This window comes from Cornus florida, unplaced genomic scaffold, assembly GCF_030987335.1.
Source record: "Cornus florida cultivar Cherokee Brave unplaced genomic scaffold, ASM3098733v1 CherokeeBrave_3.0.0_Hap2_Chr08, whole genome shotgun sequence".
NCBI lineage: Eukaryota > Viridiplantae > Streptophyta > Magnoliopsida > Cornales > Cornaceae > Cornus > Cornus florida.
The window spans coordinates 12,591,343-12,662,841 of record NW_026775578.1 but is presented as its reverse complement, the minus strand read 5'-3'; the positions used below and the strand labels follow the sequence as shown (position 1 = coordinate 12,662,841).

At 34.2% G+C, this 71,499-nt stretch overlaps 7 protein-coding genes across 10 annotated transcripts in view; 3 read left to right on the top strand and 4 right to left on the bottom strand.

The window, feature by feature from the left end:
* The window catches only part of LOC132268407 (uncharacterized), an 11,491-nt gene extending 10,323 nt beyond the window's left edge, over positions 1–1,168 (bottom strand). For both annotated transcript variants that reach the window (XM_059769258.1, XM_059769257.1), the window contains exon 1: positions 1,035–1,168. The gene's annotated coding sequence lies outside the window, so the exon portion shown is untranslated. The remainder of the gene's footprint in view (positions 1–1,034) is intronic.
* Positions 1,169–14,125: 12,957 nt separating this feature from the next.
* On the bottom strand, positions 14,126–16,644 carry LOC132269430 (expansin-A4). The gene is made up of 3 exons (XM_059770617.1): positions 16,390–16,644; positions 15,725–16,043; positions 14,126–14,848 (listed from the first exon to the last, which is right to left on the bottom strand). Exons 1-3 carry the CDS (start codon positions 16,535–16,537, stop codon positions 14,539–14,541), a joined length of 777 nt encoding a protein of 258 aa, XP_059626600.1. The 5' UTR covers positions 16,538–16,644; the 3' UTR covers positions 14,126–14,538.
* Positions 16,645–26,319: 9,675 nt separating this feature from the next.
* On the bottom strand, positions 26,320–30,978 carry LOC132269429 (uncharacterized). 2 transcript variants are annotated; one of them, XM_059770615.1, is made up of 4 exons: positions 30,846–30,978; positions 28,974–29,878; positions 27,375–27,491; positions 26,320–27,256 (listed from the first exon to the last, which is right to left on the bottom strand). In XM_059770615.1, the coding sequence occupies exons 2-4, from the start codon at positions 29,847–29,849 to the stop codon at positions 26,678–26,680; spliced, it is 1,572 nt and encodes a 523-aa protein (XP_059626598.1). In that variant the 5' UTR covers positions 29,850–29,878; positions 30,846–30,978; the 3' UTR covers positions 26,320–26,677. The 2 variants fall into 2 exon arrangements, with proteins under 2 accessions (XP_059626598.1, XP_059626599.1); XM_059770616.1 differs by having other exon boundaries at positions 28,974–29,873; positions 30,846–30,965.
* A 1,043-nt stretch (positions 30,979–32,021) lies between these two features.
* Positions 32,022–34,761, top strand: LOC132269428 (pentatricopeptide repeat-containing protein At1g08070, chloroplastic-like). Its single transcript, XM_059770614.1, has one exon. It carries the CDS (start codon positions 32,488–32,490, stop codon positions 34,537–34,539), a length of 2,052 nt encoding a protein of 683 aa, XP_059626597.1. The 5' UTR covers positions 32,022–32,487; the 3' UTR covers positions 34,540–34,761.
* A 189-nt stretch (positions 34,762–34,950) lies between these two features.
* LOC132269427 (uncharacterized) lies at positions 34,951–38,704 on the bottom strand. The gene is made up of 5 exons (XM_059770613.1): positions 38,438–38,704; positions 38,175–38,319; positions 36,771–36,874; positions 35,404–35,533; positions 34,951–35,327 (listed from the first exon to the last, which is right to left on the bottom strand). The coding sequence occupies exons 2-5, from the start codon at positions 38,286–38,288 to the stop codon at positions 35,289–35,291; spliced, it is 387 nt and encodes a 128-aa protein (XP_059626596.1). The 5' UTR covers positions 38,289–38,319; positions 38,438–38,704; the 3' UTR covers positions 34,951–35,288.
* Positions 38,705–44,422: 5,718 nt separating this feature from the next.
* On the top strand, positions 44,423–55,203 carry LOC132269426 (oxysterol-binding protein-related protein 3C-like). The gene is made up of 10 exons (XM_059770612.1): positions 44,423–44,792; positions 46,859–46,952; positions 48,596–48,712; positions 48,809–48,881; positions 48,968–49,086; positions 51,000–51,121; positions 51,968–52,144; positions 52,453–52,597; positions 53,728–53,906; positions 54,810–55,203. Exons 1-10 carry the CDS (start codon positions 44,695–44,697, stop codon positions 55,057–55,059), a joined length of 1,374 nt encoding a protein of 457 aa, XP_059626595.1. The 5' UTR covers positions 44,423–44,694; the 3' UTR covers positions 55,060–55,203.
* A 6,712-nt stretch (positions 55,204–61,915) lies between these two features.
* Positions 61,916–69,004, top strand: LOC132269425 (telomere repeat-binding protein 5-like). Of its 2 annotated transcripts, none has more exons than XM_059770611.1 (10): positions 61,916–62,229; positions 64,176–64,385; positions 64,500–65,367; positions 65,484–65,693; positions 65,842–65,904; positions 66,009–66,088; positions 66,644–66,885; positions 67,081–67,407; positions 67,725–67,788; positions 68,347–69,004. In XM_059770611.1, the coding sequence occupies exons 2-10, from the start codon at positions 64,305–64,307 to the stop codon at positions 68,518–68,520; spliced, it is 2,109 nt and encodes a 702-aa protein (XP_059626594.1). In that variant the 5' UTR covers positions 61,916–62,229; positions 64,176–64,304; the 3' UTR covers positions 68,521–69,004. The 2 variants fall into 2 exon arrangements, with proteins under 2 accessions (XP_059626594.1, XP_059626593.1); XM_059770610.1 differs by having other exon boundaries at positions 67,078–67,407.
* The last annotated feature ends 2,495 nt before the right edge of the window (positions 69,005–71,499 follow it).

Here is a 71,499-nt window from a genome sequence, read left to right as displayed (position 1 = left end):
ATATTAGGTACTCCTTTTAAAAAAAATTTGATAGGTATAAAAAATAAGTTCACATTAATGTACAGTTTTTTTTATTTTTACCCATAAGATCCCATAATCAGATTACCAACTTCTTCCTAAGTGGGCAAATTCTGAGTCGTTACAGATCACAAATTTTGAAAAAGCGCAATACCAATCATCAATTTTTTAACTCAAAATCAGTGAGGCTCTCGTTAACTTCCTCTGGTTCCTATGATATAAAATCATGCAGAAACAGCCTGTTTTTGAGATCTGTTGATTTGACAATGAAAACAGATTCAAACACTAGGAATCTGAATATATCTGAATTCTGAAATCAGTTGAAGCTTGGCCTACATTGCAACAATTTCTTATTTAAAAAGACACTTTTGTTTTCATTTATTATTTCTTGATAAGTAGAACACTTCTTTATTCTTATTTTTTCTAATCATCATAATATATATCACAGTTTAAGACACAAATGTTAACCCTACCCAAAAAACCCAAGTACCATATGTTTCAATATGAATAATATCATTTTTCAGCTGCATTCGCAGACAGTCGGCAACGTACTTGGCCCTGCAGAAAATTGGCAATCAAAGATTGAAACAATAAATGAAGATTGCATTGATACCCCTTATGGAATGGATGGAAAGAAACTTGAAATGTATGGTTTTTGGGTCTTTGGGTATGGTTTAGAAACATCTGAATTGAGGTTCTACTCATAATTCTTCTCTACTTGATATTTATTACTGCTGGCCAAAATCCCTAGTTCAATAATGGGAAACCTTGAAAGACATTCTGGATCAAGAATTGAACCTTCCCATTGAGTGTATTCAGCATTCAATAATAAGTTATTTCACTTGAGAAAATCACCCTTAGAAGGTACCAAACATAAATTAATTGGAGAATAACTCAATTAGTTCAAACATCTAAGACTGGTTTCCATAATTTGACCAATTTTCATAGTGTTGAAAAACTCAGAAGCCATGAAAATAAGGAAAGGATAAACAACAACAACAATTACAAATACTTACTGGGAGTCAAAAAAAAAGTGATGTTAAACTTGCCCGACCGAGGTTCTTTATATTCAAGGCGCAGAGACCTGACCACAACGTTGAAAGCTCCATGTCATCAGAAACTTGGACGATCAAGATGGAAACATATTGAAAGTTGGAGGGGTCAACATTGAAACCAGTGTGCATCATACAAAATATTTTCTCTCCCAAATGAACTAAGCAACAGGGGGAGAGTGACCGATCACAATCCACTGGTAGATTTAAAAAGTCCAGTTCTCTAAAATGCACTGGAACACCAATAGATTGAATGATACCATTAGAACGTCCGACATGATATGCAATCAAGTTAGAATTAAGTCCAAAAGTGTATACGTAACCATCAACATATTCAGCCTTTCCAAAGATGGGGTAATACAACCCATTCTCCTTTGCCTTTTTGACGACCCGCCATTTACTCCCGATTCTGTAATAATAAAATCCAGTTGTGCGATGTTTAACAAAATCATAAACTGAAATGAGAATACAGTCCTCAATGACTACGTAACCGGAGACAACCGTGGGTAACTTTGTGTCCAAACGATACTCGGGTAGGAAAGAAGAATCATCCCACCCTTGAAAAGGACCCAAACGTTCGAAACAAAGGAGGGTTTGTGTCGATGCACGGACACGTGGTACCGCCAGCAAGCACATAAAAACCTCTTCCACGGACAGCCATCACTAAGGCATTAGGTTTTGTTGCTTCTGGGAATGGCAATTCGAAACACTCTTTGGTCTTTGTATCGAAAAGAAGGGGTTGAAGCTGCTCAAAACTGTCTTCATTAATCTTGAGATATGAAGCCGTCAACAACATGTGCGATCCTGAGATATCACAACCAACCGGTGAATATACTCTCTCTTCTTCTGCAAATGCTCTAACCATAGGACTAACGAGTGCAATTTCAGATCCCCCTCTCCCTACTCCTATTTTGATTTCATAAATTGCAGCAATATATGGCCCACCGTCAAAGGAGGCAACCAAAAACAATGATACTTCCTCATCCTCCATCTTAAATTGCCTCCCTCCTCCCCGCAGAAAGATGGTTTGGGGATGTGAAAGTTTCAGAAGAGAATCTCGGTGCTGCGCCGCGGCCTGTAGAAGGGATTTTAGGGTTTTGGTTCCCCCTCCCTCCTCCTCCGCCGGAGATGGTATGGAGCTGTGACCGTGAGCGTTTCGGAAGAGACTCTCGGTGAATTGCGCCGCGGCCTGCAGAAGCCTTTTCGGGTTTTCTTTCTTTTGGAATTTTAAGCGGCTGATATTATAATAATGTAATAACAGGACCCAGATACAAGCAACACAGCCCAAAGAAGGGGCCCAAAACATTTGAATAAAAACCCAGGGGAAAGCCCAGTTCTATTCCTAGACTAAAAACCAAGATTAACGATTAATGTAACCCTTAATGGTGGTTATCAGTCCTACACAAGCCAGACCTATGTTTTGAAGATAGTCATTGATTTGCAGTCAAGTGTTGGGAGTTGATTGCACAGCTACCCACATGTTAAACTTCTAAATGAGTCATTGATTTGCAGCCGAGTGTTGGGAGTTGATTGCACAACTAGCCACATGTTAAACTTCTAGATGAGTCATTGATTTGCGGTCGAGTGTTGAGAATTGATTGCACAGCTAGCCACATGTTAAACTTCATTCTAGAAATTGTGTGTGAATGTCGGACCAAATTGTGCCAATGAGCTGGAGAATGATGACCCTCAAGATGAGCTCTAGCCCTAGCTTCCCCCTTCGTTCTCTCCCTCTGTTCGTTCCGGGAGCGCGGGGGGAGGGGGGTGCCGATCCTCACCACCCACCGCGTAATAAATTCGGTGTGTTGTAAATAGTCGCTCGGTGGGTAGGTTTTTACACCTTTTTGTTGTTGTTTTGTTAGATCTACTCTTAGTAGGCTTGTTTTTTACCTGACGGGTAAATCTGCTTTTTGTTTCCGACTAGATCTTCGATCTATGTCTAGTTTTGTTGTCAGACCAAATTGTGCCAATGAGCCGGAAAATGATGACCCTCAAGATGACTTCTAGTATGCTTGAGGCTATATGACCCTTTTATATAACACTTTGTTTGGATGCATATTCAAATTGGAAAAGGAATAGAATTATAACCATAAAATTGTGCTAAAATATTATGTTATTATTATTATACATTATAGTTAAATTCGGTTTGAGTGGTATCTAATTTTATGAGAAAAAATCCATGCTATTTCAGTGCGGGGGAAAGTCCTTTGGGGACTACCCTCACCAGTCACTATACACTTTAGTAAGTAGAAAGAATGATACCCAAGGATACAAGGCCAGGGTATGTTTGGTGCGCAGAAATGGAATGCAAGTGAGAATGGAATGGGAATGATGTAGGAATGTAATAATCATTCTCATTCTGCTGTTTGAATGCAAACAAATAATAGAATAATCATTTTCATTCATATGTTTAGTTAGATCAAATAAAAAGTTATAATAGAATGATTTATAAATTAGTTTTTCCAAAATATCCTTGCTTGTAATATATCAGTTATATTAAAATAGAATGACATATTCTTATTATATAATAAAACCAACTTGTACCAATTAATGTATTTTTATAAATTGCAAAAAAAAATACAATTATTTTATAATGTATAATGTGTGTGTGTGTGTATATATATATATATTTTCAAAAAATTATCTTATAAAATGCAAGATAAATGTATCACCTGCTTGCTATACTATCGAAGATGTAACAAATATTTGTTAAAAATGATTTAATATATATTAACAAGAATTACTACTACTTGAATTTACACATTTACATCACCTGCTTGTCAAGAAAATGAAAATAGTCGAACCAATATAAAAGATAATAAATTTTGCATTTAAAATAGAAGTTTGATTACAAGTATATATTTATACACATTGGCATGTGGAAAGTATATGATATACATATTAAATATATAATATGTATAGAACAAATTGCCGATAGATAGATAGATATATGTCCTAACTGACTGTCATGTGGCTGGGATGAATAGGATTCCCATTTCGGATGAGTAATCTACGAAGATGAAGGGTTGATGCTTGAACGAAGCTTAGCGGTGAGTGGTTCTTTAGGTATGTGCGTACCGAAAGAAATTATGAAAGGCGTCCATGGACCAGTCAACTATATATATATATATATATATATATATATATATATATATATATTAAAAGCGTAACTAATTTCTTAACATTTTTAGATTTTTGAAAAATACAAAATTATTTCATTAAATACTAAACATTAAATCCTTATGATTCATACAATTTTCAAATTTTCGTTATAAAAATTCCAATGACGTTTCATTAATTCACCTTATTTAACTCTCACAACTAAAAATAAATAAATAAAATGTAAAAGGAAAATAAAACACAACTTTTTTGTTTCTAATCTATACTATTCTAAAAGTGTAGCTAATTTTTTAACATTTTTAGATTTTTAAAGGTGTCAAGTACTCTGGCAGCAATGTTGGGTAAGTTGACTCTCCAACTTTAGCAGTAATATTGGATAACATTAAGCCAGTTCTTACTTTCTTGTTTGCAATTATTTTCAAGTACTATGATTTATGGAGTAAATTAGTCAATTATAATTAATTGTCAAAAAAAAAAAACGTAAGAAGAAATATTAAATACTAAAACTCTTCAAGTAAGAAGAAATATTATTTATGGAGAAATATTGGCAAGAAAGTGATTAGTGTTTGCGTTTTAAATTCATGATTGAATTTGTGATAGTTATATGGTACATATTAAATTTTTTTAGAACTAAATAAATTAATTCTCCAATTCTCTCATAAGCCTATAGGAAGTCAGGCTCCATTTAAGGTGAAACATAATCCTTCTCACATTAAATATGAATATAACAACTCAAATCTCTTGTTTTCCCTTAAGTGGATTATGTTGTGATGCAATGGACTTTCCATCTTTCGGTTTCAAGAAAAGAAAAAAATAAACAAGGTTTTGGCAGTTTCGGTGGAGTGTTTTTTGTATTAAATTAATTAATTTTTTTTTTTTTTTTTTTTTTTTTTCAACAATTTGGAGGCTGAAATGATCAAGTATGAGAGCTTTTCTAAGATAATTGATGAGAAAATTTGTGAAGAATAAATTACTGAAGAAAATTTGGGAAGAATATGCAAGTTGTGACAACTATATTTTAGACTTATGATTGCAAGCCAAGAATAATTTATATATTCATAATTGTTGTTTTGTTTTTAAGATGTGAACTTATTTGTATAAGTTCAAAAAAGAAATATTTAAAAAGAAAAAACCAAACAGTTTATGATGTGTTACAATTAATATTACTATGTCTCTATAAATATATAAAAAATGGTTTATATGATAGCACATTATATCATATTTGATTTCTACACTTAAATTCTTCAACTTATTATTTTTTATAATTTTAAAAAAATTTAAATGTAATTTTTTTTCCAAGGATTTTTTTTATTTATGCACGTGCACTTTTGTTAGTGTGTGTGTGTGTGTGTGTATATATATATATATATATATATATCATGGTATATTGTGAGGAAAGAGAGAGGGTGTACCACAGAGAAAGAATATGCCAGAAGAATGCGTATGGATTTTTTTTGTCCTTACATTTTATTATTTTAATTTAGTGGGAATGGAATGACCATTCCACAAGTCCAGAAGAGGTATGAATTTTTTCGTCCTTACATTTTATTATTTTAATTTTGTGGGAATGGAATCACCATTCCACAAGTCTAGAAGATGAATGGTCATTCTATCTAAAAGCTGGAATAAGCATTCCAAGGAATGGCCATTGCACTTTTAATGTGGCACACCAGAGGGAATCAGAAAGTGGAATGGTCATTCCATTCCAGCCCATTCCCAGGGCCAACTTGAGCCTTAGGCGAGTTACGCCACAGGCAATAAGAAGCCCCATAATTTTTTATTTCTTTATATATTATAACTTTCCTAAAACAATTATAGTATTTTCTTTAATTATTAAACTTCAACGTATAGATAAATTTGACACTTAATCTAAAAGATTTCTATTCTTTATCTTTTTTTCGAGAGCCCCAAATTTTTTTCCTTAATATATTATAACTTACTTAAATATTTTACTTTATTATATTATTAAACCTCAACAAATACAAAATTTAATAGTGTGTCCAAAATATTTCTATCCTTGTATTATCTTTTATTTTTTTTTTCTCTCTCTCTCTCATCCTCATTACATCATCATATATACATACACATTAAAATTAAATATTGAATATATATATTTAACTGAAAATTAGTGAAACTTTTTATATTTTTCTAACTCCTATTAATTTTTATTTTCTCTTTTTTTTTTTTTTCTTATTCCTCACATATTTTTTCTCCTCTCTAATTATAATTTTTTTTTCATCTTATCCGGGGTTACAATTTACAATTTCACAATCTCACTCCGTAAGAAGATTTTGAATACACTTATATTCTATTAAAGAATTTATTGGAGCAATAGACCAAATTATGCGAAATCAGTTTTTATTATTCTATAACTTAAATTAGTTTATAGTTTTATTAATTTTTGTTATCATAAAATTAAATATTTTGTTTATAATTTTTATTTATATTGTTAAATATGACTATTAGAAAGCACATAGCCAATTAATTAGTGATGGAACTAAAGTTTGGAAAAATTTTAATGATAGGTTTAAAAATAACTAAACAAATAATTAGCATATTAGTTGCATAAATATATGAATAGATTTAATTAAAAGGCCACTTTATTATTTTGGCCTAAGGCCTCAAATTGTATTGAGCCGCCCCTGCCTATTCCATCACACCAAACTAGGCCTTAGTGTTTATAAATCTTTTAATAATACTATAAGCATAAGTAACAATCCTTTCAGTGACAGTACTAACATATAAGCATGGAATAAATGCATTATGTGATATTTTAATCTAAAATTAATTTTTATAAATTACACTTATGCATTTATATATATATATATATATTGGTTATGAAGAAAGGTTACTAAAGACGTTAGTGAGTTCTACAACAAAAAATACAAAACAAAAGCGATTGTCAAACAAGATCAAAATTAGTGTTCAAACGGATTTAATTTAATTTGATGCTATCAATCTTCTAATGACTCCACATAAATGATAAGCTCACTGAGGCCACTTACAACAATATAACAAGAAAATTTTGTCCCAATAAATTAAAGCCAAGTCACATTAGTTGAAACACAGGCAGATGTTAGTCCAAAACACTGCAAACAAGCAAAGGAACCAAATGAACTCCTAAATGTCGTTCAGGCTTCAATGCAACATGCAAAAAGTATCTTCTTTCTTGGACCCAGGAAGAGTTAAAGTGAATATAAAATGAGTAAGAGACAAACATTTTGGAGGGCGGGAGTCGAATCTCTTACTGATATTAACAAAATTAAATAAATAAATAAATAAATGTAGGAGCATTTCCTAAATCACAACCCATCAATCGAATAATCCACAGAGAGGTTGGATCCAATAAAGCCAGTATTAACCTTCTCATCTAAAAGCATACCTGTATTTCGGCAAGCACCTTACTAAACAACTCATAATACACCCACTCATTAAGGTTGATAAAGGAAGACTTGGTGGAATATCATATTTCTCCATATCACCTACGGTTTTAACCAGAGGCATTTACTCTACTCTTTCACAAATGGATCCATTCCCGGGAACATCAAAGGGGCTCGAATTCCGTAAATAGGGGCAAAAAGTCTCAGTGCAGTAGTTGCAGGAAAGACCATTCTTTCTGGGAGGCTTGCAAGGTGGTCGGGGGAATACTCAGGCAGGCTTTTGGGACCCAGCTCTAGAGACCACTTAGAGAGGAGAGAGGGAAAAACAAACTCAACTATGTATGCATGCATGCAAGGGCGAATGCAGGAATTGACAATGGAGTGGGCTAATATTTCTTTGGGTGGGTTAATATTAGTAGTACTTTTTTTTGGCTAGGTTAATCTATAATTAAAAATAAATAAAAATAAAAAATATTTGGGGGTGGGTTTGAGCCTGATAATGCATGTGAGATTTAGTTAAAATATTCATTTCATAAAGTTCACAGGGTCATTTACGTCATTTTAATTCATACAAGGATATTTTTGGAAGTTAGAATTTACCCCTTTGAATGACCTAGTTGTTTGACGCCGACAGTGGGTGGTTACGGTGAATTTGTAAAACCTCAAGGAGGTTGACCACAATCTTTCAACTAGTTTCTTCTGAAGAAAATTTCAAAAAAAAGGCGAGGGGTAGTTTACGCTAAATTCTAATATCTCCAAGCCCTCAATCAGCCAAGACATAAAGTTTCTAAAGGTGCAATAGCAAACAGAGAAACACTACATATAGTACTTATTAAAATAATAATAAGAAGAAGAAGAATGACAAAAGGCTATACAGATTGTAGGGTTAGCCAAGTTGCATTAACCTCAGGTAATCCTAAAGCCTTGAGATCATCATCAGTTAAGTGTCTAAGAGCGGCCATATCAATCTGCAGAAAAAGCATGAGGCATAAAATTAGTGAAGTAATTTCTCAAGGTAATGGGTAAAACCAAAGCCAGCACATAAAATTGCAGTAAACAAAAGAAAGCTATAAAGTTCACGCACTTCCTCATATTCGAATATTATTGAATAATTTTCAAGACCTAGCTGCAGCAGGAAATCATCCACCGATTCAACCTGCACAAAATATGTACTACTTTTAAGTACGAAAACACATCCTATCATGTATTTACTCTCCATTATTTATAAAAAGTCTTTAGCTAAGACGATGTTTAAGATACACTCTCCATACACCAACCCCACAAACAAAAGGGGGAAAAGAATTTGCAGCTTCACCGCCAAGTTCAACCCTTCAGGGTAAACAACCAACATAAGTGTAGGCGATTGGTATGAGAAATGCTAATAAATTGACTATTTCCACAGAGACAAGTTTCATGGGAAAGAAATAGTTTGCTCGTCTAACTGCAATATCAACATATAATAACAATGAAAGGAAAGTAACTCTTGAATACCTAACTATCCAAACAGTTCAAAATCAGTAAAAAAGGAGAATAATGAATTGCACCATAAGTACCAAGGGCAGTAACCTAGTAGTATCTCACTATCTTCTCTGTCTTCCGAAGTGAAAGACAAGGGTTCAATTCCCCAAATGAACAAATTAGCGTGTCAATTTCTTGCAGAGGAATAAATCACACCAAAAGTGCAAAAAAAAAAAAATATATTTACTAGTTTTGCCACCGTCAGTGGCATTTCTTGCCACTCCCCAAGAGGAAGGTCAGGTCCCAATTCCCGCTGGGACACTCTTTTTCCAGCAGCTTTACTGCCCTCAGGTACTGGCTCTGGCTTTGGTGGATCAGAGTTCACTAAATTAAAATAATAAAATACAGAGTATAAAAGACGAAGAAAAAAATTATTCAAATATTCACATTAAAAAGAAGAAAAATGAGCGAAGTCTGAAAGTAAAAAATTAGAGTTTGATTGACGAAAAAAAATTTGACTTTTTCTTTTAAGGTAAGTAAAGGAATTTGAAATTTTAAAGAATAAAAGAGAAAATAAAGAAAAAGTTAGGGGGAACTATATAAAAAATTTCATATATGCGGAAAAAAATTAGAGGTTCAAGTTTGTGCCATTTCAGCATAAGCTAGAACTTACAACCAAAAAAACATAAAGTAACTGTTTCGATATGGATATTTTTTATTTGTCTAATTATTTAGATTTTAAGTAAATGTTCTGTATATATCTTAAACTGTTTTAAGTAGTAGTAGGCTGATTTCATTTGAGCAAAGTGGACCAGAAACTGATACTTGCTTTGGTATTGAAACTCACTATCTCCAAAATGTGTTGCTTTTCTTTTGCACACAAAAATACTCATCTTGTTATGATACTGGAGGATACGTATATCCTAGCTTTTATCTTAGGTATTGGCTGGTACATGTTGCAGGCGCTAGATAACAAAACATTTGAATTTTTGTGAAAAATGGTAACAGATTTGCTTTGTTCTTTTAGATTGAGAAAGCAACCTTGGAGCAAAAGAAGATGGCTGAAAACGTTTTAAGATTGTCTGAAGGTCAAAAGGTAATCTACGCATTTTTTTGTTTTGACTTTAATCACCAGGAATGAAATTATGATTGTCTAGAAACGTTCGAACTTTATCATGTGATTGTGACTTCAATTGCAGAGGGAGAAAGAAAAAGTTCTGAAAAGAAATATTGAACTAGAAAAGAATGTTGATGGCAAACAAGCACTGGAGTTGGAGATAGACCAAATGAGAGGTTAGAGGGGCTCTACACGTAATGAAACGCATAGGAGAAAATTATCTGAAAGAGAAGGAAGAAGAACTCGAAAGCCTAGAAGCATTGAGTCAAGCTCTCATTGTCAAGGAGCGGAAAAGCAATGATGATGAGCTGCAAGAAGCCCGGAAGGAGTTGATTAATATAAGTAGTGGTTTTCTTTCTTCACATTTCACTAGTAGATGCAAATATTTCTAGTCGAAAAATGCTGGAATTCTTTGATAGTAACCTTCAATTCTAAACTCCCAAGGTTCTCTCATAACTCATGCACTCCCTTTCCTGATTGCATTAATTGTACACGACTCAAACCTAGTTATAATACACGTTCAATCCTAAATGTGATGTGAAAATGTTTATGAGATTTGTGTGATAACATGCACACGTGATTTTGAACATATAACCACTGTGATTTTCTTGAGAATTCACAACAGAAAAGAGGAACAACTTCATAGCTCAGTAGAAGTTATTTAGGATACTTCATTTTGTTTCTATGTTAGGTGAGTGAACTTTGAAATTACCATATCTTGCATGGTGCTATATAAAAACTTCATGTGGTTGATTTTTTATGGTGGGGAAAAGTTGGACAGTTGAAGTATTCAGCTTGTTTCCTCTATCCTAAGATTTTGGTGTTTGACAATAGTATCATTTCAGGTTTTGCTAATGGCAGGACACCACTAAGATAGTTTCCTCTTTTACTTTCCTCTTCATCCTTTTTTGCCATCTTTTTCAGCCGAAATACACAGCTAGCAATGAGTGCCCACTCTAGTGATCAACAAACAAGAACTTGTGCATGAACTTGCCCAGCAACTGCTTCCTGCTTCTCTATACTCTGCTACACTGCTACGTGCATTAAGAATAATATGACAGAATGCAATGAGTGCTTTTATAGGTTTATCCTGAAAGTAAGAAGTAAAAACAAGTTGATAAGCCATCTATAGAGCACGGTAGGCCTTTGCTCGATAACTAATGGCTGATGGGAATGTAATTTATGTAAAAGAGGCCATCTTTAATGAGGCAGCTGTTACTGTATTTGGGATTTTCTGGAGATGTCAGTCTCTTATGGTGTGCCTGAAATGCATATATTCACTGGATTAATGGACTGTAGATAAGTTCTGAGTCTTTTCTCTGTAAGCATTTTCTCATTTTTTGACCAAGCTGTCACTGACAAGATGTTACAGAGATTTAGAGCTCATCTGCCACATTAGTTGGTATCATTGAATCTTATAAATTTAAACTTGTGAAAGAATGTCAGTTTTGCTGCTTATGTCAGCACCTTATGAATTTCAAGTAGCATTGTCGGTTGCCATTTTTACCTCTGCAGCTGCACTCTTGATAAAATTGGATAGGCACATATTTTAAAATTTTAAATTCATTTAATCATTCCAATAGATACTGTTAATTTCTTATCTACGCGAATACGAATGGGGAAATGATACTTTTCTTTCACTTATAACTATTTATTAAAAGATAGGAGGGATACAAACAGTACTACAGTCATTAATTTAAATTAAAATGAGATTGAGATGCGAACTAGCAACTTGAATGTCTCTTACAACTTTCCGTCCTTCCTTAACACACACTCTGTGTCTCTGTTTTATGGTTTACCTCCGTGCTTATATGGTTAATTTGTGTGGCTGCTTAGGAAATTATCAATGAAGATGATGAAAAACTGAGCGATGTAAAGAATGAGTTTGGTGACGAAGTATACTTTGCTGTGACAACTGCCTTGATGGAGATCAACGAGTACAATCCCAGTGGAAGGCATGCTATACCGGAGCTGTGGAATTTCAAAGAAGGCAGGCAAGCAACATTGAGAGAAGGACTATCTTGTATGCTGAAGCAGTTGAGAATGCATAAGCGGAAGAGGAACTAGAGTTTGATAATAGAATGACTCTATAGAAGCTTGGTAATATGCATATTTGTTATGTCTAGTACAAAAACTTGGTTTTTTTTTTTTGTCATTAGTATTGACATAAATATTATGTGGATGAGCCTTTTCTATTTGTCTGATATCAATAGCTGGTTTTATTGAATGTGGAGGTGGCATCTTTTGCTGAGCTTGGTAGCAACTTCAACTTATCTGCTGTAATTTTTTTTGGTAAAAATTTAAGCCCTCATCTTTTTGGGTTGGAAGAAGAACATGATATACATTAGTTATATGTTCTCGTATATTTTAGAAGAAAATGAAACAGAGAACTTGGTTAGAACTTAAGGCAATGGCAGTGTATGCCCTGCCTCAATGCTAATTTCATTTTTGTTGCCGTGAGACACGGATCATTTTGGTTGGATCGGAATCCTTCAAATTGACTACGGTTTGTTTAAAATATATGGTTTGAGGATTCCTCAATTTCCTATCCTTTTTATCTTAAAATTAGACAAGGCAGTGTGTGGAAGAATTTCCTCTCTCACTGTCACTGATTTCAAAGGAATATCGCCAAAGAATCCACAACCAAAACAAACAAAAAAGAGGGGATACACTTGTGGGAGGTAGTGAGAATCCAAAGCTCTAGTTTGTTTGCCTTTTAGGACAAGGAGAATCCAAAGAAAGCATGTGAGTGAACAAAGGGTCGCTCCCCCGGGTCCCACCCGACCCATGTGCATGTTTCGTTAATGGCATCATTGCATTGGATCTTCTTGAGATGAGACCTGTTTGGAGATACTGGTCATGTTTTGTTAAAAAAGAAAAAGGAGCTCAACTATTTCTGATTAGATGTTGTTTGTGTTAGTGCCATTTAATTGGACTTGCCATTCTCTTTTACTTTTCTTTCTTTCCCCTTTTTTTTTTTAATTCACTTATACCAGTTTTGTTCTTCAAAATTGAACCATACAAGCACTAAGAATCTTATATTTATGTGAAGAATGTAACTTGCTATTATCAATTGTACTAATGTGGTGATACAGGTAATTGGATTAGCTCTTTTTTAAATGAGTAATGATACATTTTTTGAGTTCAAAAGATGTCAAATGAGAGATATGTGAATGGGTGGGGGTCTATTCAATCGTGGGAGAAATTTTCTCTTTAAAAAGGGTTTTGTGGGTCAATATTTGTTTGTATCGGGGAGCATGGTATCAAATCATGATTAACTAAAAGGAATCTAACCAAAAGATCAGTACGGTGAAATTCAAGAAAATTAAATGATTTAAATATATAACTTAATCGGAGTCATGTTAGATTAATTATTAGCATGGTAAGCACTTTTTCTGTGTGTTAGATATACACTGCCGTATGGATCACTGTTTTTGGTGCTATTCTAAAAGTTCAAAATTAATAAAGTAAGAACACTAACAATAATCTGAGAGAATCAGTTACTTTTGTGCAATAATTCAATGAAACACTTTAATACACATCAAATGTAGAAGTATTCTTCATTGTTTTTGCTTCTTTTGACGGTAATCAAATGAAAAACAACTCAGTAAAAGTCATCTCCTACTATATTCTATGATCCAATATTCTTTCCATATAACTCCATGTATGATGATGTTTTATTAACCTTGTATTTTCAGAAGCTTATTAACAATAAAAGAATACCGAATTAACGCCTTGAATGCGAAAATATTTGAACTAAATATCTAATTTCAAATTAATATTTGAACTAAATATCTAATTTCAAATTTAAAGGACCGAGCTGATGCTCCAAAACATTGTAAATTTAAAATGGGAAATTGTCTAAGTTGCACCAAATCTAATTTCAAATTTAAAGGACCGAGCTGATGCTCCAAAACATTGTAAATTTAAAATGGGAAATTGTCTAAGTTGCACCAATTATATGCTAGTCAAAGCTCATGTTACTAAAACGATCAAAGAGACCAGCTATTATTAAGAGAATCGGTAGAAGTTGATCAAACAAGCCAAATTTAGACCAGACATTGCTCATACCTAGATACATATATATATGTAAATATAAATATGATATTATACATATATAATTTATACCACCAGTACTATTAACTTTGAGAAGCTGCGGGCTACTGGATTCTGCAGCCGCCTCAGCCTCTCTCACCTACCAATTGCTTATCCCCTCACCAAAATACTTCGAAAATTACCCACTCTAATTTTCTTTCAACCTTCACACTACCCAAACACAACAGTAACTACTACAACAAAAAAGAAAGCATCTTAAAATTGGCGCCAATAAGGGTAAAACTGGAAACTTGTTAAGGCGGGAAATTTGAAAACTTGCTTTTGTTTTTGGTGTTTTTCAGACTCTGAAGTTCTTTCCAGTGAAGGTTTGACCAAATTGCCAATTGGAGGGTACAATGTTCCACGAAGTGGAGGTGCGCCTGTCACTTCCCGTGACGCGGAACGACAAAGACTGGCCCACCAACACGGCGTTTGATTGCCAGTTCTGACCCCAGTTACGGCTCAGGCTGATCCAACCAGTCTTGGACCCTTTGAGGCTCGCCTTCACGATATCCCCTGCACCCGCGACGTTGGTGATGAGAACCAGATTGAAGTACCGGAAGCCGTTGATGGTGAACCTTATCCCTCCTCGCTTTCGGCATGGCACCCTGCGTAATAAATGGCGAAACAACGAGGTCAGATTGGTCATTTGATTTGTAGAGTTCCAATGTTCCATTACCGTGGAACGCGGAGAGTGAATTTATTTAGGTGGGACCCAGAAGAAGTACGGCGTTTTTAATCACAAACCCTTTCACATTCGATGAACGGCTGGTACCTCGGAGACTGTGTCGGTCTCCCCCACCACCTATTGTCTGATGTTTGACATTCAATACAAAACTACGAAGTAACATACGCGTAGAATAAAGTGTGTGCTGTTTTAAACCGATCAAAAGTACGCAGCAGTCCGGATCATCCGTGTATATACATTACACTATAGTCCCACCCACCACCACTCATGTGAGCCGTCCGATTCTTACAATGGAATGTAGAAGTGCATGTATTTTTATACTATATAATATTTTCTTATACCAAATAAAAATTAAAAAATATCACAATCCATTATACTCTATATATATATATATATATATATATTGAAAATTAATACACCAAACAAACTTACTAAATTATATAGAGTTGGTCTTAAAGCTAATTTTGCATGGGAAGAATAACTTTAGTCTTCTTTTGGTGAGGACATAACCGAAAAAAGGAGCTAAATTGATCAAATCAGTGGAGGATTTCAGCACCTTGCGTGTAGTGTTTATACCTATTCGTAACGGTCTGGTCAAAATCATTTATAGATGTTATTCAAGCTCTGAAGCCTAACTATAAAACAAGGATTTGTAACTAATTAAAAGTGAGTAAAACGCTTATCAAAATCTGACCCACATGCAAGGACCATTCAATAGTCAAAAACATTACCAACGAAAGAAACAAAAAGCCAGCTAAAGAGTAAACAGAGCATGAGAGAGAACAAAGAGACTGACCGGCGGTAGGAGACGGGGACAATTCCGGCACGGTACTCGGCGATCTTGAGAAACATGGGCATGGCAAGGTCAAAGTGGGGGCGAGGAGGGTTGCACCAGCCTCCATTGTCGTTGGGCAGGGCGTAGTTCGGCGGGCAGAAGTTGGTGGCAGTGATGAGAATTGATGGACTTCCCGAGTGGCACCACGTCGGGTCATTGGCGCACTTGATCTCGAAACAGGCACCGCAGCTCAGCCCATTGTTGAAAAGTGCCGTGCTCAACGCCGCCGTGTTCACGCCGTACCCTTGGCTGTAAAGGTTGCCATACCCACAAGCCCCACCTATGTAAAGACAGAGAGCAATGGTTTACCAACAAATCTCTAGTAATTAGTAGCAATTGAAAATGGGTCTTAAATTCAAGGAAAATTTAGGTTAATTTTTATTGTTAATCCAAGATTGACAGAGATTTTTTTTTTTTTATGCTCAAGCAAGTCAATACCGAGAGTTGAAAAGCAAAATGTGGACATTAGTGTCACGATGTTTGATGACAAAAAAGCAAGTAGTACTCTGTTAAGTTTGTTGCAAAATGCAGGACAATATAGTGTGTACAATATTTAACACAGACTACTGTGTGCTGTGTGTGTGAAAATTGAAGTGATATATAGTTAATTTGGTTAGAGTACGTACCCATTGTACCAGAGGCATCACTGCCTCCATAAAAGGTAGCATGAGCGCTTTGCCATCCTCCGCCGGAGTAAACCCCAGGGATTCTGGCTTCAACTAGTGACACTAGTGATATAAGGGACGCAATGCAGGCCAAACCCACAACACCCATTTTCTCTTACTAGTGCAAAACACACACACAAACCTATAGATATAGATATAGAGAAAGAGACAGAAAGAGAAAGAGAAAGAGAGAGAGAGAGAGAGTGACGGTGGTGAGGGGGAAAGGGAGAGGAAGGTGGACTATTTATGGAAGAGCCTCGGAAGGGTATCAGGGGCAATTCACGTAATTTTGTATATTTTGTTTGGTAAGTACAGTACTAAAAAGTAAGCAACACAACATTTTCTTCAGCCAACCTGGAAACGATTATGAACCCAAAGGGTGATTAGGCAGTGGGACCCATTTGATCCCGTAATCAGCGGTTCACACGCATCTCGAGCCGCACGCGCACACAATGTCTCCACAATGCTAGTGTTCATAGTAACTTTTCTACGCCTAAGCATGGTTTATTGGTTAATACTCCGTAATTAATACTTCCACTGACTCTTACTTTCATCTTCTTCTTTTTTGTCTCTCTCTTACTTTTATTCTTAATTAATGTTTTCTGTAAACCCATGTAATTTATCCAATATAATACGAGTATTTTGAGGGTTATAGCCATCTAATCATATAAAGTTAAGTTTAGTGTTGCAAATGAATCATAAATCTGGTGGCTAAAGATTCGGCTCGTATTTATTTAATACTAAATGAGTGGAACTTAAACTTCAAATATTAATTTTTATTTTTTTAACTTCAACTATTAATTCATTTGTTAATTTTTTACATCTGTTCATTATAAATAAAGTGTGTGTGTTGCATTCTACTTAAATTTGAAACCTAATTGTATGATTGATACTATATAAAAGGATAAAATTTAATAAAACTGAAAAATCATATGTCTGAAAATTACATTTATCTCATTGTAAAAAATTGCCTAAAATAACAAATTTTTCTTTTAATTTTAAAAATATGGGAATGAAATGAAATAAAATGGAATGGAATGTTTTTAATTCCATTCTTTTGTTTGGAAAGTAATTTTAAAGATGTAATACTCATTCTCCACCTTTCTCGAAGAATGGTCATTTCATCAAAATCATTCTACTTTCCAATAAAAAGAATAGGCATTTCATTTCCCACTTAAAAAAATACTAACTAAAAATAATATTAAAAATTGTTTTACTTGAATAATGTGATTGCTAACACACTTTTCTCAAACAATTAGATCCAATAAAAGTCAACTTTTTCTTGATATTCCCTCCTCAATTTCTATATATACATCGAAAATATATATTTACGCATATATATATTTATTTATTTATTTATTTATTTGATTTACATATATATATATATATATATATATTAGTTTTCCTTTTTCAGCCATGCATAACCAAACGAGAGAATATGAATAGTCATTTCATTCTCATTCAATTATTTGATTTATTCCATTCCTACCTTATTTCATTCTTTCATATCAAATTAGTTCTAACATCTTATATTAGTATTGACTTTTACCCAAAAATAAAAAATAACTATTATACCCATAATATTTTTATTCTATTTTAAAAAATAATAATAATTTTTTAAGTTTTTTTAAAAGAATTTTCGAAATTTAAGTAAATATTAAATATAACATAATTAGAGAAGAATGTCAAATTTTATATTTTACTTCTTGACAAGCCCTCATTAAACAATTTTTTATAAGTTATTATCATGGGGGAGTATTAGTTTTCTTTTAAAAAATAAGAGACACGGACTCTCATTATTTAGTGTGATTAGACTAATTTCATAATTTATTTTGTCCAATAAAGTAAGTTGAGTAAATGAGCTCGTCACAATAATAATGTAAAACATGTAAAAATGAAAAGAAAAAGTAAAGTAAATTGGACCACTTACTATTGACATTGTCACATCAACAAAAATGTACGTCCTCAGATTTCAACACGCATGTGCACTCCACAACACTAGTAGTACTAGTGGTGTTGCAAATGCCGGTGGTCTTTATTTGTTTGCCAATGATAACAGTCCACGTACCAAATGTTACATGATAACGAGAGTCCACGTAAGCCTATGGTTTTTGAGGCACAGGGTAATAGAATAGGATAGAATAGGTTGATAAAGCCCTCATCATTAAACCAATGCGTGACTCAGAACAACAACGCCAGCTGTTAATCATTTCTGTTTTAGTTTGGTCAAACTAAATTTTGGCTCTTCTCTTTGTTTATACTCATTTCTTTTCTTTTTATCTCGCCGCCACATTATGTTAAATGAATTTCCTCTATTCATATTTATTTTAAATTAGTTGTTCTATCATATTCTTTTCGTCTCATTTTAATAGTCTATTTTTTTTTTTTTTTTACATGTCTCAAATTAGTTATTCTTTTTAAAAAGTCAAAGTATTTTTTCATTATGTTTTTATCATTATTCTTTATCTTTTTAAAAAATTTCAAACTTTGTAACTATATATATTTAAATTAAAAAAGATAATTTAGTAATTTTAAAAAGAAACAATGCATTAATTGCAAATCTCCTTAAAAATTTCAATTTCTAAATATGAACATCTATTTTGGAACGGAGGGAGTATTTAAAAAGTTAAACCAACATTTATTCTGTTATTACCTAATTATGATTTAAATTTTTAAAAGGGTTAAATGCTTTCGTATTTTTTTTTAAGTTTGTCATTACTCACATATTAAATTAGTGCCAAAAAAAAAAAAAAAACACCCTAAATTTCGGCTCACTTTGATTAACTCTGTCTTAACACCCCCTTTCATTAATTGACCATTAAAAAAGTAAAAAGTCAACTAATTAAAAAAATATAATGCCAAGGTGGGTTCGATTCTCCTCCAACACTGCAAGTTCTGACTTACCTGTTACTCGTATTGTGGGGCCGGGGTAGGTAGCTGAGAGTTTACCCGGTAGCTACAAGTCCAAAGAATGGGTAGTTGCAGGGTTCTCACGCCATAAAAAAAAAAAAAAAAGAAATTTGAAACCAACTAGGCCACAGATGACGTGGACCTTGACTTTTTGGTATTATTTTCTATTGAGTTGAATGTTTAATTAAGGCATAAGATTGGTAAAATTAATTATATGTTTCATGCTTACTAATGTTTTAGTATTTCCAATTACTTCAATTTAAAAATAAAGGAAGACATATGGTTAAAAAGAAAAAATAAATAAATAGAGGAAAAAAATCACATCATATTATAAACATTATATAAAGTCATTGCCAAGTCAAAAATAATAATTAAAAAAAAAAACACGAAAAAATAATAACAATAAAGAGGATAACAATAGACACTTTCTTGATTTATATGCCATATTTGATTATAGTGAAATTGAAAAAAATTTAGTTTAGTGTTGAAAGAAATTTTTCTCCAATGTCAATATCTATTTAAAGACACTAATTTCATACCACGAATACAAGTAAAGTGACTATATCAGTTAGGTTTATATATATATATATATATATATAAAGGACTATACAAGGAGATAGTTATTTAAAATTAATTGTAAAAATTATTTTATTCTATTCAGCTTTAATTTACAACTAATTCACAGATAAGTTGGTGCACCCCGAGTATAACTTAGCCTCCATAATGGATGTAGTTAACAAGTGCAAAATATGAATTTGAATATAAACAAAATTTAGTTTGTGTAAAATAATATTAAATGTTACACTTATTTTAAATTTTTGATGTCATCATTTATTTATTTATTTTGATTATTATTGACAATGTGAATTGGACCTAGATGTGACATGAATGTTAATGTCCTAGTAAAAGAATAATCGATCAGATCATCAGAGTACTAAACTTTACAGGAAGAACAACCATCTTTGTTGCATTAGTATTTGACGAAGATGACCTCACTTTCTTTTTTTTTTTCTTTTTCTTTCGTCAAGTTGAAGATGACTTTGTTGTTATAATGTTTGTTTGGATTAGTATTCTGTATTTATTCTTTTTGACTTACATATAATAGAGTGTTTTATGGGCTATCCAATCTTACATTTGGATCATTTTCTTTGGGAGAATATATATTTTTCAATTTTATAATTTCCAGGTTCATGTAATTGGACCTGTTATTTTATTCCGAGATTTGTATGCTTATTTTTTACATTCTGTTTGATTAATTCTATTGATTATTTTAAACTTTATTTTTAAATTATTGTGCGTTGACATCTCATTTGTTCTTATTAAAAGAAAGAAAAAAAATTAAAGATTGAGTTAAGGCACATGACCAACCATAGTCTAAAGAAACAAATTCGCTGTCAATAATTAAAAATGTTACGCAGATTTAAAAGGTCTACCGAAATAAATTGATAGCTCACCCTCCACTTGCCTGTATGGATACTCATTTCGTAATCTCTTCTTCTTCTTTTTTTAAATGAATTTCCTAACCTCTTATCAGTGATTACTTATCAACAAGTCATGGTACATTTGGGTGATTTTATTCACAAAGAAAATTGCATTGCTTAATTCCCAAAAAAAGAAAATTGCATTGCTTTATATTTTAATCCTCAAAATGCCATTTTGAGAAAGAGAGTGTATATATCTATATATATATATATATGAGAGAATACATGTTCAACAAATTATTTTGTGGTTGCAGACTTGCAGCATGATCATATGATCATGCTGCAAGTCTGCAACCACAAAATAATTTGTTGAACATGTACTCTCTCTCTCTCTCTCTGAGTATATATGTGTGTGTGTGTTTTATTTTTAAAATTTTTAGTAATTATGTTTAGATTCTTTAAATCTCCTTTTTTAGTAAAAAAAAAAAATAATAATTGACATAAAATGATCAAGTGCAATTGATCATAAGAAACATAATATAGGTCGTATTTGATTTCTTTCCTAAAACATTTTAGAAAAACATAATATGGTTTGAAATTTTTGGTTGACGAGAATTTTCTATATATATGTGCAGAAGAAAAGAAAACAAAAAACAAAATTGAGAAAAACTCCCATTTCATTTTGGACCATTCAACTTAAATAGAAATAGTGGTGCTTGGCCAAAAGATCCGGATCTTTCATGTATAAGAGGGATAGAAACGAAATTCCCTTATATATAATATATACACACACAGTTACACACACCATGCAAGTATTAGAAGAGGCTTCATGAATGAAGTTAGGGTTGAGAAGATGTATACATAATTCAAAGTATTTAGAGGACAGTACGTACCTAATATTCCAATTCACGTTATTGCCGTACGTACAACCTCACCAACTAAAAGTTAATTAAAATTCTCCCATTGAATAAACAAACGATTGCTGTCCCGTAGACTGGACTAATTAAAGTGTAAACGTGAGCTACGTGGGAACATGCCTCGCTTTTATTTAATTTGCTGACTTTTATTTTTCTATGCTTTATTTTTTATGCCTTCTTTGTACTACTAATCCTATGAACCTATCGTGACCAAGACCAAAAGAAGTTTCTTCTCACCAATTTATCCATATAATTAATTTTCTTTATATATAATTATAGGATTAAATTAGTAATTTTGCATCTGGTACCACCAATCCAGGCTTAACTGTCGGAAACAGCTATTTTCTTTTCTTTATGGGTCGGTGGCTTGCAACGGGGTTGGACTTATGTGTAATCTAATGACATTATTAACCTTGGGATTTTCTTTCCAAGAAAAAAAATTAAAGAAGTATCTTTCTAACGGTAGTTTTGAAATTAACGAAGAAGTTAGGTCTGATTTTTGAATAATTCATTTGGTAAACCCTTCAACAACAATACGTAGTCTAATGACAATTTTGATGTACCATGCCCGACTTTTTGTTTTTCCATTTTACAACAGTCCTATTGCTTGGCAGTCAAAATGTGTCATCTGTCACTTTAATGTATAGTTTGAATTTTGGATTGTGAATGCATTTAATTTCATGCTTTTTCTATATATATTGTGCACAAACAGAATTACACATGGGATGTAATTAAATTCCTCATAAGATGGCCTAATGACCTTTCAAGGCATCAAGGCACATGCTTTGTTGCGCACAATGTGCATATACAATGTGTGTTTGTGTGTGTATATTGGACATTTGGAGCACGACTATCGGGTAAGAATGAAGATAACATACTAATAAGCATGTGGTTGAAGAAACTTGCCAAAGGGGACAAGTGAACGTGACCCCATATATATGCAAACTTTTGTACATTTAATTCATCCATATCTTCACTCACTGGTGTTCAAACTTGTAACCCATGCATGCACGTGAATCAGTAGCCAGTTTCGATCGTTCTTAATAAAGTTTTTGACCACGTTATTGGACCAAATGTGTGAGAGAGTGCATGTTACGTAAGGGTCGGTATACTGAACATTCAATATGGCATATATGTACAGGTACAGCAGATAAGATCGTTTGAATGGTATGAAGATCTGACTCCAATTAGGAAGATTATATATATATATATATATATATATATATATATATATATATGTGTGTGTGGTGTGTGTTCTCATTGAGGAATTGATTGGTCACAAGACATGTATAATTAATTTGTTCACCTTCACTGACTGATCTGCAACAATGTTTCCACATTATAATAAATAGACGGGACATGCCAGTCTAAATTAGTGGCTCAGATATATTGTCAGTAATATTATGCAGATAACTGAATAGAGAAAGACACAGAACTTGAGGATTCAACAATTCCATATAATATTCTAAAAAAAAAAAAAAAAATGAGAAAAAATTTCTTAATTCATTTATTAGGAATGTTTCAAAGAATAGTCACACGTGATAGACTGTCTAATTTCAAATATTTAGAGAGATGTAATGCATCTTACAAACAACTTCACTTATTTATTACATACATAATGCAATGGTGTTATTTTTATTTTATTTTTTTCATCTTTATTTATATGAGTTGCAATTCTTTGAGAATTTTAACTAGCATATATCAAGCATTTGATTATCGTCTTTTCACACTCCACTCTTATATTCTTGTTATCTAATTGGCTTTCTAAACGATAGAATGGCACATGTATTTAATTATTTCCTTAAAAATTGAGTATAAGAGTATTTTATGAGATAGAATGGCATATGCATTTAATTATCTCCTTAAAAATCAAGAAAACTGTTATTAATGCAGTAATCATATATGTCATGGCAAGTGTCCCAAGGGGACACATTAATTACCAAAAGCTTTTTAAAAACAATAATTGTGCTGTGTGTGTGTGTGTGTGTGTGTGTGTGTCAAAGTTTGGCATGCACGAGATCATCAAAAAACTTTGCCAGGCCTCTATCATACCAATGGTACGTTTGATATTGTTGGGACCATTTTACCATATAATGCATCCTTCTTTGTTGAAAAAAACTACTGCATTCCAACAGAAATTGTTCCCAACTTTACGCAATCCCTCTCTACCGAAAAAGCCACCAAGTTTCTCCAGCAAGCAAAAATGACATTATATCTGCAGACCTTTTTTGTTCACATGCCCTCCCACCACCATCACTATAAATGCTTACACTTGTCTACACTTTTTTCTCTTCAAGAGACACCGGAAACTAGCAGAAATTATTACATGGTCCGGGCTAATCATACACACACTAATAAGAAAAAAAATTTGATTGAAACTAAAACGGACACATTTGATTTTATGGCAACGTGTGATTGGCCTGAACTATATAATAATTTCTCCGAAACCAACTCTTTATTTACAACACTCATTATGAAAAGTGACAAAGTTCACTTTGAGAATAATATCAAGAGAAGAGAAAAATTAAAGTTAGCGTACAAATATGATAGCATGTAAATAAACTGGTATCATCGTGTTAAATAGAACATAATGAAAGGGATTTGAGGATCAACTACTACAACAACCAACCTAACTACCCAAAGTGATACCCATGAGAACCATAAGCTTAATTGGGCCTAGATTGAAAAGCAAAAATATAATGATGGAAATAATTGAAGCCACCAAACCCACATGCATAAAAAGGCACACCCTGGTCCAACCATTTGCCATACCTACATTGAATTGGGTGGACCGCTTTTTTATATGTGAAATCTTGAAGAATTATGAGCATAATTTGGCTTCTTCACCAACCGTATCAAGTCACACATAATAACATGATACCTGCATTCATTATTGTCTCCCCTTCTTTAAGGGCATCTGTTGATCGACCTCTCTTTAATTTCGATGATCCTTTCATTTTAAGGTACAAATTTATCATGATGTGACGGATTTAACCTTATCTCTTTGCACGTTGTTAATTTTATGTTTCTCTTGAAATGGAGACTTCATTCACATTCCAAGAAAAGCCTTCCACGCTTCTTTCTCTTCTTTGTTAAAGAAAAGGGTTAGTTCGGTACACGAGACTTCATTCTTTGCTATAAAACGATAAAGAAGTTGTGTTAATAGGGTCTGAACTGCCAGAGATTTTCCAAGAGCAAAATAAATTGCCTTCATGAAATGATGAAACTCGAGGCTTAAATCTCATGCCTTTTTTAGGTGAATTAAAACTTCAAAATAAAAATTAAAAAATCACTCCATTTTAGATGATGAATTCATACCTCCACCAAATGCAAGCATTGGAGTGATTTCTTCTAATCTATCAGTTGTATATGCCAATAATCAAAAGGAGGATTGTGGTGGGAAAGGTCCAAAGTCCTAACCAATCCAAACCCATTATTTTTAGAATGGATCGATGTTTAGGCCCAAACCACGCTGATAGAATAAAGCCAGCCCAACAAAAATGTCATTATAGCTGGGTTGCCTGAGCTCTCTTGAGAAAGGTTATTGGTTAGTAAAAATAATAATAATATAAGGAAAATACAAAATAAAAAAATTTAAAAAATGTCACTGAATGAATTTTCCAATTTTTTTACAAACTCGGGTGAATTAAAATTTGTCCAAAATCAAACTCAAACTCAACCCGGGTCTTAAAGTGTGGCCCAAGCCCAATGTACAACATAAAGTTAAGCAGGCCATAACTAGGTTGCGAAAGCTGACTTGAAGGTGGCCCAAGCCCATTGCCATAACTCGTTTGGAAAGCTGAGTTGAAGCTCTCCCAACTGGCACGACTTCTGCAAAATCAGACTTAGAACCTCTGAGATTAATGAATAGTGTAGCCCTAAGTCAAAAATCTTCAAAACGGATGTCGCTCTCACACTTCATGAGCGCTCCTGCTCTCACGCTCCTCTCGCTCCCACCCTACCATGTGACTTGGATTTTGCCGTTTTCATGCTCCAGCTCCTCCTTTGTGCCTAAGAAACCTTTTGTGCACAATGGTGGAGAAATGCCCAAGAAACTTGAAAGGAACATCTTGCCAGACTAGACTCAAAGCTGCTAAGCTTTTAGTCACTAGAAAGTATCAAAGGCTCAAAACTAGCTTGATGGCCAAACTACTTCTAAAGTCCAACAATATCACAAGAAGAAATAAAGACCAACAACATTAATCTATTGCTGATTATATACTTCAGTTTTTAGTGACCAGAAACTGAAGTGGGGGGTTTTTATTAAATTTGTTTCAAAATGAAAATATTCCACAGCTAAAAGTTCTAAACTGCATATTGATTTCCCAAATATACAAGGAGAAATCAGAACTTTGGACAACTTCCTTTTTAATATATATATTTTTTGTTTTCAGATGAAAACTAGCTGGAAGACAATTGACTAGACAAGTCCATGAAAAATATAGCAGATTCAGAATTATTCTTCCCCGTGTAAATGGATCTAAACACACTTTTCTTCCTCACTATGCATATATTTCAGAACAAATTTAAAATGCATTTCTCAAAACTATTAACTTCAAGCCAATAGCTCGTTACAATTCAGAAAATTTTGTCATAGTTACAGTATAATCTCAATGCATGCACTGATAGGTCGATGATGATAGTAAAAAAATTTCAGAGCAAAAAAAAAAAAAATGCAAGAGTTGGTTGAAAGAGAGAAATCACATATTTATGTAGAAGACGGTTATACGAGAGGTAAAGTTACGGTCCAGAGCCTGCTTCAGACAACTCCTTTCAGACTGATCTCCAGCTAATTTTGCACTATTCATCTAACCTAAATGTTGGCTAATACAAATAACCATAGACTAGCCAGATCTGAAAGTTGGAATTCATGCCGAATTATAACCTACCTCAACTCAACATAAAGCAAGGCAACAGACTGAATATCAAAGAAATCCATAAAATGCTTGGGGGTAAGAATACCAAAGAAAGAGTGTATTCCCTGTTTTCTAATGCTAAACTCTAATATCGATAAAAGGGTTGATGATGATGATTGTAATCGGGCGGCAGGCCAGCTGCAGGACGGTATTCAGATGTTAAGCCTGCATGAGGACGGTATTCGGATGTTAGTCCTGCAGTACGATTGTATTCTGGTGGTAGGTTTGCTGAATACAGTGGATCGCGATATGAAGGAGGTTCCCTGTACGAAATGTAGGGATCACGACGTTCAATCTCCCCACGACGCCTCGATTCCAACTCTAAAAGCTGACGGTCATGATGCTGAAAGAGTGGGTCCCAGCCATAAGCATCCACGGTCCTCCCATATGCGTATGATGGAGCAGGAACTGGTGGAGGTAAAGTTGGAACTCGGGCAAGTGGTGCAACTGGAGATGCAAATGCCTCTCTTTCATATATAACAGGACGCTCATGGTACCTACGGTCCCCAACCAATGCAGAGTGCCTCTTCTCTTCATCCCGAGCTCGCCGTCTAATTCTGTCTCGGTCGACAAAGGTACGGGTTTCTTCTCTAAGACTTCTGCCTGGTCTGTTAGACTTGGATCCTTTACTGGCAGCATTGAAAAGCTTACACAAGTTCTTCACCTATAGAGAAATTTAATGCAACCAACATTCGCCAGTGAGATGAGAAGAAACAAATTTCAGTACTAACCAATTTGATGATACTAAACATCTATATAATATAAAGAAAAAGACCACAAACCTGTTCTGAGTTCAGCTGGCAATCAAATTTGTTCTTTGTAAAGTAGTTATCCTTGATGACCTTTTTGAATTTTTCCTCTGCCAACGGCAAGCAATCCTCCATGACCTTAAATCGAACCTACCAAAAACAAATCTTAATTTTTCAATTAAGATTCATGTATCACATATAAAACAGTTGATTGTTCACTCATTCTTCCTAAATCATATTTCAATAAAGGTATCCCAAACAAGACTTGTTTCCACCATAACACTAAAGCAAGAAATAAAAAACTATTTTTCTTTCTTTCTCTTCTTGCCTTTTTTTACTTTTTTTCCCCAGGGCAGGGGTTATCAACCGCAAGATGAACCCAATACAGCTCAATAAGATAACACACTAGAAACATATATTATCTACAGTAGCACGCAACTGACTTAAGACTCAAGAATTCAATAACATTTCTGCTATAAATTGACCTATAGCAATGACCAACAATTCAATTATAGACCTGCAAAAGTAACCACAAAGTTCATGTTAGGAAAGAAAGACCAGCTTTATTATGACAATTCATGCATTCTATAAAATAGTAACAACTTGGGGTCAGTTTTAACCATCTTTCTTCAAACAATGGGGAAAACTCATTGAGATAGACATTCATAAGAGACTGACCTTAAAGGTGTGAGAAATTTTTTGATGTGTATAAAGTTAAGGAATGGTGTAGGATAGATTTTATCCCAAAAATTTAGACCTCACCAATATAATCCATCTGACCTGGATTTAGCTAAAACCCAACAAAATATTAAGGCATGATTTTGACATATGACAACACTTGTCATGCTTTAAGTTTTAAAGATGCAAAACCTTGCCTCACATCATGCCCTCGGCATTTGAAGAATGCTGTAAATTTATTCCCATTAACTAGAATTATGAATTAACCTTGCGCGAATAGTATACTGAGAGGAATTCCTGTAATGGTCAATAAAAGTAAATAAGTTCTAGCTGTAGATACCAGGTGTTGGTATTGTGGCTTGATCATCCACAAGTACAAAGACTAAAGATGGTGTCGCTTACAAAATTGAAGCATAATTGCCTATCAAATAATGAAGAATTACAGATAAGTAAAAAGTGCTTTTAAAGTGTTATGCAGTGGATATATACCAATCTAACATTGAAGGTCGTTATTTAATACTGATCCAAATAATTTATATACATGTTAACCACTTCGGCCCCATATTATGCATGCAATGCGAACATCAGAGCAAGGGTCACACCCTCTTTTTCATATTCACATCATAGGCAATCATTCTTCACACGTTATTAAAAATATTCTAAAGCATTAAATCCTTCTTACGGACTCATCCCAAACCCACAAATTGACGTTTCAAGGCATGTATTATCATGTTCAACAATGTATAAAAATTCCAATCAAGTTCACGTTCACGAACATATATATCTCAATCGTGTATATAAAGCATACACCATGTCAACTAATTTAGTGCACCTATTAAAATGAAAATTTCAATAATAAAGTAACAATTATGTAAACGATTATAAGACAAACTCAACTTGGCTCAATTGTGGTAAGTATTTTGATTATAAATCATCAATGATGTACAATCTAACCTGCGATGGGAATGCTGACTTGAAAGCCTTGGGCTCGAGGTTATAACCCCCAGGTCCTGCAGCTTTGTAGATTCCATACATCAGCCTCAGATCAATATCATATAAAAACAGCCTCATCCCTTTATAGACCTTCTGTACTATATCTCTCTTGCTTGCAGGCAGCCCAAGAACTTTGTACTGGTAGCAGTCCTTCTTTGTTTTCGAACTGCACATAAAAATCATCCCCATACTCTCGGCCTTCTTTGAAGTATTTTTCTTGCCCGATGATTCTGGTTTGTCTTTTCCTTTAGCAGTTACTGTTTCAGGACCCCTTTGTGTCACCTCCTTCTTTCTGCTTCTTCTCGGTTTTTTAGCTTTCTTCTTAGAATCCACTTCTGTTTTCTTTTCGTTATTTTCTTCTTCTGCCTTTTCTTCATTTTCTTCCTCTCCAATTGCATTTTCTTCTGCAGGACCCCTTCGTGCCACCTTCTTCTTTCTGCTCCTTCGCGGTTTTTTAGTTCTCTTCTTAGAATCCACTTCTGTTTTCTTTTCACTATTTTCTTTTTCTGCCTTTTCTTCATTTTCTCCCTCTCCGATTGCATTTTCTTCTTCTCCAATTCCATTTTCTTCACCTTCTTCTTCTACTAGTGCATTTTCTTCTTCTTCTACTTCTTCTTCTTCATCATCATCATCCTCCTCTTCTTCCTCTTCTTCGCTTGCAGTTTCTTCACTTTCTTCTTCTGCTTCTATTGCATTTAATTCATTATTTTCTTCTTCAATTGCATTTTCTTCATTCTTCATATCGACTACTGCAGCTTCTTGTTTCTTTACTTCTAATGCATTTTCCTCCTTGTCTTTAATTTCAGAAACAAGCGGATGTTCTTCTAAATTATTCATTGGACTGGATGCAGTTGTTTCAATCTGACCTGGGTTAGCAGCATTATTAGTTTTGGGATTCAAATCAGTGATAGAACCTTTTGCATTCACCATTGTCACCCTCTATAATTACAAATACATCTTAGTAGGAAGAAACCTTTAAAAACCATAAATTTAAACTAGTGCGACAAACAGAGAGCTAACCACTGCCCACCCGAACTGTATAACAGATATATCGATCCAAAGAAAATAGATAATACAAAAAAGAAAAAAGAAATATTATCCACTCATATTGATACTAGCAAACTAGGGAAGTGGAAAATCACCACCATCTAAAAGATAGCATCAGTAACATATTTAATGTCAAAGGTAGCATTGTTTAGGCATGCAATCATACAAGTTTATCAATAATTCGAATTGAGATTGAATAAATATTAAAAACAAGCAATAATTTGACCCGGCTTAAACCTAAGAGAGGCTTTCATTCTTGTTGGTGTGATCAAAGATACCTAATCCCTATACAGTTGTTTTGCTATATAGATTGCAACACATAGAAATCCAGAAAATGACGACTAAAAGTAAAATCTCATCGGGACTATCAATAAGAAGCCAAGTTAAAACCAAGAACGAACCTTATCCTCCGTTTGGTTGCTGAGAAACGAGAAATTTTAAACAAAAACAAGTGAAACTGAAAACTCGCCTCACAGAAATCAAATAAACATGTTAGGTTATAGCTGAGTGGAAATTAGGTTTTAACCAGGGCCCCATTTGTTAGAGGACTGAAATCCCTAATTCTGGTTTTTAATTCCTACATTTTCTCAGCAAACAAACAAAAATCGAAATCGGAGGAAACGAAAATCTCCGGACCTAAGAAATCAATTTGAAATCTTCCAAACTTTCATCCGTCGAAAAAACCCTAACCCTATTACGAATGGATGAAAGCAACATTCCTTGGGATGAAATAATTGTAATTTTGAAATCAATTGAGTTCAGAGATATACAGAGAACGAAACTCACCTGTAGCTACGTAGGCTTCAATAAAGTGATGAATCTAAAGTGAAAGATATGGGCTCTGAAATGATGATAAATTTCAGAACAGCAACGACGAGCCATATATATATAGCCCTCAGTTAAACACGACTGATTTTTTAATTTTTTTTTATTTTAAATAAAAAATAGAAAATAAAAAGAGTAATTATACATACATATATATATATATATATATATTTTTCAGAGTCCCTATATATATTTAACACTTCCAATATTTATACATTTTAGCGCCCCAAAAAAAAAATTAATAATAATTATCCTTAGGCATTTGATATATATAGTTCGTTGTTGGGTACAATTATAAAAATTCAAGCTCATAAGGATGAGGAAATGGGTTTGAATTCCGTAGTAATCATGTATTTTGGTAAAATATAATAGGGTAATGTACTTTTTTTTATGTTAGCATTTAGGAGATATATAATACATTATAATAATATTCTAAAATATATTAATGTTATAATATTTTTATTTTAAAACAAATATATATCTATATGTATATATTTATATTTATTTATTTTAGTTTTTTCAAGGAATCTTTGTTTTAATTCTCATACAAGAGTTAGTTTAATAATTGTAAAATAGTGCAGTACTAATCTTAAGTAAATAAAGTAAAAGTAACAAGGCAAGTACAATTTATATTTACATGTACTTGTTACTTTTGGGATAAGAAGGGAAGTTAGATTTAGCATGACTTCACATATTTAGAAGAGAGGTCAGACATACAATAATGACTTTTGTAATTATTTATACTTTTCCTTAATAGATCACGGATACAAAGATGCTCAATGTAAAGTCGTTGCCAACTTGACACATCCTTGCCAAATATAAATAAATAAAATAGGTTATTGTCACATGTAAGGGATTTGTAGGTGCCTTCAATTATTGTACCTAGCAATTTTTATTTAGTACATGGTGCACTTTAATTAATTACATAAGGATAAATTATTAAAAGGCTTGCGTGGTTTAAGATTTTGTAGTTTCAATGCGTTATTTTTATTCAAATTTTTATTTATGCCTCAAGTTGTGATTAGCCAAAGTTATGAAATAATTATATAAAAATTTCTCCAAATGTCAAGTACCCTCGTCCTTGAAAGGATAGTGAGCATTTTGTAAGTGGAGTTGCAATTTAGGCGGGCTAATTCAAATTTAATTTAGGGGGGCTAATTCAAAGTCAGCCTTACTAGTTTAGACAATTATGTTTATAATTAGGATTGAGTTTAAATTAAAAAATATCAACTCAAACTTAATTAAGATTGAGATTAGGTTGAGGTGTCATCAACCCAAACCTGAATTTTAATATCTTTTATATATTTTTATTTAAAATATATTTTTTATATATTTTTATTTATGATCACTTTTTTCATTTTTTTTTTGTTTAAATATTAATTTATTGCATACTACACTTTAGAGACATTTTTTTAAAAATTTGTTTGTAATTTTTTTTTTAAATCCATTAATTTATTTAGTTAAAAAGAAAAAAAAAATGAAAAATAAAAAATACATGGTTGTGTCTATAATTCGAGAAAAGAGAAATCTATAAAATAGTTTTGTGCTACCATAAAGCTCTTTCATTTTCCACATCGTTGTAAGAAGAACCATTCACCAATGGATGGGTTTCTTGAAGTCAATGGCAGAATTCGAAACGTTGCAGAAGCAGCTCGCACTGTCTCTTCTGAAGAGTCCACAATCAATCAAAACGCTGAACCACCTAAAATCCCTCCATGTCTGGCTTCTTCGAACCGGTCTCCACCAAAGCAACTTCGCAGTAGGGAATTTCGTGGCCCATTGTGCAACTTTGAGCCTCATGAACTACGCAGTCCAAATATTCGATGAAATGCTCGAACCAAACTCTTTCGTCTGGAACACCATGATCAGAGGTTTCCAACAAAACCAAGAACCCAGAAATGCACTGTTGTGCTTTGATCGTATGCGGGTTCGAAGAGTTCAACCAGATCGTTTCACGTTCCCATTCGTGATACGGGCTTGCGCTGACCTGAAGGATGTTTGGAAAGGGTCATGTATTCACGGGCAAATTTTCAAATTTGGGCTCGAGTTGGATGTATTCATTGGTACAAGATTGATTGATTTTTATGGTGGTTTCGGGGATATGAAGGTGGCGGAACAAGTGTTTGATGAAATGCCCATTAGAGATGCTGTTGTGTGGACTGTCATTTTATCTGGATATGTGAATCAATGCGATGATATGGAAAGAGCACGGGAATTGTTTGATAAGATGCCCATTAAGGATCTTGTGGCGTGGAATACAATGATTGGTGGGTTTTTGAAAGTTGGGAACATTGAACTTGCTAAGTTGTTATTTGATCAAGCTCCCATTAAAGATTTATTGATGTACAATATGATGTTAGGTGGCTATGCAAAGCATGGTGAGGTTGAGGTTTTGTTGCGGTTTTTCCATGATATGCCCAAGAGAGATTTGGTATCTTGGAATTCAGTTATCGGAGGGCTAGTCCATAATAGGAGGATCAATGAAGCAATGAAGCACTTTCACCTTATGCAGATGGAGAATGTGAATCCCAATGAAGTGACCTTAGTGAGTGTTATCTCTGCTTGCGCCCATGTGGGAGCACTAGAGATGGGGAAATGGTTGCACTCCTATGTCGACAGGAGCAATCTCAGTTGGAACGTTGTGGTTGGGACTGCTTTAGTGGACATGTATTCCAAGTGTGGTGACTTAGAGAGTGCTGAATATGTATTTGATAAGATGTTAGAACGCGACGTTGTAGCTTGGAATGCAATGATCATGGGATTTTCAATGAATGGGAAAAGTAAAAATGCCTTGGAGTTCTTCTATCGGATGAAAGGTGAAGCTGTGAGGCCTAATGATGTAACCATTCTTGGGGTTTTGTGTGCATGTGTGCATGAGGGCTTGGTATCTGAAGGACGGAAGTGCTTTCGTAGTATGTCCCAAGAGCTTGGCTTAGTACCTAAGTTAGAGCATTATGGTTGCATGGTTGATCTCCTTGGTCGAGCTGGTTTGCTAAATGAAGCTTACGAGTTAATCCAAGCTATGCCTCTTGTGCCACACACTGGGGTCTGGGGTGCATTACTTGGTGCATGTAAGATCCACGGAAATGTGGAGCTTGCCGAGCGTGCAATTGAACACTTGATTCAACTTGATCTTGAAGATGGGGGTTACCTATCTATTATGTCCAATATATATGCTAATGCAGGAAGGTGGGATGATGTTGCTAAAGTGAGGGAATTGATGAGAGACAAAGGGATTGGCAAGTTACGGGGGTGCAGTTCCATCGAGATTAATGGTGAGATACATGAATTCGGAGTGGAGGAGAAGATTCACCCTCGAGCCAAAGAAATTAATGGTATGATAGATGAGATATCCAAGCGTTTAAAGATGGCAGGCCATGTTGCTAGCACAAATGAGGTGTTTTTTGATGTGGAGGAGGAGGAAAAAGAGAAGGCTCTATATTTTCACAGTGAGAAGATGGCTGTTGCATTCGGACTTATTGCCACTGAAAAGGGCACTGTCATTCGGGTAGTGAAGAATTTGCGTATTTGTTCTGATTGTCATGCTGCTATAAAGCTGATTTCTGGGATTTTTGAAAGAGAAATAGTGGTTAGAGATCGTAGTCGATTTCACCACTTCAAGGAGGGTTCTTGTTCCTGTAGAGATTATTGGTAACTAAGACGGTGGAATGGCACAAAACCAACCAACATATGTCACAAAGCATTCTGGTTATGTTACCCCGTCTATGAGAAATTTCTTACTCTTAACCATTCCAACAAACCATAATCTGTGTTTGTGAGGTTACTGATTTTATTTTATTTTATTCCTCACTGCAACTAATTGACGTTTTTTCTCCTAAAATGTTAGTGCTATGGTTGATTAAAATTGGAATTATAACTTTCTAAACGTGCTATGGTTGATTGAAAATTAGACTTAAAAACAAGTCTTCATCATGTTTACGAGTAACATGTTAGATGATTGGAGCTCTTGTGACCATCTCTGTTATTAGCACTTGGCGTCCAACTTCGTCATCACATTGAATCGTTGATGCAAGAATGCATGCCCAGAATTTAAGAATCATACATATGAATAACATATTTGTGAATTTGCAGAATTTTGCCGACTGCCAATTTCACTGCTTATTGTCAAAAACAAAAAACAAAAAGAAAAGAAAAAGACAGTATTTGGTGTGCTGAATAAATGATGTTACATTGCACATGTTTTTAATGGAGTAAATGTCATCAAAACTATTTACCATAATCTGAAAGCTAAAATGCCAGTGACCTACAGAATTGAGTATTCCATAATCATGAAAAGGACAATAATAATAAATAAAAACAAAATTGAAAAATAGGAAATTCTCTCATTGTTCTTGGGGCACTAGAGTGAAGCCTCACAAGATCATCTATAGAGATGGTAGCCAATCAGAAGTGTGCCAAGCTGTATATTAGAATCCATGCAAGCTGACAACACAAAAGAAAAGTTAGTCATAAACCAGCAAAAAGGCCAGTGAGGACAGCAAAAAATAGTTAGAAGTACCAGAAACAGTGTTATAGAAGCAAAAAGGCCTTCTTGGAGGAGAGCTCCATGACCACCAAACTCTTCTTCATCAATCTTTAGTATCACTGCGTAATAACCATATATTATCCCAGATGATATCATCAGAAACCTGAAAACCAAAATAAGCGCACAAATTGGTCATGGAAGCTTCCACAGAACGGCAAAAGAGTTAAACAAATGAACATGAGATGTTATATTCATGGGCAGATAGTTTATATCTAACAGACATTTGAAAGAGAATATGTATCTATCCAACTTTTGTAGGTTACCCACTTTAGTATCTTTACTTTAAGATCCTAAAGATTGGAGGGAACTACCAAGCATCTCACCTACTTGAATCAGAGTAATCATTAAAACTTCTGATAAAAAATGACTGAAACATTCCAAGGAAGATGAAACAACAACAACAACAACAAGAGAAAACTGAACCTCAAAAATATATACCCAAAGATTTCCAAGAAATTTTACATCTTGGAGGACTTAATCCTATTGAAGGAAACAATTAAGCAAAAAATAAATAAATATTGCCAATGATTTATGTCACTCGGTTAGATGAGTAGGGAATGAAATGGTGTCCATGAAATGCATTTACCCTTGTATGAGCTGCTCATGTACAGCAACATACACCAGAACACTTCTACACCACTTTCTCCCCTAGCTAGTCTGACAGCATGTTTCACCAATGCTCATCAGAGATTAGTTAGCAGTCTATTAACCTAATGTAACTAAATATTATTAAGAGAAATTGAGCAAACCAAAAAAACTTTATAAAGCATAAACTACGGCTAAGAGAGATGATCAGGGAAGGCTAGATAAAGATGATTCTGAATTCGTGGTCGGATTGGCCTCTCTAATCTGCAGTTAGATCTCTTTTCAGAAATCTAAATGACCTGCTGGATGAAGATGATTATGAATTCAAAAATGTAACATGGGTGAGTAGCATCATCACTTCACATCTTTGTCCAATACCTGGATTTTTAAGTTTCAGTATTCTACCAATAAAGAAAACAGTACAAACATGAACACGGATCCCAGGAAGTACAAACACAAATCTATCTTCACCAGCATTCCATATAATCGATTTATATTGAGAAACTGAACAAACTGTTTCAAACTGTTCATTTATAGAAAAGAAAATTTTCTTGCTACCCAATAAACTCGAAGAAGGGCAGGCTTGGTATCCCGAATAAGCATCTAAGATAACATGTCCATTGCATTGATAGTAAAATGCACCCATGAAATCTACCCTCGTATAACATATCATTAAAGCTTCATTTAGCATCATGAGAATGTGGGAAAAAAGTGAAAATGAATTGAGAAAACAGCACTTCCTATCATCAACTTACGCTACAATCCAGATGCCCCCAACCAAAGGAATGGCACCACATAGCAATCCACATACTAGGGCCAACACTTGTCGAATCCAATGCAAGACATCTCCCAGTTGATCCTGGAACAAAAAGAGCATATCAGTCAATAATTGGAATTATCTTACAAGCAACCTGTTGAAGCAACCTCTTTGAATGTAGTGCGTTTTGTTTCTTTCTCAATAACTTTTAGTCATATATTCCCCTCATAAATAAATTCAATAATCATATATTAAGAATGTTATATGAACTTGTTTCATTATTTTAAAATTTTATTCCTCCACATCTTGCCATTTTTGGTGATGAAAGGACAAAAAATGAACTGTAACCTTCTTAACATCCCGAAGTTTAGATTTTTTACACATTAAATTTAGAGAGTAAATCCTGTATTAGGCTGTGCATTTGATAGATTTAAAAAGCTGGAAGTATGAAAAAAGTATTGGATAAGTGGTAAAATGAGGTCTATAAATCTCACTCGCCAAACTATTGTGACAGTGCCATAAAAGACATTGTGGAACCGCTATGAATTTTAGTAGGATCCATATAGCAGCCCGTAATTTATCATATCTTAGTAATACCAATACTTAACGGCATTACTAAACAGTAATGACTTATATTTAACGAGTAAGAACTCCTTTAGGTCTCTTGAAATACTTTCTCTACTTTCTACCTTCTTTTAGTTTGTTGACACTTCAAATGTTGAGAGAGCGCCTTATAATTGATGAAAAACTCAAACAGATAGTAGAAAATAATTGAATGCATGGAAGAAGAGACAATATGAGGCGAAGAAAATGCACGTCCTGAGTATACCCCTTTCTTCTTCTTAAAGTCCATTGAGATTGAATCAATTACAGTTGTTCCTGAGCGCCTTATAATTGATGAAAATCTCAAAGAGAGAGTAGAAAATAATTGAATGCATAAAAGAAGAGACAATATGAGGTGAAGAAAATGCACGTCCTGAATACCCCTTTCTTCTTCTTAAAGTCCATTGACATTGAATCAATTACAGTTGTTCCTGTGATAAGGGTTAAAGATCCCGTGCTAATCAGAGCATCTTAAAATCCATAATCCAAATGAAAAGTTAATGATTGAATTTATTATTCTTATTAATTTTACAAATGAAAAACAGAGAATCAGCATAAATTCAGATGCAGAACTTATGGAAGAGTTTATCAAGCAATGCTGAAGATAAAATTTGAAAGACAAGATCTTGCAAAACTCCAATATTTATTCTCTCTCACATCCGCATAATTCCAAGGACAAATTGTGCTACTCAACTAACACACTCGTTGTAGATAGAATTAAATTGAGAACCTAAATATCATATAATTAAATCCAATGAAACAGCATCGATGATCGGTATTTATTATTCAAAGTGCAAACCTTGTCCCAAGAAGCCTCTGGATCGAGCAATTTCGCGAACTTGAACGGAGACTGGTGATCGCTCTGATGCTGTTGCTGTTGAATATTGGACTTCGCCGATTTTCTTTCTTTCATAATGAGAATTGTGAAATTTGTCACAAATAAACTGCTAGAAAAAAAAAAAATTAATCTTTAATAAATTATTTATTTGATAAAGCGAAGATCAGAGCAGCAGGTTAGGGTTTTGGTGAAGAAGACAAGAGAGAGGAAAGGGCCAAGCATACGGTTGTTTGACGATTCGATCAATTGGGAAGAGAGTGTTGGATAGTGGTTGGGATTGAATATAAAAGTAGAAAGAGTCACTGTAGATCTAAAAAGATATAATTATAAAGTACTGGACAACATATTGGTTTGTACGCTGCTGATTATGATTCCGCTAACGTGATCGGATTGCTTATTGTTCGTCGACACAACAACACTACTGGTGTGGGTTTCTGTCGCTCGCCTCGTGTGCGTTATCACGTGCCCCACTTGCTTGGGTTAGCCTGGTCCGTTCGTCAGTAAGACTATGCTTGGTAGGATGGGTTTGAAGGAAAGTATTACTTTAGTTGCGTGGGAAAAGAAATAAAAAGAAAGGATAATTTTTATTTGATATTGTATTTGGTTAATTAATGAAGGGAAAAAAAAAAGAAAAAGAACAATAATCACGTTTGGGTAGAGAAAGGAAAAGAAAATAAAGAGAATTATTTTAATAAATTAACTATTAAACCATTATATATATATATATATATACACACTGTCTCTAGGCCCACAAGAAAAGAAAAAAAAAAAATTCAACCTCTGCTGTCTCTAGGGCAAATCATTTCAGCCTCTATTCTCGTTCTCAACTCCCAACTTCCCTCTCTCTCTCTCTCACTCTCCAACTGCTCTCTCTCTCCAACTGCAAACTACTACAACAATCACAAGTTTAAAACCCATATATTTCAGTTTATATATTTGTCTGCAGGAATCAAAACTTCAAAACCCATATCGGCATCATTTCAAATTGTTCAAAAAATCAAAACCCAATTTCAGATTGTTCAAAAAATCAAAACCCATATCGATCAAAAACCATATCAAATTGTTCAAAAAATCAAAACCCATATCAATTTCCATTGCCCGTTGTTCCAAAAATCAAAACCCATATCAGATTGTTCAAAAAATCAAAACCCATGTCAGTTTCCATCGCCCGCTGTTCCAATTCGGGTTTGCCGTTCGCAAGCTTCAGCCGCTGGCCCTCTTTCTCTCAACTCTCAAGCTTGCCCCCCTCTCTCTCTGCAACTGCTAAATCAACTAATCAAGTCTGTAATTTTTGTTTTGCAAACTAAATTCACTTGTAATCAAGGGCAAAATTGGCATCTAAAATCGCACACCAAGCTTTTCCTTCCCTTTTATTTCATTTCCTTTCATTTTTGAGAGGTTAAGAAATTTATTGTTGAAAGCTTGTGTTAACCCTCCAAACCCTTCCCTTTCCTTCCAACAATTTTTACCAAACACAAATTTTAATTCTCCTCCGTCACTTTCCCTTCCCTTTCCCCTTTTGCCATTGCACCAATATGACCCTAATAATAATGCACAAAAAAATGTGGCACATTGGTAAGTGTGTGTCAGACTTACTATATAAGGCTAAAATCATAAAAAAATCCCTCTTTTTACAAAAATTATCAACTAACCCTTCCAACTAAAGAGAGTATCATATTACACATTTGATATTTTAATAAGTTTATCATATCACTCTTTTTTTCATTAATTTTCTGTCTTAAATTAACGAGAATAATAATATTTCACTAGATCTGACCAAACTACCCTTTTAATCACCTAAGGACTAAAATGCCCCGTCTCAGTCTAAAGAATCTATTTTATTCAACAACGGGAGCGTTCAAACTCCATATTTTCCAACGTGCTTCACTAATGACCAATGTGAGCTCCAAACAAACAACGTCAGCCAAATTTCAGAGATCAGTTCGGCGATGATACAAGACCCACTTCGAGGAAGCCCAAATAAGCTCCACAGACGTGCATGAGCTTTCATCGGTGATCGAACCGAGAAGATCACACCCAACGACAACACTTCAAATGACCTCAACCCAGTAGCTTCCAACCGGTGAGTTCCTTTTTGTCCAGTGCACTCCTTTTCAGCGAGCTTCACAAACCCAACTGGCAAAGAGTCTCAGCAACTAAACCGGCGAGAAAGTCCGATAAAACAAAGACCCAATAGATTGCTTCAGTCCGACGACACCTCAAACCCTCCTTAGCGAAACCCTGTTCAGCCTGGCGATGTCTCAAGCGACCTCGAACCAACTACAGCAACCAATATCCGGTGAGCTTCCGAACAACGGCCAAAACGAACGGATTCCCAAATGCATGCACTATCTATGGTGAACAAACATAAAGTTCCAGACGTCCATCGATCTGTGCAAACTCCATGAATGCTGGCAATATGTACCGAGTATCCAGCAATCTAAACCCAACGCGAGCTCCAACTTGCTGCAAGACCCACCTCGACGTTCTCCATCAGCGACCAAAACTGAAAGCTCCGTTAGCAAGAAGACCAACGAGGCTTACCCATTTTGATCATCATCCAGTGAGCTACACTTTCATGCAAGCGCATCGGGTGAGCCTTGATACACTCGACATGAAGCTTCTCCAAAAGTCCCAACTCCGGCCAAACAGTTCCGTCGAGCCGCTTATATATATTTCCAGTGACAGCTCAGAGCATTAGCAACAACTTATTCAACCACTGCAATCCTTTTTATACATGAGCCAGTCAGCAGCCAATAGGCTATTTACATGTGTGTGAGTGTAGAGACATGGAGGACATTATTGTCATTTAAAATAAAAAATTTCAGTTTAATAAAATATTAATAAACTATCAAGGACATTATTGTCATTTCACAATAATTTAACGATTTTGTTACGAAAATGAGACAACGTAATAATTCTTGTTAGTTCAGGAAATTTTTTAATAAGTCAAGAATTATATGTCACTGTGTGTATATATATATATTGTTTTTTTCACCCATAATGAGTGAAAAAAAAACAAGCTTCCATTGTGGAGGAAAGAAAATTTTAAAATTGAAATATCATCTATATTTCCACTCTTCTTTAAGGATTATGAAATATTTTAGCTTTAATTGAACCTCGTTTATTAATTTTTTTATTAATGACATGTACTAAAACTTTTCTTTTGTTATTATGTTGCTCCGCGCCAAGTACGCACCTCTGTACACACAGGTATTTATCCATTTGTATTTGTTAAAGTTGTGATTTAAATACTGGTGAAGAATCTCATTATGGAAAAATGAAATTGATTTCGTTTTAATGGAATTGGTTATACTTAGGCATAATGTTCGGAACGGTAATTCAAAGAAATGGAACCAATTGCACTTTAGTTGAACCACTTATGCTTGTCTTATATGTACCAAAGATTCCTTTTCTGTTTAGTTGAAATGATTATTTAGTATTCTAATAAGGTTATTTTCTGTTACGGTAGTTTGGACATTTTCTATTGACTGACTTAACAATAGGTGATAGAAATTTGTACAAACATAGTGAGATATTTGGCCTCCGGTGAGGTTGGGATATTTCACCATTTTATTTATTTTTGGGAACAGAGCTTGTATATTAGATGAAAAATGATACTAGCACTAGAGTGCCTAACCGATTTATTCGGCATAATCTATATGGACATTTGCACTAAAGTATCTGACCGATTTGGTCGTCATAATCTATATGGACATTTGCACTAAAGTATCTGACCGATTTGGTCGTCATAATATATACGGCGGTCTAGGTGGCAGCTTTCCTCTGTTTCTCGCTCCTTTTTTTCTCTCTCTCAGTAACATCCCCAAATCTCTCTCTCTCTCTCATCTCACTCAATCCCCCAAATCAAATAAGACAGATCCATTTTTAGACCGTAGAAACCTAAGAGGAAGAAAGAAGAGAATCAATAAATCTACTTATAAGAAATGAAGAGTAAAGTGGAATTGGGGAGAGGGAAAAAAGCAAGAAGTGGTGAACGGTACTGGATCCGAGAAAGACGAATGGAATCGGAGAGGGAAAAAAAAAAGGTGTCGCCAGAGCTGGATTCGCCGGAGTCGTGAACGATCCAACTAGTTCATTGGCACCGACGAGTACAGATTGTGCGAGATAACGTGTATGAAGTTGGATGGGTTTATAACAGAGAAGTTAGTGAGAGGTGCACGCGTGATTGGTAGGCGGCGAGGAGGAATCGAGCTCCGACGCGGCAGCAGATTGGGTGTCGCTGTCAGAGTGTTCACCTTCGTTTGGGTCTGTTCTGAAGCTCGCCGGAAATGTGTATACGAAGCTCAGCGGTTGGGTACTGTAGTTTTTCCGGTTTAGGTCTTGGTTGGGTCATCGTTTCTCACCAATTTGGTCATATCAGTTGGATTGTCTTTAGCTCAGAGCTTCTAGTCATCAATGGAGTTCCAGTTCGGTTCTCTGTTCATCGGAATCAATGGAGGTTTCTGTTCAGAGCTTTTACTAGAGCCATAGTTGTAACATCTTTCTTGGCTGGAGTCATGGTGCTTTCCTTACCAAATCTTCTCTGAAGCTTTCCGATTTGGGTCTGACTGAAGCTCACAATTGGAGATTGCTTAAAGCTTTCCGGTCACTTGGTTTGTTGTTGTTGTTGAGTCGTTGATGCTCTCTCTGTGTTGGACTCTCTTCTCACCGTTAAAGATGAACTGGACAGACAACTATTTTATTTTATTTTTTCTTTTTAATGTTGTTTGCCAGCTGAATTCTGTCTAACAAATCGGTCACCTATTTTATTTTATTTTATTTTATTTTTTCCCCAATGCGAAAAATTAAATTTGAATGTCAAATCTATATCTTGACAGGTACTATATTATCAAAATACTACATTTTAACAATTATGCTACAATGGTACATTTCATACAAAATATTATTTTTTTACACAACCACTATTCTTTTTCAATTAACATTTATATTTGCATCAATAATATTAATATTAGGTACATTTCAAGTTAAGTTGTAGATATTAGAAGAAAATTAAAATTAAACTTAATTAAAAATAAATAAAAATTTAAAATATTTTGTCAAAAAAGGACCAAATATATATATATATATATATATATATATATATATATAATAATAATAATATATATGAATTTCAAAAAAAAAAAAAATTATATAAAAAAGTATATAATAATATAATCAAATATATAAATATTATATATATATATATATATATATATATATATATATATTAGGGCAAATCATTTCAGCCTTCCCAATGCCTCCATCCCTAAAATGATTACCGCAATCATAAACTTTTCATATATTATATAAATATATATATATATATATATTTATATTTATAATTCAAAAATACAAATTTACTGTAATCTAATTTGTATATAAACATTTTTCCCACTTTTTTTTTTTTAGGGCAAATCATTTCAGCCTCCCCAATCGCCTCCATATATATATCTCGTTCTCAATTATGAAATTGCCCCCTCTTTCTCTTTACCTTTGTGCAATTGCAAACTACAAAATAACAAGAATCAGAAGCTCAAAACCTGAATCTTTAAGTTTCCATCGCCCGCTGTTTTAGTTTTGGTTCACCATTTGCAAGCTTTAGCTGCTGTTCCGGTTCAGATTTGAGAAGATATATATATATATATATATATATATATATATATATATATATATATATGAGGATGAGAGGAGAAGAGAAAATATAAATTTGAGAATTTACCTGGTCACCGTCGATAATCGCTGTCATTGTAAATGAGAGGGAGAAAGAGGTCGTTGTAGATGAGACGGAGAGAGAGAACATGGCAACGCAACCATGGATAGAGATAAAAAGCCATTCCAAACGACATCGTATAGAGAGAGAGGACTTGCTAAAAAAATTAGCAACTCTTATATGCGTGAGAAGATTTGACATTCTTAAAATTTAAGAACCTAAATAAAAGTTTATTGGAGAGTCCATTTTTTACGCTTCTCTCAAATTTTTGGGTTTAGTAGCCCAAATGAAAGGTGCATCGGAGATGCTCCCAATTTTGTTTTGCTTTAGATAATCAATTCCCAACACCATCTAAGCCCAAGCCCAAAACTGTTGAGGGGGAATTAATTAGCCGTTTGGGTCGATGTAGAACCAGTTGATGGTCCACCGTCATGAAATTAGCGTCTGATCCACGCTATAAATATAGACAGTCGGCTAGACACTTGCAAGTTGACTCACAACATTATCCTTATTTTGGGTACCACTATAACAAACACTTGAAAACAAGCGGGCGCCAACAAATTCCATCTCTGGTCCTCGCTAAATCCCAATCTCGCCCTCCCTTTTAGTTTTTAGATTATTTGTCGCGTAGATCGTTCGGTCAACTCGGTCTCCCTTCTCCTTTAAAAAAACCCTCAGCACACATCTTCCTTCCTTCTTCAAATTCCACTCGGTGTTTGTTGAATTCATTCATCTTTTGCAGAGACTGCAGAGTTAGGTTCGGCAGAGATGAGTAGTCCAAAGAAAAACCAAAGCAAGGGTTTCTTTGGGGCAATGACTTCCGGATTGTCCATGTTCGGGAACGCCATGCACAGATCTGTCAACGGGTATGCTTCTTGGGGGTTCTCTATCTCTGTCTGTGTGTCTGAATATATCAACCACTATATCAGTGATTGTGTCATCATATGAGTTTTGTAGTTTCAATAAGAAGTTGATTGATTAATTTATTACCTTCAAAACTAGAAAGTAAGGGCTTTCTCAGTTCTCTGACGCTTAATGCTCGAGGATTGATATATTTGCGTTTTTTTTTTTTTGTTGTTGCTACAGTTACTTTAGTGATGAAAGCCTGCAATTACTTGCTAAACAATCAACTTTTGTAAATAATGTTCTAGTTATTGACTTCGATATTGAAATTGAAGTTCATTTATATAGATTTCATTAACGCATTAATTGTGAACACAACTTGTTGCCTCTTGCCCTGTGTTGTTGTACTCAACTATTGCTTTTCGTAAAATATCGTATTTTAAAGTCAATAGTCTCTTTTGTTTCACGTTCTATTTAGTTTTGGTGAGAATGTATATAGCTGGTCAACTTTTAGAAAGAGAAAGGGAAAAACGTCGCTGATCTATAGTAAAAAGTTCTCTGAAAAGCAATTAGCATAAAAATGCTCAGCATTAGCAATTCTACCTGTACCATGTATAGCATGTATTATGTGTCATGCCTTGGCATTTAAGCCAATAGGTAAGCTTTTTGTATGGTCATAACATAGGATTTGATGAATTCAATCATCAAAATATGTATTGAAGATCTTGTTAAGCGTATAGTTGTATTCATGTATGTTATTGTAGGACCTCAAAAGTCACTTATGTGATGTTGCTTTGATACGTATTTGGCCTGATCTGTGAAAACTACCACATTGCCTTGACAGATAGGTGCTTCAATGCAGTATTTCTTGATTGATTGTTGCTTCGATATGTGGTAGGTGAAGTGTTGAACTGTTGATTAGATAATATTTATATAATTTTTTTGAGACATGGTTTGTGGCTTGGTGGTATTTGAAACTACCATTCTGCATTAATATATATCGAGTTTGGACTTTAGATTACTATGATTTCTTGGTATATAATTGAATCATCACCATATTGTTGATTGACCTATGTGCTAAAGGTACCATGCTACCTTGAAATATGTCTTTGAAAGCCCTCAAACTATACCATGTTGCATTGATAAGTTACTGTATTGTCTCGATTAGTGGAAACCACCTAGTTGCCGAAGAAGATTGTAGTGTTTATGTCATGTTGCCTTAATATGATGGAACTTATCAAGTTGACTAGATATATGGTTCTGTAAAACCTTACACTTACAGCATCATGTTGCCTTGGTATATGGCTTCCCAACTATTACAGGTTGTGACCATCATCTTGCTAACTGATATGCCATTTTGCTTTGATTTTTGTTGTCTTGCTACATGGAGACTATTTATTTCCTTGATTTAGGCTAGCTTTCTCATATGGCCAGATGCCTAACAGAATGACACAGTTTTTGCATCAGTTTGGACCTTATATTCCTTTTGTCTTGGGTCCTCACTCATTTAGACTGAGGATGTACAGGACTGCTCCTTGGTCATAGGCTTCTTTATAGGCTGGTGTTGGTAAGTTTTGTGACAGGCCCTTCTTCAACCACCAATTTTCCTACAAGGAATCTGACAGTAATTCATTGAGGGTTGGCATCAAGCTGGGAGCCAATTGTTCAACATTGCAAAGATGAATCATGATCTGGTCATCTTGAAGCTTTGCTAGTTCTGGTATTAGTTCAGGATTGTAGTGAAAAGAATAGAAGGAAGACAGCTAATGGAATGAGTCTACATAGATATGAATGAGTTTAGGTTTTAATGTTGATTTAATGTTCCAATATTGCAATTGGATATGATATCATGAATGTCTAGTTTGATACCCCCCACGACAGCAGTACTCACCAATTATGCATTATTTGATTAGAACTTATATTTTGCTGTTGTGGTGGCCCTCACATTATGTGTGTTTTATGGCTATCAATTTGTATTGGAAATCCGTGGTGATTAAGGATATTCATTGAAGGTTATTTGAGAAACTAATGGCATGTCCAGAAACTGTTCTGTAATGGATGCCCCTTTTTTTGTCTCCCTTGCCTCCAGATTGCTTGGATATGAAGGGGTGGAGGTTATAAATCCGGAGGGAGGCAAAGAAGATGCAGAGGAGGAAGCTCAGAGAGGAAGGTGGAAGCAGGAGGTGAGTCGTATGAAATTGTTTTTAAACAAGTTGTTTTTATTATTAATATCAGAAACAAAGATGTTATATAACACTAGCTGAAGTAAGCTGGTGCATTTGTTGAAGCTGACATTTTTCTGGATTTGCTTATTGATTCAATACATAATTTTTTTTGTATGTCCTAGTAGAAAATTTGGTGTGCTGAGAATAACTGGATAATAATTCCACACATATTACTTATCAAAAAATTATTCCACACAGAGTCATTTAGTGGGTTGTGGGTGTTTAGTGGTATATTTGCAAGCATATCTTTTTAGTCCCTTACCGACAATATTAAATTGTTTTTTTGGTAAAAGTTCCCACCACAAAAGGAGATATTTTGACTTTCTGGTTATATTTTGAGGTTTTTCTGGAACCCACATCTTCTATCCATGTTATGTACATAGACTTGTACCTTAATAACATAGGTACGATGAAATTTAACTTCATATACGTTTAATGATTAATAATGATGGAGGGAAATATATGCTTTTTCTGGGTATTAGAACAAAATTTATGATTAAACTGTTTTTGTTTATGACTTGTCATTTCATATCCTCCAATATATTCATTACCTGTTTGTTTCTTATGTTGTCATGATGTCATCTATAGGCACATTTATATGCAGAAACCATATAATTGAACCCAAGACCACCGTGCCTTACTATTATTTGATTAGAAGAACAACTTAGAAGATGACATTTATGCCGCTAAAGATAGAAAAGCTAGCACGCTTGATCTATTTAAGTGAAATGATGTGATAGTTAATTTATCGAACTATATTGCTGATTACAGATTAAGTACATAACCTGAGCTTTGAACTCTCCAACAAAATTGAAAAAAAAAAAAAAAAAAAGTAAAAAAGTTGATCTCTGAACCTTAAAATTCATTTGGAAATAAGAATGTATGGATAAACTTACTACATGAAAATTGCACTTTCCTATGAATTTGTTGTAAACTATTTTTTGCAAAATGATTTTAGTTATAAATAAACTACCGCAACTGGTGGGGTGAAATCCCAAAATAGATTATTGTGATAGAAGACTTGAGAAGATGGACTCTTTTATTTTCTTTTGCGCAGTTAGGATTTGGGAGCCTATGAACTGATAAGTTTTGAATAATTGAGACGTATCCAGTACTACACGACCGTTGTTCCAAGTTTACTGAAGCTCCTTGAGAATATTGTTTGTTCATAAGGAGAAATAGTTTTGAACTTTGTAGCCAAGTTGCTTCCTCGAAAGTACACAGTATACATGGTAATGTTTTTTTTTTTTTTTTTTTTTTTTTTTTTTTTTTTTTTTTTCTTCCTAGTTGGGACTCACACACACTGCCTCCACTGAGGTTCAAACCCTTGACCTCCCTTTGGAAAGTAGGAGCCTTGTACCTCTCGGCCACAGGCCTGTTGGTACATGGTAATGTTTAACAGTGGAAGCAGAAATCGAAGTGCCGATCAAACATTACTTTTTATTTATTTTTGAAAGCTATACTTAAAACATTGGTTATTGATTGAGTTTTTTCACTGGTTCGCTTTGCGGTGTACAAATATTTTCTATTGGCCTATTTTATTTTAGCTTGAGAATTGAATCTATTTCTCATGCATGCTGAGATTTATTGCTTTCTTAAAGGATCGGGACAGTTACTGGAAGATGATGCAAAAGTATATTGGCTCAGATGTGACATCAATGGTGACCCTTCCAGTCCTTATATTTGAGCCAATGACAATGCTTCAGAAAATGGCAGAGGTTTGTGCTTTTTCTCTCCGCATCGTTAATTCTTATTTTATATTATGCACTGTTTATACCTCATGCGATAGTGCAAATGTGCAATTTTGGTGACAGTTAATGGAATACTCCCACCTTTTAGATAGGGCAGATGAGTGTGAGGATCCGTACATGCGGTTGGTGTATGCTTGTGAGTATTCTTGCATTGAATATTTTATGGGGCAGGTACGCAAATGTTTCCTCATGTATATTAGAATTTTTGGTATCACATTGCAGCATCATGGGCAATATCAGTTTACTATGCCTACCAACGAACCTGGAAGCCTTTTAACCCTATTCTTGGTGAGACTTATGAAATGGTGAATCATGGTGGGATTACATTCATTGCCGAGCAGGTGATTTAAGGATCTTGACTTTCTTTTCTATGCTTTTATCTCTCTCTCTCTCTCTCTCTCTCTCTCTCCCCATCTTTTTGCTCTTCTTGTACTTCCTCTTTGATGAAATGATGTTATATTAAATGAAGGAGAAACGGGTGCACAGGGGTGGAGCTAGAAATTTTAATTTGGGAGAAAAAAGGGGGGGTGGGGGTCAGGATTTTGTACAATGTAACTGAAATTTTAAACTTCCATAAATTAAATGTAATATAATTTTGTTTAAATATTAGTCATGGTAAATATACCTTGACAAGATCCAAAAATGAGAAAAATACAACTTAAATAAGCTATGTTACATGGACTCGGGTACGGATGTCGGACACAGGTATGTATCCATGCGTCGGACGTGTCAAATTTTCGAACAGAAGGACACACGGACACAGCTAAATTAATTATTTTATTAATTATTTTATTTTATTTTCTAGAGTAAAGTAATGTTTTATCTAATATAATGTTCAATATAGGTATTTAACTCATTTTAAAGTAATAATATAATGTAATTAAATGATAGGATATGCTTTTTAAGTACATGTTCAACCAAAAGTGTCGGACACATATCCCATACCCATGTCCGAGGGATAGGTGTCCGACACGGGTACTTTACTATTTTTGAAGAGTCCATGTAACAGAGTAAATAAGTAGACGAAAATTGATATGAGAAATAAAAACATAAAATATAGAGAAGACGAAATGATAAGTTACAATTAAAAGAGAGGAGGTAAAGAAATAAGCATTATTAGAGAACCAATTTTCCTTCATCGATTGTTTCAGTTTTTCAAAAATCTAATTTTTGGGGAAAAACAATTTGTGTACTTTAATTCCATTTGGGAAAGATGTACTACCTCCGTCCCAAAATAGATGTCCACATTGGGAACTGTGACTCTCAACAATTTGAGTCACAGTTCTCAAGGTGGATATCTATTTTGGGATAGAGGGAGTATCATTTTTACCTAGATGAAAGATTAAAAAATAATAATAATGATTCTTAACTAAACAAAATTTCTCAATTTTAAATTTAAGAAGATTATAACTTTAGTAACTTATACAAATAGTTATAGAATGTCATTTAGCAAGTGACAATTAAAAGTGTTAGCATATATGATATTATTGTTGTTGTTGTCAATCTCACCATACTTTAGTTTATCCTCCTGCCCCAATGCACCTAGGACTTGCCAATGGAGATTGGTATAGAATTCTAGATAATTTTTTTGTAAACATCTTTTTAGTGTGCGACAAAAAGGGTTCATGCATTTGTATTAAACAATAAACATGAAGGAGCATTAGTGATTTTTCTCCTTTTTTCTCTCTTGAATTAATATAAAAGGTAATATTGTACAGGTGTGTATCTGTAAATGAGATAATGATGTGTTGCTGTAAGGACTATAATAATAATGAACTTAAATTCTTATTGCACAATATTTGAGCTTTCAAAAGTGTAGCTAAAAGGGTCCAAAGTTGAAGATTTCTACAAGTTTCAAGGGAACACAAACTAAATTTGTTTTCAAACTCTATATTTTGGGGCCAATATATAAGTGTTTTTAAAAAATATTGGTGGCTGATTGAAAATTTTCATGAGTTTTTGAAATAATATTTACAAATTAATTATTATTTAGGGGTATTAATGAAAATTTGCCCCCCCCATCCCCATTCCACTTCTTGCTCCACCCTTGCGAGTGCCACCCGCATACATGGGTATACACAAGCAAGAAGGACACTTAATTCAGAATCTAGATGTTTTTAAGGAAGGAAAAGAGGAAGTTTAATGCCTAAATCTTCTGAAACTCTTGGAAGATAAATTTATGAATGCTCCCTAATGGACAGATGCTTTTGCATGGTTGCTAAAGTGAATGTTTTAACATTACTATTTGTTACAGGTGAGTCATCATCCTCCAATGAGTGCTGGGCATGCTGAAACCAATCACTTCACATATGACATTACATCAAAGTTGAAAACCAAATTTTTAGGGAACTCATTTGATGTCTACCCTGTTGGGAGGTCCGTTTTGTATTTCTGTTTCTCATTAATTATTACCATTTTCTCTTTGATGTCAATAATTTTGGTGGTGGGTTCAACATTTTTAAAATTCTTGGTCTTGCTCTTGCTCTGTGCATTGTTCTGTTATTAGTTCTTTGTAACTTGTATAGAAGAGCATTTTGGTGATTATGTATAGAATTGTGGGGAATTCCTAAGGTGGAAGTCCACCTTAACCATGCCCTTTGAAAGGAAGAAAGACACGGTTGTGGGACTATGTTTGCAGCTTAGATGAACTATATACGAGCAGGGGCGGAGCTAGGATTTCAATTTAGGGGGGGCATAGTGCAAAAAAAATATAATAATAAATAAATAAAAGAAGAATTTTAGGTAGTAGTAGAAAAAGAAGAATTTTAGGCAGCAGAAAAATGGCATAACTTTAGAAAGAAAAAGAATTAGAGCCTGAAGAAGAAATTTTTTAATTTTTTTAAGGAATTTAAAGAGAGGAAGAGGAAAATAAGGAAAAATTAAAGTGAATTTTAGAAACTAAAATAATTTTAGGGGGGGCATTATAAACAAATTTCCTTATATATGTAAAAAAATTAAGAATATGACTACAATAATATAGTGGGCGGGGCCAAGTTATACCCCCTCTGGGCATGAACTGGATTCGCCCCTGTATATGAGGCACTATTCGGCTGTGTGCCAATTCCAGAATTAGTATGTGCCTCATTTGATGTTTGATTTTGAAAAGTTTTATATTGTGTTTATTGTTTACGTCTTTTTTTTATTAGGATTTCTTACAAATTTATTCGTCCCAACATATTTCATTAATGAAATTTACATTTCTACAGTTTTTAATACATGCAGAACACGTGTAACTCTTAAAGGAGATGGTGTAGTCCTGGATTTGGTTCCTCCTCCCACAAAGGTCAACAATTTGATTTTTGGACGAACTTGGGTGGATTCACCTGGGGATATGATCATGACAAATTTGACTACTGGTGACAAAGTTGTGCTGTACTTCCAGCCATGTGGTTGGTTTGGGTATGTTGATAATATTCTGTTCCTTTTCACTTGCTTGGATGGTCTTTATCTGATTGTTCCTTTGTTCTAGCCTTTAAGGTTTTTCCGTGATACTGTACAAGTTAGGATTGTTGTATTACGCTTGCTTATGGTGTCTCCACGGTTAATAAATTTATTCCAGTATTTCTAATTCATTTTAAAGTTCTTATCATTTTTTAGAGTCAAAATTCTTTCTCAGACATGCAGGTCTGCATGTGCAATCTGTGTTTGTTGTGTACATGCATTCTGTGAGCCACTTGTACCGGTTAATCAGGTATATTTTATTGCAGGGCTGGTCGATATGAAGTAGATGGTTATGTATATAATGCAGCTGAGGAACCTAAAATATTGATGACTGGGAAATGGAACGAGTCACTGAGTTATCAACCATGTGACATGGAAGGGGAACCTCTACCAGGCACAGAACCGAAAGAGGTTAATTCCCGTTTCCCGTTTTATCATTTTATGCTTTTCAGTTAACGTCCTAAAATTATGTGTTGTTGAATGAGAACTGACCTCATTTAGGGGAACCTCTACTTCATATCGACCAGGCCTGCAATATTTTAGAGGTTCCCCTAAAATATAAATAACTATCTACTTCATATCATTGTATGCTTTTCAGTTAACGTCCTAAAATTATGGATATGTTATATATATATATATATATTGGTATATATTTATTTTTCCGCGGATTGTTAATTACACACACACACACACACACACACACACACATATATTTTCTGTTGTGTCTAAATTATAGAGTTGAGTTCCTGTCAAAATTTTCCGTTTCCTGATTTTTGTTATCTTGTATCACATTACCTACTTTCATGATTATCATAATTTGGATGCTTCATGCTTGGACTTTGATATCACAGTGTCTTGGGGATTGTTCTTGAGTCTTGGGTTGAAGTATTGGATACAAAGATATAGATTGTTTTCCTTGGGTGGGGCGGGAGATAAATACTTGATACTTCTAATTTCTGAGGCTCTTTGATATTTACTTCTAGCATGGTTGTCTTAACTGTAATGCTTTTGCTATAATTTAGTGAGTAGTTGTTTGCGGAAATGATGAGTAGTTTAAATTTCAAAAGCTCTTGAATATATCACATTTTGGCATGCTTTTGGGGGACTGTCATTGATAATAATCTTGTTTACAATTCTGGCTTGTGACTCTAAAAATGTACTCCAGAGCATTATTCTGGGATGAATTTGAGCTTATTTTATCTGGCTTGCAATAGTTTTGCTTTGGAGTACCTTTTTACTCTATGAACAGATTTCGTGGTCCAAGCCAATTGAATGATTTTACAAGCTCAACAATTTGACAAAATCCCAGAATTGCATGCTTCTTTTGGTTCACTTCTTAATAAAGGATATTACTCCGACCTACGAACCACCTAAAGAAATTAAAGCTCGCCTATAATGATGATAAATGGGTGGCTTCGCCTGAAAGACACTTGAAATAGTGTCTTATTATGCATTTTTTTATAATATCTAAGTAGCTGTTAGTTAAGGTATTTCGGCTGTTTGAGCTGATGAACAAATAGTCACTGATGAGCTTTCTGCAGGTTTGGCGAGTGGCTGCTGTTCCAGAGAATGACGAACACCAGTATACATATTTTGCACATAAAATAAACAGCTTTGACACTGCTCCTAGGAAATTGTTGGCGTCGGATTCTCGTTTGCGTCCTGACAGATATGCACTTGAGAAGGGTGATCTATCTAAAGCTGGTGCTGAGAAGAGCAGGTTTCTCTACTCTCTAATTCTCTTTCATGCAGATACACTAACAAATTCCTTACCGGGAATTGCTGGCCAATGCTTAAAACAAGGGCTTAAAATTAAGTTGATGGATCACATGTTTATCCCCTAATGCCCAATGATTGTCTGTTAATGGTACAATGATTCATATACCTGGCTCCCCCATCGTATGGGTACAACCATCATTTTGTACAAGTCCCAAATGATTCGAGCCAACCATGGCTTTGGGTTGTTCAGGCTTGGCATCAGAGGGTTGTCCAGGGTCAGCTGTCTTTGGGTGAGCCAAGCATGTGCTCTGCTTGATGTTGTTCAGCGATGCCATAGGCATTGTGCTCAATTGCGTATTGAAACTTTATTTCTGTATATATACATATATGTATATATGAAGTATGAACATAAACATACACAATACATATACCAAATCTTCAGTCTGAAGTGCAGATTCATGTAGGCCTTCTCAGTTAGGGTTTCACCTAGGGCAATTCCGTATGTGGCTTCTTCACCAATTTTAGGGCTTGTTTCAGTAATAATCCCCAGATGGAGACCGTAATTGGTTGGTTTGCATGTTCCTCTTTTAGGAGAATTTGTATTGGTTTCAGCGAGGTAGAGAAATTATTTGTTCCCATTGGGTTGGGCTCAACTGGTGTATTTGGTTTCAATGATAATGATTTGAGTAAAACATGGGATGTGGAAACCTTACAAGCAGCCACCTGAAGTGGTTAAAGGATGCAATTTTCTTATTCTCAAGGATCATAAAAATAGTTTTAGCTGGTTTGGATATTTCCATTCAAATCAACATGATAAGTTTTAGATTTCTGTTACTACAGTGCCACTAAGAGGTTATATTTTTTGTGAAAAATATAACATTTTATCTAATTTATTCATTTTCAGTCTTGAGGAGAGGCAAAGAGCTGAAAAGAGAGACCGAGAGGCAAAGGGCCATCAATTCACGCCAAGATGGTTTGATCTAACTGATGAAATTACACCTACACCTTGGGGGGACTTGGAAGTCTACCAATACAATGGTAAATACGCCGAACATCGTGCTGCCGTAGATAGCTTGGAGGACAGTATTCATGAGGATGGTGTCAGAACAACAGAGTTCAACCCCTGGCAGTATGGTAATTTGTCTTCTGCATAAGCTATTCTTATGTTTTTTATTTTTATTCTTCAGTTACCCGATAGAACTTTATAGTGTGATATGTGTGGAAGCTTGTTTATTGTATCGTGTACATTTTATTGTTTTATAATTTGGTATTACTTCAATATAGCAAGTTTGGTCTCAGATAGATTTCTCTCATTTCTCACCACTTCTCTTGTTCTGCTTTTGTGATGAAGCCAACTGAAAAAGTTGAGTCTTTTAATTAATTTATTTTTTTCTTTCAATAAATGTCGTTTTATACTGTTGGTTTTTGTATTATTCGGTATGCTAAACTATGGTAAAATTATTGTTTGAACATCAATTAATGCCACTACAAATTTTCATTTTAGGATTGAAAATATCATTTATTATATATATATTATAAAATTCTGATGCAGTATTTTAAATCTAATAGGCTGGTAACATTTCATTTACAATTCTTAAAGAAATAACAAGTATTTAGTAACAGTCATCTTCTAGAACTTAGATCCTCTAAGTTAAATCTTCTTTGAGTTATCCTAATTGAATTTTTTACGGATTGACACATGACATTTAAAATCTATGTAATACTTGTATTAAACCATGTTAACTAATTTTAAATAAAAATTAAAAACTGCATCATTTTGAGATAAAGAAAATTTATCAAAGTTAAAAAACTGCATCTTTTTGAAATAAGGAAAATTCTCTATAGCATCTTTTTCAAAAAAGATCGCTCCCTCTCTCCTCTTAGAAGGTTAAACTGCAAAATCGCTCTGGTTCACTTTTTTATTTTTTATTTTTTAAATCTAAATTGCAAAATTCCTTTCTTTTTTCACTCTCTTTTTTTGAAATTTAAATTCCAAAATTCATCTATTTTTTAAAATTTAAACTACAAAATTAATTTCAGAGGCTTTTAATTTACCCATTCATTTTTTGCGCGAATTATTCCCGTAACCGTGGGAATAAGCACCCAATCGTGGGAATAAGCAAGAGAAGAGAGAAGGAACGATCTTTTTCACAAAAGACGAGGGAGAGAGAACGACGTTAAAATATGGTAAATTTTTCTTATTTTAAAATAGTGCACTTTTAAAACTTTGGTAAATTTTATTTATTTAAAAACGGTTCAGTTTTCAAATTTTCTTTAAATTAGTTGACGTGATTTAACACAAGTAGTAGATAGATTTTAAATATCACACGTCAATCTACAGATAATTTAATTTATGATATCTTAGAGAAGATTTAACTCAGGATACAAGTCCCATCTTTTATTGATCTAGATTTGTGGATAAATGATTTCATATCAAATCCAGAAAATATGATATTCAATAAATTCTTGTACCTTTTGAAATGTGGAATATGAAACGAGCATTTATAAAAGAAGTAAGTTGAGGATTTTATAAAGGGACAATACTTAAGTTCTCGTTAATAAAGATTTATAATATACTAAACATTGATTTGGACTAATAATAAATAAACACATTCTTTTTTAATTATCAAATCATATAATTTTCTTCTTCTTTTGTTATATATACATATACACGAACAATGCTTAGATCTTCATTAGTGAGAATTTACACCATACTCACTGTGATGTGGACCAATAATAAATGAATATGTCACTTTTTACAAGTTTAATATGAAGGTGTAGATATTCACTTATTAAATCAGAGATAGTGATTTTATTACCATCTATGATTTGGTAATTAAAATAAAATATGCTCATTTATTATTGATTCATATCTGCAGTCAGTATGGTGTAGATCCCCACTGGTAACTTTAAATATAGATCGCAATATTTTAAGGGAAAAAAATGATTTTTGTGGTCCTGACTGCACCCAATTCCAGCACTCAACCCATCTTGGCTACGATGGAGATTGTAGGAGTTTGAAGTTTACGAAACCCCTCTTTGAATCAGTAGATTCCTTGACGTAAAAGGGACAATCTGTGTTATTTGTCATCGATTTAAAGGTCAAAGCCAATATTGTTGAACTTGAGAGGCTTTGGTTCCATCGAACCTTTCAACACTGACTTTGGAACACAATAAATTGCACATTTAACTCAATTCATATTAATGCTTTAACTAATTAGTACTCGTGTTAAATTTATTAATATTATATAAATAACATAAGAAATTGTCATATTATTCAACTTGCTTCTACACCTAAGTTCTAATTAATTATGAGAAGCTGTATGCAATTTTAATTGTTTGTTCTAATTCACACTTTTATAATATTATATAAATAAAGTTGCTTTCATTAACTTTTCTTCTTCTCATTTGTCTTGTAATATATATATATATATATATATATATATATATAATTAATTTTACAACAAAATCTTTTTCCTTATTGGATGCTTCTATTCATTAGATTTTTGACTTTTCATTATAAAACAATTGGCATATTGTAGAAAACGATTTTATTTGTGTTAAACAAATTTCACCAATTCATGTCTAATTTCAATGCTTGAGGTGAGATTATGGTTCAGTCACTTACCCCTACACTGCCATTTTTTTTTTTAGGTTGCAATTGATATGTGAGGTTTGTTTGTTGAAATGATAAATAATTGATATATTGTTGTTTTTGAGACGAATAAAAATTGAAATTAGAGGAATATAAAAAAGAATTATGACAATAGGATGAGTTGACTTTTTGTAGTCTCTTGTATTACGGGATAATATTCAACATATACAATTAATTTAGCAATGAAAAAAAAAAATTATGATCCGATCAACTTATTTGACCTAAGTTGGTAGTCCTTATCTAACATCACTCTGTCCCATACAATACATAGTTTTTACTGAAAAGCGTGTGTGGGGTGTATATATGTGTGTGTGTGTATATATATATATAGTTATATATTGCCAATTTAACACTGCTTCATGGTTTTTGGAAGCTGTAGCCAGCTTCATTGAATAGTAAATAACAGTAGCAGCATATCCTTTTCCAGCTTCTTTGGGAGAGAATTATTGCCTAATTTAATGCAATATGGTATCTCTTTCTCTCTCCTCCACAAGGACCACACCTCTCTCTCTCTCTCTGTCTCTCTCTATTTATACGTAGGGAGTATATATTTATACATGTATATCGTGGGCCAGCTAACTTCCTTGACAACGTTAACTCAGATGTCATGTGGTCTTCAACTTTCACTCATTTATAGACAGATGGTGATATCTCTTCTCCAATGACTCCGCCTCATTACTCTTTCGAACACATCCTCTCAAATATTGCACAAAACGTTACACAAGTGGACTTGCTTTTTAATGGTAATGTGTATCATTGATTTCAAATCTTAGCTATGAGAACGTTTCTAAATTTATATGGTTCCGGTACTTGGGTAACTATGTGTGTGTGTGTGTGTTTAAACCCCTTCAAATTTTATAATGGTAGAAATTTCATGCATTAAATTTATATGATTTGAGTATTTGGGTTTAAAATTGTAAGAATTTTTTATCATTGGTATGTAAAGAGGTTACTCCAATAAAAAAAAATATTACAACAAAAACTCTTGTCAGTTTTTAAAAAGAGCAAAATTTTCTTTTTTTCTACTTATTTTAATCACTAATTCTCACATCCAATCAGTTATGTAATCGGTAAAATTAAATAAGATAATTATTTCATTTTCCATATAAAAATAACCTTTGCTACAGTGTAAGCATTTTAGCATGGTGATTTATAAATGTAAGAAATTTAGATAATTTTTTATTTTTTATTTTATTTTATTTTTTTTCCATCAAGAATGCATGAATTAATTAGAAATTATGTAACATGTACTATCTGGCAAAAGAATGTTGGCTATTGGTTGAACTAATAGCCAACAAAACATACTACTCCGTAATTGTTAGTTCAATTGTTGTTGATACATCCAATTGTTGAGTCTAGTAAGTATAAATGTTGGGTTACTGGTTTAGTACTGTAACGTGCTGTGCTGGGTTTTGAAATTTAAATTTTTGTTCGTTACCAATTTGTGGACCTGTACTACTAGTCAATAGGTGGGTCCACCCATAATTATGGTAATATTAAATTCCAAACTTCTCCTCCTTTTTATTTCTGTCAATTATAATCCCTTTATAATTAAGAACACCTAAAAAAAAAAAATAGATGGAAATATATAATTAAAAACAACAAAAATAATTAAGATTAGAGGAAAATATATAATTAAGAACAACAAAATAATTTAAACTCGGTGATCTCAACCGATTAAGTGTAATGAAATATTTATTCTGAAATATCTATGTAATCCAGATCGAATCATACACACACTTTTTCCAAATTTTTATTAAAGAATAGGTCTGTTGTTAATGTCAATCAATATAGGTTTATGCAAAGTTTGTATTTCTGAGATTAAACTTGTTATACTCTTTTGTAAATCAAGTACATTCACACCGTTTTAACAATATATATATAAAATTTAACTGACTTCATTCAGTTCTTTCTTATGAACCGAATAAATCGAACCATATGCAAAAATAAATGGTTAGAAAGAAATTAAAATTTATTGATGGACTAAAAAATAATTGTTATAAAAATTCGGATAAGATTATAGTAATTATGTTCAAAATTAAATTGGTGATTAAATTAAAACTTTTTCAAATTGTTATCCGGACTAAAAAACCGGCGACCGAATAGTAGTAGATGTAGTGGAGAGACATCGTCGCAAGAAGACATAACATGTGAAAAAAATTAATCCTTCACTTTTTGTAATAATAATAACTTAGTTTTAAATGTTTCTTAAATTTTATCCCCAAAAAAAAAAAAAAATTAAATTAAATTAAATCATAACCATGTAAGATATTCGTGGCAAGCCGGTGTTGTCTCCGTGGAGACAGGTGTCAACCAATCAACCCCTCCCTCCATTGGTGGAATAACCGTCAAAAGCAACAACGAAAACAGACCAAGACATGTCAAGAGTTGGATTAGATTAGGCGTCGTGTTCGAAGCACATTACCACCTTCTTTTGGGTCCCACCACAAACTCTCACCTCTTATCCTCCGACTCTAACGCCGTCTTCTACCACCGCTCTTCCTTCGCCACGTCAACTTAACCCCCTTCCCTCAACGTTATGAAACTGCCAAATGTTTTTTATTTTTATTTTTTTAGATTCCAAAATTAAAAAGGAGATAATACCGAGAAAAAAGTGCGGAATAGAGGGTTGCTTTTTTTCCACGTAGGATTTGCCTTTTATCCTACGTGGCATTCATTTAAACCGACGGCCACATATTTTATTAATACATTAACTGAAATAACTGAATTAAAAAAAAAAAAAAAGGCAAAAGAAAAAGGTAGCTGGCATGCTTATCATGATACCTCTATGTATGGTTAATTTACGGAACTATCCTTGTCAAATTTGTTGAATTTCTTTCAGATCTGAGATGAGGTCATCAAAACAACAACAAAATAAATAAATAAATAAATAATATTAGTATTAGATCTACAGTACGTGCCGTAACGAGCTTGAGTTAATCATTTGCACTTTGGTATATTCTTGTTATTCCTTTAAATTCAACCAATGTGCTTTATTTAGAATTTACAATCATAATTTCCTCTATAATCTCATTTCTTTCCATAAAATAAAACAAAGATAATTTATTTAGAATTTACAATGATAATCTACTTTCTAAGCTTATTTCTTTTCATAAATTCTGGATCCACTTCATATTATTTATTATAAGGTTAAAATTTAATTAAAACATATATACAAAAAGATACTTCACAGAGATTATAGTAGAATAATTTCTTTGAATATATTCAACTGAGAGCCATTTAACTCTATATATACCATTTTTTAATGAATTTTTTTTTTATTATTATTTTGGAGCTTTATCCAACATATTGTTTTGTTTTGTTTTTTTATAACTTCATAATAAAAAAAATTAATATCTTTTTTTTTTTCTTAGTTGATTATTTACACACTCGTGTCTCTACTGAGTTTCAAACCCATGATCTCTTTTTGAAAAGTATAGACCTCGTGCCGTTGAGTCACTGACTAGTTGGTTAAAAAAAAAAAAAATTTGACATCTTTTCAAAATTATGACAAATTTTCGATTCCTAATTTCCTATACCTAGAAATAATTTAATTGTATTTAAGGACGGAATTAAGATTTCAAATTATGGGGCACCGTACAAATATGTATATATATATATATAATAAGAGAATAAAAAAATTATTCAAATATGCATTGTATAATTTTTTTCTTATATATAAAAAAAAATAAAAAAAATTACCACATATATTATAGAATTGGTTCCGTCCCATATTGTATTTTAAGTAAACAATAAAAATATGAAAATAGTTATTGCCATTATCTTTTTATCACCCTTTATTTTTTTTCTTTTGAAAAAAGAATTTTCCAAAACTGCCCAAATAACATCTAAGTACTAGTTTGTTGTACCTTTATATAACATAAAGTAAGTTCGGTTCTCGCACAAATTAGGTGACTTAAAGTCTTAAAGTAATACTTTGTAAATTTGTTACAAATTAGTTATAAATATGTATGTGTGTGTGTATATATATATATATCATTTGAATGATGAGCGCGTGGCGTTTAAGAATTTATTCCTAAATGTAGGAGTAAAATTTAAATGGATGTCCCTACAAACTTGAGAAAGAATATGAAATTCCCTCTCTTCGTGACCCAACGTTTTTATAGATCGTGAAGAGAGTATTGGCCACACGATATTCATATTCCTCCACGTGGCGCGATCTGGACACACGTAGCAAGGGTATGGGTCACCCTCTGGAGAAGAACCGGTCATTAGGTGGTTTCTTTAACCTGCAATAGCCTGTAAAACCATGGGCTTTTACCGATAGATCCGGTAATCGGAGTCAATGGTATAAGAGCTGGGGTTTAAGCAAATGGTTGGGTGGTTTTCAGAGGGTTTTGGCCATCTCAGAGAGAGAAAGAGAGAGAGAGAGGAGAGAGAAAATTAAGGGTAGCGTCCAAAACAGCGTTTGTTCTCTGAGAAACAAAGAGAAAACATGGGATAGTGGATTAAGAAAAAGAATGTTTCGTGATCGATGCAAATTCTGATTCTTGTGAGATTTGTTGTTCGAATTCTCCGACAATTCTCCGATCTTACATTCGCCTGTAATTTTTTTACAAAATTTCACCGGAATTTTGTTTCCTCGAGGGGACAAATCAACTCTCAACGCAAAATTCTTGTAAATCCGACGACAAATCGTTCTACAGAGGTGAGATAATCGGATTTCTTGGTTTCATTACGACAGGCTTTCCTGTTCGGTTGCTGAGAAAATCTTAACACTGGACCTGATTGAATTTCATGTTTGGCGCATATATATTTTTAATTTTATGCTGTCTGATTTTATTTTATCTGAGTTGAGTCTTCTTGTTGCAATCTCTTCCTGGATTTGTCATTTCCAAATTTGGATTCGATCTGGGATTAAAAAAAAAAAAAATTCGTGTCCAAGATCTTTCTTTTTTTCCTTTTCCTGAATTTCGGAGAGGACCGAGATCCATTTTTTTTTCTTTCCAATTCTTTTTTCATACGATTTGTCCTGAATTATCTGATATTTTTCTCGATTCATCTACACTGAGGGTTTTAGATCATCTGTGTATATATATATATATATATACACCTTCATTTTCGGGATGTCTGAAATGATCATCCCGTCTTAATTCTGTGATCATCCATATCAGGGTTTTGTGAGGGTTTTTAATCATTTCTTTTTTATTTCTTTCTTTTTCACCCCTGCTTCATGTATGTGTGACTTAGAATTGTGGAGAGATTTCTGGATTTTAATTGGCCCGAATTGTTTTCCTCCATAGAGCAGATAAGGTGCAATCTAATTTTGTACTTATTCTTGTTTGTTATGTTTAATGGTTATATTGTTCAATTTACTTGACAAAAAGGCATTGATATCAGTATAAAAGGGCTAGGCTAGCCCAGGGCATGAGGCTCCTGCCATTGCGGGAGGGTCAGATGTACGAGTATGTATGTATATATTTTTGCACATTTTTAGAGTTTCCTTCCTCTTCTGACTCTGTCCTGTATAATCTGGGTGCATCATAGCCGTCTATGGATCGTCGTGCCGATCTGACAGAAATATGTCCACACTCATAGTGTTGCTCCTTCAAAATTGTTGTAAATTGATTTTCTCAGATATTTTTTACAAATCTGTTTAGAGCTGTTTGATTGTCTAGAAAAAATAGGAAAATAATTTAAATATTGGATCTTATAAGGTTTGCTGTGAAGTGGCCATTGTTGGATTTCAAGAAACTATTCTCTTGGAATCATATGACCAATTACTGTTGGAATGGCAGTTATAAGGCTCTTAATTGTTTCTTCTATTGGAATCCCATCACCTGTTGTAAAATTCCAAGGAAGTGTCCTCTTTGGCCATTTTTTCCTGGCAGTTTTTAGGGACATTTCTCATTTGATTGACTTTGTCTGGTTTTTACATGGTAATCCGAGTCTGGTATAATTGCTGCAATTAGAAGAACATAGCAAGAATAATTAAGCTATTTTTGGGAGCATGAAATTGGTGCCTTGGAATTGGAATTGAATTTTTTTTTTTTTTCGTTTAAAGTTAGAACTTCCAATTACAAGTAGCTGATTCCATGCTTCTTGATGCAATGTTATTTTTTTATTATCGTTATTTTTTATATACTGGCATTTGGGCTTGCAGGATTTCGCTCTCTATATTGTACGATTTCTTTATTGTGCTAATTTATTCTTTGATCAAGTGTTCCCATACAATTGTGCTGTCCACCAAATTTAATACTATGAAGAACATTCTTATTTTCTCCTTCTTCATTTTTATATTTTTTTTTATGGTGAATTCCGTGTACCACCTTTTCAACCCTTGTTGGTGGTTTAAGATTTTGTACTTTTGTTATCATGTTATCTGTTTTTGTTCTAATAAAGGTAATACACTGTATACATTCTTTTTGTTTAGTCTAAGTTAATATCTCGACTCAACTCAACTCTAACAAATCCGTTTCCTAACTATTTGGATACTGTTCCTTGGATCTTGTTTTGTCATTCCATTGTCTAGGGTCTTAATTTTATTAAAACAACACACTAGCTGGCATCTTTTTCTTGTTATCTTACCCACGTTAATTTTTGTCTTATCCTATCAATAGCATATTCCCATTGTTAATGTTTGTTTGTCGACAGGGTCTGTAATCTTGGGTCACTGAGCATGGGAGATTGGCAGGTCTGATGCAGGCTCTTTAGATCTTTAAAAATATCCAAAAATGCTTGTATTCTGCGTTTGAGAGTTCTGCTTGGTATGATCTCCGAGATATGGTGCTACAGAAGAGGTTAGACTACGGATTCAATGGCTATCAGATGCCTCCCACACCCCGAGCTGCCAGATCGGCTAGGGTAATGACTGTCTGCCTTACCTGGACTGCTCATTATTCCTTTATTTGTTTTATCTGGTGGTCTGCGTTTCTGAAGTACTGATCTGTTTTTTAATCCCTTTGTCACTTGTTGTAGAGGAGGTGCTCATTCAGGAAGAAAGTTGATGACAATCCAATGTGTGCATTTGACTTATTGGCTACTGTAGCTGGCAATTTATTACTGGAAGGAGAAAGTTCTCCTAGTTCTAGTAATACATTACCTGCAAAAAAACAGTGTGCAGCTGCGAAAGATTTTGTAAAGAAAGAACAACAGAAAGTGGTTAACCCTTTGAAAGTAGAACCTTGTGATCAAGGAAGCTTTGACAGGAGTTCTATTGCGTCAGAACTTGTCCCACAGGATCCCGTTCTTAATCATAGTTTCACAGAATCTCCAAATGCTCAGCGTGATGCTTTTTCGGGACTTGCATCTGTAGTAACAACTTCAGATTGTCCAGAGAAGGCCGTTTCTGCTGAAAAATTAGTCAATGGGAAAAGCAAGGTCGAACTTGGAACCTTTGCTACCAAAGTTAAGGTAGGTTCCACTGGCCACCGGGAGGCCTACAATTGTACAGTTGAGGATGATAACAAAAAACAAATGAAAATTGAGCCACCTAACACTGGTAATGTGTCGGTTAGTAATAGTACCAGACCTGATATGTGCATGTCAGAGGGTAAGGTCATTTGGAACAGGAAACCTTCCAATGTAATTTGTTTAGACAATAGTGTGAAGTTACCTTTGTGCAGGGATGACATTCTTTGTGGTTCTTTCCCCGTGTGCCGGGATGATGTAAATTTAGTTATTAGAGATGATGACGAAAACTCTTCTGGGTGCACTCAACCTAGCACCACAGCAAAGGCCTTTAGGCCACCATTACGAATTGGAGACCGAAAAATAAGGAAGTTATTGGCTTCAAAATATTGGAAAGTAACTCCAAAATTGAAGGATGAGCGACAATTATATACTGGTGAGTGTCTGATCACTCTTTGATCGTCCTGCATTCTTCACTCATTTAGTTTGATTTTATTACGATTTTCATTTACATCACTTTTATTTAATTGGATGTTATATTGATGTCTCCAGGTGCAGAAAGAAAGCCTGCTTACCGTAATAGGAAAAATTGTTACAAACGCCAAAGGTCTCAAAGGGATTATCCTTTCAAAAAGAGGAAACTTTTTGACTGTAGTTCAGTATCAAATTCTGATGGAGGGATTAGTAGTGAGGGAATATCTAGTTTACCTGGGAAGGGCTTCAGTGGAGATGCTTCTGATTCAGGTGCAGCGATGAATGGAGGTTAGTTTCCATCCCCTCCTCTCTTCTTCTTCTGTTAATACTTTTGCTAACTCTTCTTCATCACCCCCCTCCCCACTATTAACTCTGTTTGGTTTACAATTTGTTGTTTTCTCTATTATTTTGCTTATAATCGTAGCTCCTGATGCAGCCACTGGGACGCCAGCTTCTGCAGCAAGTCAACATACATCCTTTCAGTCCAAGGATTCCCATGGTATGAGAACCGTTGATGGAATGATTCACGTGTACTCTTTTGATTTGATTGGTGTCTGACATTCAAAGGGGTTCTTATATGAAGATATCTGTGCTTTTTCTCAGTGAAGCTTAGGATCAAGTCTTTCAAGGTTCCAGAGCTTTTCATTGAGATTCCAGAAACTGCAACTGTGGGTTCTCTGAAGGTATGCTATCATCGACATGACCCAGTTCATTCTAATACAAAGCATCTTGCAGCTACCTTTTGCCATGCATTGTAGTAGATGTGACATATCGGACATAATTTGATAAGTTCTAGGATTATGAGGTATGTCATGCTGATCATGCGTTTCCCTCATTTCATAGGTTTTATGTTTATGTGTACAGGTAGAACTTACATTCTTTATGGCTAAATATATGTGTTCTTATGTAGCTCTTGTTTTGTATTCTAAAAGTTGAATAATGAACACCGTGGGTGGAGTGTGGACGTGTTTTGGGAGAGAAGTGAGGGTCCATTTGAAAAAATACATAACTTAAATCTTTGACAAGTCCTGGGTACTCCTCTAATGGTTTTTTCATTTATCAAAATTTAACACACTCTTTTGTGGGCTGAAAATTTTGCGGCAATGGGATCTTAATTTTTTTAACATTTTGCTTCAATATCTCTTAATTCTTCCTCTCTTTTCAGTTTCATTTTAGGCTTACAAATTTGCTGCTTGAATTTAAAAATTAAGAGCTGATGGGATGTGAATGTTGTGCAGAGGACAGTTATGGAGGCAGTGACTGCTATTCTTGGCGGTGGACTACGTATTGGCGTGCTTCTTCAGGGGAAGAAGATTAGAGATGATAACAAAACTCTACAGCAGACTGGAATATCTCATGATAACAAGCTGGATGCTCTGGGTTTTACGCTGGAACCTAATCCTTCTCAAACTCCTACACCTCTATGTCCCAATGATCTCTCCTTTCTCCCCCCTTGTGACGCCCCTCAGCCACTGACAAGGTAAACCATATGTACGGTGACCTATTTCTTTAGAATTTCTCCGATGTCATATTTGACAGACTTATTTTGTTGTTGCTATGTTATGGTAGGATGAGGAAACATGTTTACTTTTTACAATTATACTTGTAAGCAGATCTAAGGAGAGATGATTTAAGTCAGTTGCTTTCAGCTAATAATGCAATGCTCTCTTAGCAGGTACCCACCCGCCCCCAATGTAGTTCGTAGTGTAGTTAAAGAGGGAAATTATGATGCCCCATTGGATCCTCCAGTAGCAAATTTTGGAAACTTTATTGAAAGCGATCATGATTCAGCACCTTCTCCTCCTGCCATGTCAATTGATAAAAGCACTACAGATTCCCGAGCATTGGTTGCCGTTCCAGCGATGAATGTGGAGGCACTAACTGTGGTTCCTATGCGGAAATCTAAGCGATCTGAGGTTGCCCAGCGTCGAATTCGTAGACCCTTCTCTGTTTCCGAAGTGGAGGCATTGGTTCAAGCTGTTGAGAAGCTTGGAACTGGAAGGTATGTTGGTGAAACCTAATCCAGTAATTATATGGGAGCTGGTTTGCAACAGTTTACAACTGAATCACCAGACCACTTTTTAACATGAATGCAAAATTCAGTGTTCAAAAACTTGATATATTTTTTTGGTCAAAATAGAATCTTCATTTATATATATATTTTCTTTGGCAAGAAATTCACACACCCATTTGCCTTGACTTGAACTTGCTCACCTTCCACTTTGGGAGGCAAAAGTGATACCTCTAGATTACAGCTCTTGATAAAAGCCTTTTTTTATTTTTTTGGTCCTATTATGATAATTGTATTATTATTTACAGATGGCGTGACGTGAAACTGCGAGCTTTTGATAATGCAAAGCATCGAACTTATGTGGATTTGAAGGTACGGAAGTGATATGCCACATCTCTGCATATATTTCACCGCCTTTGGATTTTTAGCTGGACTAAATTATTACTCGATCTCTTCGTTAAATCCTATGTCTTTCCCCTTTACATCCCATGATTTCTTAAATGTTAACAAAGTAGACCACTGGACAGATTGGGCCGACAAGGTTTGGTAGTTTAATTAGTTCAAGGCAATAGTTGCTTGTATAATTGGTAAATGACTCGATAGTTTATCTTTGGTACAGCTGTGCCAAGGAATCTCTTGAATTCTAGTCTCACACGATATCATAGATACATAGTTGTATTATCTATTATTTCCTGATCATCGTCGTGTCCTCTACCAAATGATGGTTAGCCACCTTTTTTTATCCATAGCCAAATAATATATAGCCGATAAATCTTCTAATATCTCAAAGTGCCTGGGTCAGAAAGCAGAAGTGGCATTAAAAGTTGTTACTTCTCTTTTTATCTCTCTCTCTCTCACACACACACACACATTTTTGAAATAAAGGAGTACTCACATGAGGTGGGTTTTCTTTGGTGTGGGGTTGTGCAGGACAAGTGGAAAACACTGGTGCACACGGCAAGAATATCCCCTCAGCAAAGGAGGGGTGAACCCGTACCCCAGGAGCTATTGGACAGGGTCCTAGCCGCCCATGCTTACTGGTCCCAGAACCAAGCCAAGCAACAGCTTAAACAGCAGCAGTATGAGACCTGTCTTCTTGTCTGAAAGCTCAATTAGAGAGCTGGTAGCATACTGGAAGAAGCCATGACGGACAACGGTCTATAGTTTATTACTGTTATGATTTACTATGTAAAAAGGTATGATGACAAGGAAGGGGGTGACAAGAAAAGGTAGTTTATGTAATATGTTTAGCTCTCGCCGTGATTCTTTCCTGCATTGGAGAGGTTAGCCCTTGTAAATGGTTGACACAATAAAAAGCTCGCTAACAGGATTCTTTGATGCCAAGAAATCGGCACTCTCTTTCACACTCGATGTTTGGGTCTTCCGTTCTTTTGGTTTGTTGAAGAAGTGAAAGCTAATCTGAGAATTGAAGTTCATTTGTTGTAATGTTTAGTCGATAGGTGATTGTTGTTATCTTTTAACCCTTACTAATTAGGGGTAATTCTTTGATGCAATGGTTGAAGTTTGGATTTACAAACATTGTATTTTGGGCAAAATAATATTGAAGTTTAGGTTTGTATTTAGTTTACATCTCTTATCTCTGTCTCTCTCAGCAGAATAGAATGTCTAGGAGCTATTAACACGGTTATTTTTATTATTTTTTCTTTTTGTGTATTATGAATTAAATATTTACTCGTAATGGCCAGAGATGGCATAATTGCATTTGGAATCTACATTAATAACTCACCTAACACTTAAAACAGGTTTAGTGGAAAGTTTGGCTCAACGGCAAAGCAAGCAATGCATAGACAACCAAGTTAGTTCAAGTTAGGAAGACCAACTGAAAGCACGTGTATGCACGTGCAATTTGAATGGAGGCTCCATCTATGGGTGAAAATCACCTCCAGTGAAATAGCGTGCTATTTACTTCATTTTGAAATGAGTGGTTTAAAAATGACCACGTCATCCATGTTTGGGATGCATAGTAGGAAAATATTGAGATGCACAATAGGAAAATGTTGGAATGCACCTTACGAAAATATTGAGATATACTTTTACTTACAAAAATGAAAGAAATAGACTACTGTGTAACTGGAGGTGATCCTTATCCCTCCATCTATTGCCTTTGATAGATTGAATCTAGCCCCCTGCCATATATATAATGGAAATATTTAATTAATTAACAAATAATTTAGAATAAACATGATAATCAAAAATTAAGATGTTTATTTTTTTATTTTATTAACATGGGGTGTCCGGGATGACACAAATCCTTAAAAAAATACTACTGTGAAGTTAAAATATTCAACTCAATTCTGAAAAATCACGCTTCCATTAAAATTCACCTTTCCCTTTCTCAATCAATTATTATTATTTTTAAAATATATATACAATATTCAATATTACGTTAATTTTGTAATATGATCGGAGATAATCCATACTCGCGAAAGCTCTATTAAGTCTCCAATTTTATCTAAAATGAAGCGGGGCAAGGCGGAATAGGACCAAGAGGAATTATTTTGCCATCCTATGTATCTTTAATACGATGTCAAAAAATTTAAATTCATAATCAAAATTTTGAGTTAGTCTAAAAGACCCTGCTCCTACTGACAGGCAATGAATAAGCTTATCTTGAGAATAATGGTCTCTACTTGGAGGCATCGTAGCTGTACAAAATTAGGTGCATATGTCAAGTCCAACAAAGCTTGTCTTCGTGTTGGGCTTAGGAGTTATCCTACTTCCGGAAATATACATTACATCACTAAAGCATATACTTCTAAAATACTCCAATTATTGCTTAAACCATTAAAGTTTCTTTGCTTCTTTATTGCCTCTCTAAATGCGACCTAGCACAGATAAACATTAGAAGGCTTGAGTAGCCCTAAAAGGAAAGAAAATAAATGGAACATTGAATACAAAACGTGTCTTTTTTTTTTTTTAAGGGCACATTCATTTGGAATTAGGGATGGCAATGGGGCTGGACGGGAATCTCATTCCCTATTCCCGGTAATTTTTTTCAGCCCCATCCAAGCCCACGTCTGCATTTAAAATTTCACTTCAATTTTCATATTCGCCACCGCCCTGCCGTCCCCATCCCTGTTTAATACACTATATTTTTTTTAACAAATAATTTTTCTTATTTTCAGAAGTATGTTTATATATACTTAATATAATTTAGTAATATATCATAATATATAAAGGGATTTTAATAAATGTACATCCTAAACGGGGCAGGACGGGTTTATCATATCTCCATCCTCGTCCCTGCCGAGTTTTTAAAAATTATCCTATTCTTATCTCCGTTTGCATAAATGGGGCAGGACGAGAACAATTGGGGATTGAGAATTTGTCACCCCTATTCGGAATGTACTACAAATTAGACCATCGAATAATAATATGTCTTATTACCATTTCTACTTTCTTAATAAAACATGTTTGGCCACATGCATTCGCGGTCCAATTGACTGATATTTTTGTCCAAGTATCATTTTCCTCCAAACCTAGAGTTAGAGGCAGGAAATTCAAACTTTACATAATATCTTCCTCGGATTGGGAAGGAGATGCTTATCTTATTGCCAAATTCATTGATTGACCCTTGTTGTGATGGCTTCTTTTTTTTTTATGCGTGACACATCCATTGATGATATAATAACAGACTTGTTACAATTAGTGTGTGTGTGTGTATATATATATCTCTTTCGTGAAAAGCAACTTATGCAGAGACAGATAAATGGTAAGGATTCATGTTCTTGTGGCTACAATTGGATGGGCGGTCTCTTTTGGAATTTTTCTTACCTCACCTCAGTGTTTTAATAATTAATCTTAATTCGAAATCCCAAGAAAATGTTGGAGAAAATGAGTGATGTGAACCTTTTTCTTTGTTATTTATTTATTTTCATATATGTATCATCTTTATTTGTGGTGGAAATTTGATGATATGATGGACCAGGAGATTAGAATGTGGGTCATCAACGGAAAAAGGTGATTAGGATGTGGGTGGGATTATTTATAGAGAGAGCGATTTGCACCCTCCTCCCCATCTCTCTCTCTCTCTCTCTCTCTCTCTCTCTCACACACACACAC

Excerpts from the sequence above, each read along its gene's own strand:
- LOC132269428 (XM_059770614.1), top strand. The coding sequence starts at position 32,488 with ATGGGTTTCTTGAAGTCAATGGCAGAATTCGAAACGTTGCAGAAGCAG.
- LOC132269430 (XM_059770617.1), bottom strand. The coding sequence starts at position 16,537 with ATGGGTGTTGTGGGTTTGGCCTGCATTGCGTCCCTTATATCACTAGTG. Across the intron at positions 16,044-16,389 it reads TGATGCCTCTGGTACAATGG|GTGGGGCTTGTGGGTATGGC; the intron begins GTACGTACTCTA and ends GTCTTTACATAG. Across the intron at positions 14,849-15,724 it reads GTCCCCGTCTCCTACCGCCG|GGTGCCATGCCGAAAGCGAG; the intron begins GTCAGTCTCTTT and ends TTTATTACGCAG.
- LOC132269427 (XM_059770613.1), bottom strand. The coding sequence starts at position 38,288 with ATGAAAGAAAGAAAATCGGCGAAGTCCAATATTCAACAGCAACAGCAT. Across the intron at positions 35,534-36,770 it reads GGGGGCATCTGGATTGTAGC|GTTTCTGATGATATCATCTG; the intron begins GTAAGTTGATGA and ends TTTGGTTTTCAG. Across the intron at positions 35,328-35,403 it reads CTTCTATAACACTGTTTCTG|CTTGCATGGATTCTAATATA; the intron begins GTACTTCTAACT and ends TTGTGTTGTCAG.
- LOC132269429 (XM_059770615.1), bottom strand. The coding sequence starts at position 29,849 with ATGAATAATTTAGAAGAACATCCGCTTGTTTCTGAAATTAAAGACAAG. Across the intron at positions 27,492-28,973 it reads AGTCAGCATTCCCATCGCAG|GTTCGATTTAAGGTCATGGA; the intron begins GTTAGATTGTAC and ends TGTTTTTGGTAG. Across the intron at positions 27,257-27,374 it reads GCCAGCTGAACTCAGAACAG|GTGAAGAACTTGTGTAAGCT; the intron begins GTTTGTGGTCTT and ends ATTTCTCTATAG.
- LOC132269425 (XM_059770610.1), top strand. The coding sequence starts at position 64,305 with ATGGTGCTACAGAAGAGGTTAGACTACGGATTCAATGGCTATCAGATG. Across the intron at positions 67,408-67,724 it reads GAGAAGCTTGGAACTGGAAG|ATGGCGTGACGTGAAACTGC; the intron begins GTATGTTGGTGA and ends TATTATTTACAG. Across the intron at positions 67,789-68,346 it reads GAACTTATGTGGATTTGAAG|GACAAGTGGAAAACACTGGT; the intron begins GTACGGAAGTGA and ends GGGGTTGTGCAG.
- LOC132269426 (XM_059770612.1), top strand. The coding sequence starts at position 44,695 with ATGAGTAGTCCAAAGAAAAACCAAAGCAAGGGTTTCTTTGGGGCAATG. Across the intron at positions 44,793-46,858 it reads ATGCACAGATCTGTCAACGG|ATTGCTTGGATATGAAGGGG; the intron begins GTATGCTTCTTG and ends CCTTGCCTCCAG. Across the intron at positions 51,122-51,967 it reads GATGTCTACCCTGTTGGGAG|AACACGTGTAACTCTTAAAG; the intron begins GTCCGTTTTGTA and ends TAATACATGCAG.